This window comes from Staurois parvus, unplaced genomic scaffold (assembly GCF_062004578.1).
Source record: "Staurois parvus isolate SC_StPar_1 unplaced genomic scaffold, SC_StPar_1.0 ptg003929l, whole genome shotgun sequence".
Lineage (NCBI taxonomy): Eukaryota > Metazoa > Chordata > Amphibia > Anura > Ranidae > Staurois > Staurois parvus.
In genome coordinates, this window is record NW_028321724.1 from 1 (window position 1) to 69,067 (window position 69,067).

At 53.9% G+C, this 69,067-nt stretch overlaps 2 protein-coding genes and 1 long non-coding RNA gene across 3 annotated transcripts; 2 read left to right on the plus strand and 1 right to left on the minus strand.

Annotated features, from left to right (window-relative positions):
* Positions 1-923: 923 nt before the first annotated feature.
* LOC149427215 (uncharacterized) lies at positions 924-13,803 on the plus strand. The gene is made up of 3 exons (XR_016311393.1): positions 924-1,039; positions 3,616-3,696; positions 12,725-13,803. It is a non-coding gene; the product is annotated as an uncharacterized LOC149427215 (long non-coding RNA).
* Positions 13,804-20,324: 6,521 nt separating this feature from the next.
* LOC149427216 (uncharacterized) lies at positions 20,325-46,180 on the plus strand. The gene is made up of 4 exons (XM_089668181.1): positions 20,325-20,427; positions 21,663-21,789; positions 22,978-23,055; positions 35,163-46,180. The coding sequence occupies exons 1-4, from the start codon at positions 20,419-20,421 to the stop codon at positions 39,815-39,817; spliced, it is 4,869 nt and encodes a 1,622-aa protein (XP_089524307.1). The 5' UTR covers positions 20,325-20,418; the 3' UTR covers positions 39,818-46,180.
* Positions 46,181-62,829: 16,649 nt separating this feature from the next.
* LOC149427217 (uncharacterized) lies at positions 62,830-68,895 on the minus strand (the record flags this gene model as incomplete). The annotated part of the gene is made up of 3 exons (XM_089668183.1): positions 62,830-62,971; positions 63,874-63,936; positions 68,724-68,895. Coding segments are annotated over 3 exons (321 nt in total), but the record flags the coding sequence as incomplete, so codon positions are not given.
* Between the last annotated feature and the right edge of the window lie 172 nt (positions 68,896-69,067).

The following is a 69,067-nucleotide window of genomic DNA, read 5'->3' on the forward strand; positions in this document are numbered from 1 at the left end:
ATTGTATCAGGAAGCGATCCTCCTCCTCCGGGACCCCCCCGGTCACATTGTAGCAGGAAGCGATCCTCCTCCTCCGGGACCCCCGGTCACATTGTAGCAGGAAGTGGTCCTCGTCCTCCGGGACCCCCCGGTCACATTGTGGCAGGAAGTTATCCTCCTCCTCCGGGACCCCCCGGTCACATTGTGGCAAGAAGTGATCCTCCTCCTCCGGGACCCCCCGGTCACATTGTGGCAGGAAGTGGTCCTCCTCCTCCGGGACCCCCCGGTCACATTGTGGCAGGAAGTGGTCCTCCTCCTCTGGGACCCCCGGTCACATTGTATCAGGAAGTGATCCTCCTCCTCCGGGACCCCCGGTCACATTGTATCAGGAAGTGATCCTCCTCCTCCGGGACCCCCCGGTCACATTGTATCAGGAAGTGATCCTCCTCCTCCGGGACCCCCCGGTCACATTGTATCAGGAAGTGATCCTCCTCCTCCGGGACCCCCCGGTCACATTGTGGCAGGAAGCGGTCCTCGTCCTCCGGGGACCCCCCGGTCACATTGTGGCAGGAAGCGATCCTCCTCCTCCGGGACCCCCCGGTCACATTGTATCAGGAAGTGATCCTCGTCCTCCGGGACCCCCCGGTCACATTGTGGCAGGAAGTGGTCCTCGTTCTCTCCCCCCCCCCCCCCATCACACTGCTGTCTCCTCCCCTGAACTGTAATGTTGTCTTTTGCTCCCCCTGCACCCCCCCCCCATGTTATCCTGTGGTCCCCCCCCCCCCGCACCCCATGTTGTCTTCTCCTCTCCTTCACACCTTTTTTTCTTATTTTTTTTTTCCCCCCATATACACACTTGGGCGCCCCCCTTTGGTTAGTCATGTTGTGTCTTGCTGCTCTTGTTTGGCCCCCCCCCCCCCACCTGGTAGGACTGGGTATTTCGGGTACTTTGTGCTGTTGTAGAAAGGTTTAGTTTCTTTCCTGAACTCTCCTCCTCACATTACTGGGAACTCCGACGGAAGAGCAATGGCCAGCCATGACCAAGTTACCGGATTATAAAGTGAGTCTCTATTCTGCTGCTGCATAAAATGGGAGGAGACTCTGAAAATGTGTGAAAATGTAAATGTGTGCGGCCTCCGGGGGCTTCCCCCCCGGGGCGAGTGCGGCCTCCGGGGGCTTCCCCCCCGGGGCGAGTGCGGCCTCCGGGGGCTTCCCCCCCGGGGCGAGTGCGGCCTCCGGGGGCTTCCCCCCCCGGGGCGAGTGCGGCCTCCGGGGGCTTCCCCCCCCGGGGCGAGTGCGGCCTCCGGGGGCTTCCCCCCCCGGGGCGAGTGCGGCCTCCGGGGGCTTCCCCCCCCGGGGCGAGTGCGGCCTCCGGGGGCTTCCCCCCCCGGGGCGAGTGCGGCCTCCGGGGGCTTCTCCCGGGGCGAGTGCTCAACAGGCGACTGAAAAATGTGCAAATTCCATTGTGAAAGCGGAGCTTGGCCCCGTCTCCTGAGCCAGAAACGGGCCCATGACTATACTCCTAACATTGAGGAACAGATAAGGAGGGGAGGGGCCAGGTTCATCCTTTACATCACATGGTCTCCAGTGAAAACCTATGGCGGGTTCCCAATATAATCCAACATGGCGGGTTCCCAATATAATCCAACATGGCGGGTTCCCAATATAATCCAACATGGCGGGTTCCCATCATAATCCAACATGGCGGGTTCCCATCATAATCCAACATGGCGGGTTCCCATCATAATCCAACATGGCGGGTTCCCATCATAATCCAACATGGCGGGTTCCCATCATAATCCAACATGGCGGGTTCCCATCATAATCCAACATGGCGGGTTCCCATCATAATCAACATGGCGGGTTCCCATCATAATCCAACATGGCGGGTTCCCATTATAATCCAACATGGCGGGTTCCCATCATAATCCAACATGGCGGGTTCCCATCATAATCCAACATGGCGGGTTCCCATTATAATCCAACATGGCGGTCTCCACAAAGTAGGAGGGATTACGAAGCAAGACTGAAATTAATGTCCCAGCAAGTCCAGAATGAACAGTCATTGATTGACAGATTAATAGCCGCTCACTAGTTGGCACCGCCCACCTGTGTGCCTGGCACGCCCCTACAATCCCAGGGAATTATGAGGAATTGGGAAATGTAGTTCATATTTGCCACTATGGAGCACGTTGGATGTGAGTTGATCTGCACCACCTGCCTAGATTCACCCCCCCCCCCCAGCACCACCATTAGATATCACTCAGGATCCTGCAGCTTCATTCAGACATTTCCCACCCCAGGATCTCAACATTTACTCTACATGGCCCATCATCTGTGAACCCCAAATCATCACATCTAGAGGATTTTGTTGGAATAAAAAAACCATGGCCATTCATATGGAGTTGTCCCCCTTTGTGGCTCGAACATCCTCCACTCTTCTGGGAAGACTTTCCTCAAGATGTTGGAAGGTGTCTGAGGGCATTTGTGCCCATTGTGAGGTCAGGTACTTGTGTTGGAAGACCATGAGCATTCCAATTCATCCCAAAGGTGTTCAGTAGGGTTGAGGTCAGGGCTCTGTGTAGGACACTCGAGTTCCTCCATGACCTCCAATTTACTGAACACTTTTGGGATGAGAAAACCTCATACCGAAAGTATTTCCTAGGGTGAAGGACAGGGACTGATGTTGGGTGAGAAGACCAAAGGTCTTTCAAAAGTAGGGTTGAGGTCAGGGCTCTGTACAGGACACTCGAGTTCCTTCACACCAAACAGATCATCCATGTCTTCATGGAGCCGGCGTTGTACACAGGGGACAGTCATGGGGGACAGAAAAGGGTCTTCACCAAACTGGTCATCTATGTCTTTATGGAGCTGGCTTTGTACACGGGACAGTCATGGGGGACAGAAAAGGGTCTTCATCAGACTGGTCATCCATGTCTTTATGGAGCTGGCTTTGTACACAGGGGACAGTCATGGGGGACAGAAAAGGGTCTTCACCAAACTGGTCATCTATGTCTTTATGGAGCTGGCTTTGTACACAGGGGACAGTCATGGGGGACAGAAAAGGGTCTTCATCAAACTGGTCATCCATGTCTTTATGGAGCCAGCTTTGTACATGGGGGACAGTCATGGGGGAACAGAAAAGGGTCTTCACCAAACTGGTCATCCATGTCTTTATGGAGCTGGCTTTGTACACAGGGGACAGTCATGGGGGACAGAAAAGGGTCTTCATCAAGCTGGTCATCCATGTCTTTATGGAGCCAGCTTTGTACATGGGGGACAGTCATGGGGGGAACAGAAAAGGGTCTTCATCAACTGGTCATCCATGTTTTTATGGAGCTGGCTTTGTACACGGAGGACAGTCATGGGGGGACAGAAAAGGGTCTTCATCAAACTTACCACAAAGCTGGAAGAGTGCAATTTTCTCCAATGTCTTTGTATGATGGAGTATTACCAGGACTCTTCACTGGAGACATCTGAGCTCCATCATATCTGGAAAGTCATCTGTTGCTGGAATGGGGGGGTCCAGCAAACTGATATAGGTGTAATGATCGGTGTCTTTGGTTCTATAGTGTATCTTCTGAATTGTTTGTGTCTACAAGATGCTCCATCTGACCTCTTTCTGTTTGCTCCCAGCCGTACCCCATGTATCCAGCTACCACCTCTCTAGTCAACGTTGTTCCCAAACTCAACGCCACAGGTCGGGATTTGCTGCAGGTAAATTCTGATTTTTATTTTTTCAATAGCTGATGTCACTGACTGACTCCTACCTGAATACTGATGGCATCTCTGAAGGCCTGGCATACTCACACACACATCCCCTTCCTGTACATACAACATTAGCTCTGATGTGATATCCCACCCTTTGGTCGCAAGCTCCAGCCTACAAAGATTATATTCCCATGTGACGTCCCATGCTCTGGTCCAAGGCTCCGGCCTACAGAGATGGTGCTCCTAAGCGATTTCCCATGCTCTTGTCCAAGGCTCTGGCCTACCGAGTTAGTGCCCCTATGTGACATCCCATGCTTGTCCCCGGGCCCCAACCTACACAGGTGCTGCTCCCATGTGACATCCCATGGTCTGGTTCCAGGCTCCGGCCTACAGAGAGGATGGTTCCAAAAGACTTTCCATGCACTGATCCCAGGCTTCAGCCTACAAAGATGACATTCCCATGTGATGTTCCATACTCTGGTCCAAGGCTCTGGCCTACAGAGATGCTGCTCTCATGTGATGCCCCATGCTCTGGTCCCTGGCTCTGGCCTACAGAGATGCTGTTCCTATGTGACATCCCAGGTTTTGGCCTACAGAGATGCTGCTCTCATGTGATGCCCCATGCTCTGGTCCCAGGCTCTGGCCTACAGAGATGCTGCTCTCGTGTGATGCCCCATGCTCTGGTCCCAGGCTCTGGCCTACAGAGATGCTGTTCTCATGTGATGCCCCATGCTCTGGTCCCAGGCTCTGGCCTACAGAGATGCTGCTCTCATGTGATGCCCCAGGCTCTGGCCTACAGAGATGCTGCTCTCATGTGATGCCCCATGCTCTGGTCCCAGGCTCTGGCCTACAGAGATGCTGCTCTCATGTGATGCCCCATGCTCTGGTCCCAGGCTCTGGCCTACAGAGATGCTGCTCTCGTGATGCCCCATGTTCTGGCCTACAGAGATGCTGCTCTCGTGATGCCCCATGTTCTGGCCTACAGAGATGCTGCTCTCGTGATGCCCCATGTTCTGGCCTACAGAGATGCTGCTCTCATGTGATGCCCCATGCTCTGGCCTACAGAGATGCTGCTCTCATGTGATGCCCCATGCTCTGGCCTACAGAGATGCTGCTCTCATGTGATGCCCCATGCTCTGGCCTACAGAGATGCTGCTCTCATGTGATGCCCCATGCTCTGGCCTACAGAGATGCTGCTCTCATGTGATGCCCCATGCTCTGGCCTACAGAGATGCTGCTCTCATGTGATGCCCCATGCTCTGGCCTACAGAGATGCTGCTCTCATGTGATGCCCCATGCTCTGGTCCCAGGCTCTGGCCTACAGAGATGCTGTTCTCATGTGATGCCCCATGCTCTGGTCCCAGGCTCTGGCCTACAGAGATGCTGCTTTCATGTGATGCCCCATGCTCTGGCCTACAGAGATGCTGCTCTCATGTGATGCCCCATGCTCTGGCCTACAGAGATGCTGCTCTCATGTGATGCCCCATGCTCTGGTCCCAGGCTCTGGCCTACAGAGATGCTGCTCTCGTGATGCCCCATGCTCTGGCCTACAGAGATGCTGCTCTCATGTGATGCCCCATTCTCTGGCCTACAGAGATGCTGCTCTCATGTGATGCCCCATGCTCTGGCCTACAGAGATGCTGCTCTCATGTGATGCCCCATGCTCTGGCCTACAGAGATGCTGCTCTCATGTGATGCCCCATGCTCTGGCCTACAGAGATGCTGCTCTCATGTGATGCCCCATGCTCTGGCCTACAGAGATGCTGCTCTCATGTGATGCCCCATGCTCTGGCCTACAGAGATGCTGCTCTCATGTGATGCCCCATGCTCTGGCCTACAGAGATGCTGCTCTCATGTGATGCCCCATGCTCTGGTCCCTGGCTCTGGCCTACAGAGATGCTGTTCCTATGTGACATCCCAGGTTTTGGCCTACAGAGATGCTGCTCTCATGTGATGCCCCATGCTCTGGTCCCAGGCTCTGGCCTACAGAGATGCTGCTCTCGTGTGATGCCCCATGCTCTGGTCCCAGGCTCTGGCCTACAGAGATGCTGTTCTCATGTGATGCCCCATGCTCTGGTCCCAGGCTCTGGCCTACAGAGATGCTGCTCTCATGTGATGCCCCAGGCTCTGGCCTACAGAGATGCTGCTCTCATGTGATGCCCCATGCTCTGGTCCCAGGCTCTGGCCTACAGAGATGCTGCTCTCATGTGATGCCCCATGCTCTGGTCCCAGGCTCTGGCCTACAGAGATGCTGCTCTCATGTGATGCCCCATGCTCTGGTCCCAGGCTCTGGCCTACAGAGATGCTGCTCTCGTGATGCCCCATGTTCTGGCCTACAGAGATGCTGCTCTTGTGATGCCCCATGTTCTGGCCTACAGAGATGCTGCTCTCATGTGATGCCCCATGCTCTGGCCTACAGAGATGCTGCTCTCATGTGATGCCCCATGCTCTGGCCTACAGAGATGCTGCTCTCATGTGATGCCCCATGCTCTGGCCTACAGAGATGCTGCTCTCATGTGATGCCCCATGCTCTGGTCCCAGGCTCTGGCCTACAGAGATGCTGTTCTCATGTGATGCCCCATGCTCTGGTCCCAGGCTCTGGCCTACAGAGATGCTGCTTTCATGTGATGCCCCATGCTCTGGCCTACAGAGATGCTGCTCTCATGTGATGCCCCATGCTCTGGCCTACAGAGATGCTGCTCTCATGTGATGCCCCATGCTCTGGTCCCAGGCTCTGGCCTACAGAGATGCTGCTCTCGTGATGCCCCATGCTCTGGCCTACAGAGATGCTGCTCTCATGTGATGCCCCATTCTCTGGCCTACAGAGATGCTGCTCTCATGTGATGCCCCATGCTCTGGCCTACAGAGATGCTGCTCTCATGTGATGCCCCATGCTCTGGCCTACAGAGATGCTGCTCTCATGTGATGCCCCATGCTCTGGCCTACAGAGATGCTGCTCTCATGTGATGCCCCATGCTCTGGCCTACAGAGATGCTGCTCTCATGTGATGCCCCATGCTCTGGTCCCTGGCTCTGGCCTACAGAGATGCTGTTCCTATGTGACATCCCAGGTTTTGGCCTACAGAGATGCTGCTCTCATGTGATGCCCCATGCTCTGGTCCCAGGCTCTGGCCTACAGAGATGCTTCTCTCGTGTGATGCCCCATGCTCTGGTCCCAGGCTCTGGCCTACAGAGATGCTGTTCTCATGTGATGCCCCATGCTCTGGTCCCAGGCTCTGGCCTACAGAGATGCTGCTCTCATGTGATGCCCCAGGCTCTGGCCTACAGAGATGCTGCTCTCATGTGATGCCCCATGCTCTGGTCCCAGGCTCTGGCCTACAGAGATGCTGCTCTCATGTGATGCCCCATGCTCTGGTCCACAGAGATGCTGCTCTCGTGATGCCCCATGTTCTGGCCTACAGAGATGCTGCTCTCGTGATGCCCCATGTTCTGGCCTACAGAGATGCTGCTCTCGTGATGCCCCATGTTCTGGCCTACAGAGATGCTGCTCTCATGTGATGCCCCATGCTCTGGCCTACAGAGATGCTGCTCTCATGTGATGCCCAATGCTCTGGCCTACAGAGATGCTGCTCTCATGTGATGCCCCATGCTCTGGTCCCAGGCTCTGGCCTACAGAGATGCTGTTCTCATGTGATGCCCCATGCTCTGGTCCCAGGCTCTGGCCTACAGAGATGCTGCTTTCATGTGATGCCCCATGCTCTGGCCTACAGAGATGCTGCTCTCATGTGATGCCCCATGCTCTGGCCTACAGAGATGCTGCTCTCATGTGATGCCCCATGCTCTGGTCCCAGGCTCTGGCCTACAGAGATGCTGCTCTCGTGATGCCCCATGCTCTGGCCTACAGAGATGCTGCTCTCATGTGATGCCCCATTCTCTGGCCTACAGAGATGCTGCTCTCATGTGATGCCCCATGCTCTGGCCTACAGAGATGCTGCTCTCATGTGATGCCCCATGCTCTGGCCTACAGAGATGCTGCTCTCATGTGATGCCCCATGCTCTGGCCTACAGAGATGCTGCTCTCATGTGATGCCCCATGCTCTGGCCTACAGAGATGCTGCTCTCATGTGATGCCCCATGCTCTGGCCTACAGAGATGCTGCTCTCATGTGATGCCCCATGCTCTGGTCCCTGGCTCTGGCCTACAGAGATGCTGTTCCTATGTGACATCCCAGGTTTTGGCCTACAGAGATGCTGCTCTCATGTGATGCCCCATGCTCTGGTCCCAGGCTCTGGCCTACAGAGATGCTGCTCTCGTGTGATGCCCCATGCTCTGGTCCCAGGCTCTGGCCTACAGAGATGCTGTTCTCATGTGATGCCCCATGCTCTGGTCCCAGGCTCTGGCCTACAGAGATGCTGCTCTCATGTGATGCCCCAGGCTCTGGCCTACAGAGATGCTGTTCTCATGTGATGCCCCATGCTCTGGTCCCAGGCTCTGGCCTACAGAGATGCTGCTCTCATGTGATGCCCCATGCTCTGGTCCCAGGCTCTGGCCTACAGAGATGCTGCTCTCGTGATGCCCCATGTTCTGGCCTACAGAGATGCTGCTCTCGTGATGCCCCATGTTCTGGCCTACAGAGATGCTGCTCTCATGTGATGCCCCATGCTCTGGCCTACAGAGATGCTGCTCTCATGTGATGCCCCATGCTCTGGCCTACAGAGATGCTGCTCTCATGTGATGCCCCATGCTCTGGTCCCAGGCTCTGGCCTACAGAGATGCTGTTCTCATGTGATGCCCCATGCTCTGGTCCCAGGCTCTGGCCTACAGAGATGCTGCTTTCATGTGATGCCCCATGCTCTGGCCTACAGAGATGCTGCTTTCATGTGATGCCCCATGCTCTGGCCTACAGAGATGCTGCTTTCATGTGATGCCCCATGCTCTGGCCTACAGAGATGCTGCTCTCATGTGATGCCCCATGCTCTGGCCTACAGAGATGCTGCTCTCATGTGATGCCCCATGCTCTGGTCCCAGGCTCTGGCCTACAGAGATGCTGCTCTCGTGATGCCCCATGCTCTGGCCTACAGAGATGCTGCTCTCATGTGATGCCCCATGCTCTGGCCTACAGAGATGCTGCTCTCATGTGATGCCCCATGCTCTGGCCTACAGAGATGCTGCTCTCATGTGATGCCCCATGCTCTGGCCTACAGAGATGCTGCTCTCATGTGATGCCCCATGCTCTGGCCTACAGAGATGCTGCTCTCATGTGATGCCCCATGCTCTGGTCCCTGGCTCTGGCCTACAGAGATGCTGTTCCTATGTGACATCCCAGGTTTTGGCCTACAGAGATGCTGCTCTCATGTGATGCCCCATGCTCTGGTCCCAGGCTCTGGCCTACAGAGATGCTGCTCTCGTGTGATGCCCCATGCTCTGGTCCCAGGCTCTGGCCTACAGAGCTGCTGTTCTCATGTGATGCCCCATGCTCTGGTCCCAGGCTCTGGCCTACAGAGATGCTGCTCTCATGTGATGCCCCAGGCTCTGGCCTACAGAGATGCTGCTCTCATGTGATGCCCCATGCTCTGGTCCCAGGCTCTGGCCTACAGAGATGCTGCTCTCATGTGATGCCCCATGCTCTGGTCCCAGGCTCTGGCCTACAGAGATGCTGCTCTCGTGATGCCCCATGTTCTGGCCTACAGAGATGCTGCTCTCGTGATGCCCCATGTTCTGGCCTACAGAGATGCTGCTCTCATGTGATGCCCCATGCTCTGGCCTACAGAGATGCTGCTCTCATGTGATGCCCCATGCTCTGGCCTACAGAGATGCTGCTCTCATGTGATGCCCCATGCTCTGGCCCCAGGCTCTGGCCTACAGAGATGCTGTTCTCATGTGATGCCCCATGCTCTGGTCCCAGGCTCTGGCCTACAGAGATGCTGCTTTCATGTGATGCCCCATGCTCTGGCCTACAGAGATGCTGCTTTCATGTGATGCCCCATGCTCTGGCCTACAGAGATGCTGCTTTCATGTGATGCCCCATGCTCTGGCCTACAGAGATGCTGCTCTCATGTGATGCCCCATGCTCTGGCCTACAGAGATGCTGCTCTCATGTGATGCCCCATGCTCTGGTCCCAGGCTCTGGCCTACAGAGATGCTGCTCTCGTGATGCCCCATGCTCTGGCCTACAGAGATGCTGCTCTCATGTGATGCCCCATGCTCTGGCCTACAGAGATGCTGCTCTCATGTGATGCCCCATGCTCTGGCCTACAGAGATGCTGCTCTCATGTGATGCCCCATGCTCTGGCCTACAGAGATGCTGCTCTCATGTGATGCCCCATGCTCTGGCCTACAGAGATGCTGCTCTCATGTGATGCCCCATGCTCTGGCCTACAGAGATGCTGCTCTCATGTGATGCCCCATGCTCTGGCCTACAGAGATGCTGCTCTCATGTGATGCCCCATGCTCTGGCCTACAGAGATGCTGCTCTCATGTGATGCCCCATGCTCTGGCCTACAGAGATGCTGCTCTCATGTGATGCCCCATGCTCTGGCCTACAGAGATGCTGCTCTCATGTGATGCCCCATGCTCTGGCCTACAGAGATGCTGCTCTCATGTGATGCCCCATGCTCTGGTCCCAGGCTCTGGCCTACAGAGATGCTGCTCTCATGTGATGCCCCGTGCTCTGGTCCCAGGCTTTGGCCTACAGAGATGCTGCTCTCATGTGATGCCCCGTGCTCTGGTCCCAGGCTTTGGCCTACAGAGATGCTGCTCTCATGTGATGTCCCAGGCTCTGGCCTAGAGAGTTGCTGCTCCTCTGTGACATCCCAGGCTCTGGCCTACAGAGATGCTGTTCTCATGTGATGCCCCATGCTCTGGCCTACAGAGATGCTGTTCTCATGTGATGCCCCATGCTCTGGTCCCAGGCTCTGGCCTACAGAGATGCTGTTCTCGTGATGCCCCATGCTCTGGTCCCAGGCTCTGGCCTACAGAGATGCTGTTCTCATGTGATGCCCCATGCTCTGGTCCCAGGCTCTGGCCTACAGAGATGCTGTTCTCATGTGATGCCCCATGCTCTGGTCCCAGGCTCTGGCCTACAGAGATGCTGTTCTCATGTGATGCCCCATGCTCTGGTCCCAGGCTCTGGCCTACAGAGATGCTGCTCTCATGTGATGTCCCAGGCTCAGGCCTACAGAGATGTTGCTCTCATGTGATGCCCCATGCTCAGGCCTACAGAGATGCTGCTCTCATGTGATGCCCCATGCTCTGGTCCCAGGCTCTGGCCTACAGAGATGCTGCTCTCATGTGATGCCCCGTGCTCTGGTCCCAGGCTTTGGCCTACAGAGATGCTGCTCTCGTGATGTCCCAGGCTCTGGTCCCAGGCTCTGGCCTAGAGAGTTGCTGCTCCTCTGTGACATCCCAGGCTCTGGCCTAGAGAGTTGCTGCTCCTCTGTGACATCCCAGGCTCTGGCCTAGAGAGTTGCTGCTCCTCTGTGACATCCCAGGCTCTGGCCTAGAGAGTTGCTGCTCCTCTGTGACATCCCAGGCTCTGGCCTAGAGAGTTGCTGCTCCTCTGTGACATCCCAGGCTCTGGCCTAGAGAGTTGCTGCTCCTCTGTGACATCCCAGGCTCTGGCCTAGAGAGTTGCTGCTCCTCTGTGACATCCCAGGCTCTGGCCTACAGAGATGCTGTTCTCATGTGATGCCCCATGCTCTGGCCTACAGAGATGCTGTTCTCATGTGATGCCCCATGCTCTGGTCCCAGGCTCTGGCTTACAGAGATGCTGTTCTCGTGATGCCCCATGCTCTGGTCCCAGGCTCTGGCCTACAGAGATGCTGTTCTCATGTGATGCCCCATGCTCTGGTCCCAGGCTCTGGCCTACAGAGATGCTGTTCTCATGTGATGCCCCATGCTCTGGTCCCAGGCTCTGGCCTACAGAGATGCTGCTCTCATGTGATGTCCCATGCTCTGGTCCCAGGCTCTGGCCTACAGAGATGCTGCTCTCATGTGATGCCCCATGCTCTGGCCTACAGAGATGTTGCTCTCATGTGATGTCCCATGCTCAGGCCTACAGAGATGTTGCTCTCATGTGATGCCCCATGCTCAGGCCTACAGAGATGCTGCTCTCATGTGATGCCCCATGCTCTGGTCCCAGGCTCTGGCCTACAGAGATGCTGCTCTCATGTGATGCCCCATGTTCTGGTCCCAGGCTCTGGCCTACAGAGATGCTGCTCTCATGTGATGCCCCATTCTCTGGTCCCAGGCTCTGGCCTACAGAGATGCTGCTCTCATGTGATGCCCCATGCTCTAGCCTACAGGGATGCTGCTCTCATGTGATGCCCCATTCTCTGGTCCCAGGCTTTGGCCTACAGAGATGCTGCTCTCATGTGATGCCCCATGCTCTGGTCCCAGGCTCTGGCCTAGAGAGATGCTCTCATGTGATGCCCCAGGCTCTGGGCCTACAGAGATGCTGCTCTCATGTGATGCCCCAGGCTCTGGCCTACAGAGATGCTGCTCTCATGTGATGCCCCATTCTCTGGTCCCAGGCTTTGGCCTACAGAGATGCTGCTCTCATGTGATGCCCCATGCTCTGGCCTACAGGGATGCTGCTCTCATGTGATGCCCCATGCTCTGGTCTACAGAGATGCTGCTCTCATGTGATGCCCCATTCTCTGGTCCCAGGCTTTGGCCTACAGAGATGCTGCTCTCATGTGATGCCCCATTCTCTGGTCCCAGGCTTTGGCCTACAGGGATGCTGCTCTCATGTGATGCCCCATGCTCTGGCCTACAGGGATGCTGCTCTCATGTGATGCCCCATGCTCTGGCCTACAGGGATGCTGCTCTCATGTGATGCCCCATTCTCTGGTCCCAGGCTTTGGCCTACAGAGATGCTGCTCTCATGTGATGCCCCATTCTCTGGTCCCAGGCTCTGGCCTACAGAGATGCTGCTCTGAAGTTATTGATGATCCAGATTTAAGCTCCTCTAATCCTGCACCCTATAGGGAGCCAGCAAAGCGCGGGTACAAGATGTCGGCCCACACGAGACTGCGAGAGGGATAACTCTTCTAACTCTCATTGTTCTGTTCCAGAACCTGTTGAAGTGTAATCCGGTCCAGAGGATTTCGGCAGATGAAGCTCTTCAGCATCCTTACTTCGCAGACTTCTGCCCTCCATAGCTGAAAGGATCATCGACCTCCCCCCATCCCTGCCTCCCCCAAAAAAACCCCTTTGCTTTCCCCCCCACCCCCGAGTACCAATGATCACGTCGGCTCCCTGCCCCACCTGCATGGTAACTTGGTCCATCCCTCCTAGACTTCCCCCTGTAATGATCAGTGTTAGATTGTCACTGCCGGGAACTCCGATCTACCATGGATAGACCACCCCCACCTCCAAGGAAATGGGTGGAGCCTTCTGCTGAGTGTAGGTGGTTATTGGGGGGGGGGGGGGGGAGTCTGCCACCATCTAGAAGATGGAGTGGGTGGAGCCTACTGCAGATTAGAAATTGGTAGGTGGAGTTTGCCACAGTCTACAAGTTGATGGAGCCTGCTGTGGCTGCAAGGCTGGTGGGTGGAGCCTGCTGTGGCTGCAAGGCTGGTGGGTGGAGCCTGCTGTGGCTGCAAGGCTGGTGGGTGGAGCCTGCTGTGGCTGCAAGGCTGGTGGGTGGAGCCTGCTGTGGCTGCAAGGCTGGTGGGTGGAGCCTGCTGTGGCTGCAAGGCTGGTGGGTAGAGCCTGCTGTGGCTGCAAGGCTGGTGGGTGGAGCCTATCAGTCTATAGGACGTGTGGGTGAAGCTAACATATCCTAAATATTGGACGGTGGAGCCTGCCACAGAATATAGGTAAATGTGGGTGGAGCTTACTGTAGCCTGAAGGTTGGTGGGTGGAGCCTGTCAAACTAAAGCTGAATGTGGGTGGAGCTTGCTGTTTCCTGTCTGTGTGCCCTACAGTGGTGCAATCATAGTATGCATTCCGCTGCGAGATGATTCCAGTCTCCGCCTTCCTCCAGATGATGACCACGCCCCCTCCCCCCTTATTTATTGTAGACTCCTCCTCCTTCTCCGGACCAGATTTCTTCCCTCCGGTTGTATAATTTAATGTACATTATTTTGTATTTTTTGTTTCCTTTTCCCTGTAAATGTCCCGTTTCTGGAAATGCAGATTATTTTACACACTCGCCTGTCCTGCGTGTCCTGATTGCGGTCAGACCGCCGCCGTGTCTCGCATGTCGCAGTGGGAGGGTCTTCCCTGACCAGCCAGGCTCTGGGTTATGTATGGTAGAGGCCGCTGAGCGGATCTGGCAGTGTGGGGGGCTGGGATTGGTCACTGCGTCCGTTATCTCCCAGAATCCTTCACTGCTACACCCTGTCACTCAACTGACCTTGCAGCCATAGCCCGAGATGACGTCGGGGTCATGTAGTCACCCCAGGTATAGAGGAGAAATCTTCCAGTGGGGACACCGGTGTCTAAAGGGGGATATTTATCACAATTTCCTCACTTCCTGTTGTCTCCCGGACAGGAAGTGAAGGGAAGTCTTCCCCGGAGGACACAGCACGCAAAAAAATCTGATTGGGGTTCATCCCTCCATAATAAAAAAAAAATAAAAGTTGTCTTTACATAAACTTTATTGATGCGTTGATGGATACAGAGCCGGGGTGAATGTCTCAGTGCCCGCCTGCAGAAAGCCCAGGAACCCGTGGACATGACCAAAGACTGGGTTTCCTCCTCTCTGATGCTTTGCCTGAAGTCTGGAACCCATGGACATGACCAAAGACTGGGTTTCCTCCTTCCTGCTGCTTCGCCTGAAGTCTGGAACCCATGGACATGACCAAAGACTGGGTTTCCTCCTTCCTGCTGCTTCGCCTGAAGTCTGGAACCCACGGACATGACCAAAGACTGGGTTTCCTCCTCTCTGATGCTTTGCCTGAAGTCTGGAACCCATGGACATGACCAAAGACTGGGTTTCCTCCTTCCTGCTGCTTCGCCTGAAGTGTGGAACCCATGGACACGACCAAAGACTGGGTTTCCTCCTTCCTGCTGCTTTGCCTGAAGTCTGGAACCCATGGACATGACCAAAGACTGGGTTTCCTCCGTCCTGATGCTTCACCTGAAGTCTGGAACACATGGATGTGACCAAAGACTGGGTTTCCTCCTTCCTGCTGCTTCGCCTGAAGTGTGGAACCCATGGACACGACCAAAGACTGGGTTTCCTCCTTCCTGCTGCTTTGCCTGAAGTCTGGAACCCATGGACACGACCAAAGACTGGGTTTCCTCCTTTCTGATGCTTTCGTCATGTCTATGGGTCTCAGACGTCAGACAAAGCATCAGAGAGGAGGAAACCCAGTCTTTGGTCATGTCCATGTGTTCCAGACAAAAACTGGGTTTCCTCCTGTCCAGGGCCAGACTGACCATTTGGTAACTCCGGCAGTGCCCGAGGGCCCGGGGTCAGTAGGGGGCCCCATGAGATGCCCCTGGTACCTTTCTCATAGGCTTTTTTGAGTTTAGGCAAGGCCACAGGGGCCCCATGATCCCCTATTGCCCGGGGGCCCCATGAGTTGTCAGTCCGCCCCTGCTCCTGTCTGATGCTTTGCCTGAAGTCTGGAACCCATGGACGTGACCAAAGACTGGGTTTCCTCCCCTCTGATGCTTTGCCTGAAGGCTGGAACCCATAGACACGACCAAAGACTGGGTTTCCTCCTTCCTGATGCTTTGCCTGAAGCCTGGAACCCATGGACGTGACCAAAGACTGGGTTTCCTCCCCTCTGATGCTTTGCCTGAAGTCTGGAACCCATAGACACGACCAAAGACTGGGTTTCCTCCTTCCTGATGCTTTGCCTGAAGCCTGGAACCCATGGACGTGACCAAAGACTGGGTTTCCTCCTTCCTGATGCTTTGCCTGAAGTCTGGAACCCATGGACGTGACCAAAGACTGGGTTTCCTCCTTCCTGATGCTTTGCCTGAAGCCTGGAACCCATAGACATGACCAAAGACTGGGTTTCCTCCGTCCTGATGCTTCACCTGAAGTCTGGAACACATGGACACGACCAAAGACTAGGTTTCCTCCTTCCTGATGCTTTGCCTGAAGTCTGGAACACATGGACGTGACCAAAGACTAGGTTTCCTCCTTCCTGATGCTTTGCCTGAAGTCTGGAACCCATGGACGTGACCAAAGACTGGGTTTCCTCCCCTCTGATGCTTTGCCTGAAGTCTGGAACCCATAGATACGACCAAAGACTGGGTTTCCTCCTTCCTGATGCTTTGCCTGAAGCCTGGAACCCATGGACGTGACCAAAGACTGGGTTTCCTCCTTCCTGATGCTTTGCCTGAAGTCTGGAACCCATGGACGTGACCAAAGACTGGGTTTCCTCCTCTCTGATGCTTTGCCTGAAGGCTGGAACCCATGGACATGACCAAAGACCGGTTTCCTCCTTTCTGATACTTTGGTCATGTCCATGGGTTCCAGACTTCAGGCAAAGCATCAGAAAGGAGGAAACCCAGTCTCCCGGGCCCCTGTATGTACCATAAGATATCTCCCCTTGTGGGCCCCGGCTGTACTGTACCATCTATCCCTTTGTGGGCTCCGTAGATGTACCATAACACAACTTCAGCAGAGGGCCCCTATAGTCAGGTTCTTTGGGCCCTCATTCACACTGAGGCTGTTAGTTGGCACCTGGAAGACAGAGCTGATCCCATGAATGACGGAGGGCTACGTGTTCCCGGGTCTGGGCTCCTCCAGTGCTCACCAGTCAGACACTCCACCCTGGCAGCATCCCGCCCCAGCTGAGCACACACACATTAGGACACGCCCCCCTGGGCTCCGCGCCGGCTCCTCCAATCACAGTGACTACCACCAGTCTCTCCCCTCCCGAGGTGGACGATGCGGTGGTCCCTCCAGACTCCAGCGCAGCCTGGAGCCCAGAACAGAGCCTTCCCGCAGCTGCTTGCTCCTCTCCGGGACGTCTCTGTCCTCCCGCTGCACACAAGGCTGGTCGGCTCCTGGGTTTTCATAGGGCGGTGGTGGGGCTCCGGCACTCCTCTCTAGTGCTCGGATCATGGCGGATGGTCTGGAGCGGCTCCGGAATGGCGGAGAGCAGGGAAACCAGGAGCCATGGCAGTTCACCTAGTGGTAGGGCCAGGCCTGTGCCCACCGCAGTACATCTCCTGCAGACCAGCGGCACTTGCTGGACCGTGTACTTCACACGCCCTGCGTGGGTTCAGGAGTGGCCTGGGGATCATGTGATCGCTATGTGATCACATGATCTAAATTTACACAAAGCTGTTTATGAATGAATCTTGTATACCTAAACCGGTGAGCTGTGATTGGCCCACGGTTATCACAAGGGCCTTGGGCCAATCACTGTTCTTACACAATTCCTGGGCCAATCACTGTTCTCACACGATTCCTGGGCCAATCACTGTTCTCACACGATTCCTGGGCCAATCACTGTTCTCACACGATTCCTGGGCCAATCACTGTTCTCACACGATTCCTGGGCCAATCACTGTTCTCACACGATTCCTGGGCCAATCACTGTTCTCACACGATTCCTTGGCCAATCACTGTTCTCACACGATTCCTGGGCCAATCACTTCTAACATGGTACCTGGGCCCATCACAGTTCTCACTCGATTCCTGGGCCAATCACTGTTCTCACACGATTCCTGGGCCAATCACTGTTCTCACACAGTACCTGGGCCAATCACTGTTCTCACACGATTCCTGGGCCAATCACTGTTCTTACACGATTCCTGGGCCAATCACTTCTAACATGGTACCTGGGCCCATCACAGTTCTCACACGATTCCTGGGCCAATCACTGTTCTCACACAGTACCTGGGCCAATCACTGTTCTCACACGATTCCTGGGCCAATCACTGTTCTCACACGATCCTGGGCCAATCACTGTTCTCACACGATTCCTTGGCCAATCACTGTTCTCACACGATTCCTGGGCCAATCACTTCTAACATGGTACCTGGGCCCATCACAGTTCTCACTCGATTCCTGGGCCAATCACTGTTCTCACACGATTCCTGGGCCAATCACTGTTCTCACACAGTACCTGGGCCAATCACTGTTCTCACACGATTCCTGGGCCAATCACTGTTCTCACACGATTCCTGGGCCAATCACTGTTCTCACACGATTCCTGGGCCGATCACTGTTCTCACACGATTCCTGGGCCAATCACTTCTAACATGGTACCTGGGCCCATCACAGTTCTCACTCGATTCCTGGGCCAATCACTGTTCTCACACGATTCCTGGGCCAATCACTGTTCTCACACGATTCCTGGGCCAATCACTGTTCTCACACAGTACCTGGGCCAATCACTGTTCTCACACAGTACCTGGGCCAATCACTGTTCTCACACAGTACCTGGGCCAATCACTGTTCTCACACGATTCCTGGGCCCATCACAGTTCTCACTCGATTCCTGGGCCAATCACTATTCTCACACGGTCCTCGGGCTGATCACAGCACCCTGTACCATGTGGATACCTGTAGCCAATCACAGATGTTAGGAATGTAACGCCTTCATTACAGATGATAATATTGATCATCATTGGAACAGCAAAGTGTAAAAACAAATTCCTGCCCCCCCCCCCCCAGAGTAACAATACAAACGCAGTGCAAACAGACTGAACCAAACCTCCAACAGATACCAATACATACGATACAAGAGTAGTCAGGCAGACGGAGTACCAGGAGCAGGCGGGAGAGTGGTCAGGACTAGCCGAGGTCAGTACAGGCAGAGTTCAGGCACCGTCAGGACAGCAGAAACAGGATCAGGAAACCAGGGCCAAGCAAACAGTACACCAAGGCACTGACTGCAGGTCTGGTCATGCCTTAAATACACCTCCTGCAATCAGCCCCAGGTGATGGCTAATTGCCAAAGTGAACCTCTGGTTGTTGAGAGCACCCGCTGGCCAGTCCTGGTACTGCAGCCCACAAGGCAGGTGAGTCCCACCACTATTGGCAAGTCCATTCCTGACAATGGGAATGGATGGAGAGGACACCCAACAGATGGGAGGAGGATGGGAATGGATGGAGAGGACACCCAACAGATGGGAGGAGGAGGATGGGAATGGATGGAGAGGACACCCAACAGATGGGAGGAGAAGGGGAATGGATGGAGAGGACACCCAACAGATGGGAGGAGGAGGAGAATGGATGGAGAGGACACCCAACAGATGGAAGGAGGATGGGAATGGATGGAGAGGACACCCAACAGATGGGAGGAGGAGGATGGGAATGGATGGAGAGGACACCCAACAGATGGGAGGAGGATGGGAATGGATGGAGAGGACACCCAACAGATGGGAGGAGGAGGATGGGAATGGAGGGAGAGGACACCCAACAGATGGGAGGAGGAGGATGGGAATGGATGGAGAGGACACCCAACAGATGGGAGGAGGAGGATGGGAATGGAGGGAGAGGACACCCAACAGATGGGAGGAGGAGGATGGGAATGGAGGGAGAGGACACCCAACAGATGGGAGGAGGAGGATGGGAATGGATGGAGAGGACACCCAACAGATGGGAGGAGGAGGATGGGAATGGAGGGAGAGGACACCCAACAGATGGGAGGAGGAGGATGGGAATGGAGGGAGAGGACACCCAACAGATGGGAGGAGGAGGATGGGAATGGATGGAGAGGACACCCAACAGATGGGAGGAGGAGGATGGGAATGGATGGAGAGGACACCCAACAGATGGGAGGAGGAGGATGGGAATGGATGGAGAGGACACCCAACAGATGGGAGGAGGAGGATGGAGAGGACACCCGACAGATGGGAGGAGGAGGATGGAGAGGACACCCGACAGATGGGAGGAGGAGGAAGGAGATGGATGCAGAAGACACCCAACAGATGGGAGGAGGATGGAGAAGACATCCAAAAGATGGCAGGAGGAGGATGGAGAGGAGACCCAAGAGATGGGGGGAGGAGGATGGAGAGGAGACCCAACAGATGGGGGGAGGATGGAGAGGAGACCCAACAGATGGGAGAAGGATGGAGAGGTGACCCAACAGATGGGGGGAGGATGGAGAAGGATAGAGAGGAGACCCAACAGATGGGAGGAGGAGGATGGAGAGGAGACCCAACAGATGGGGGGAGGATGGAGGAGGATAGAGAGGAGACCCAACAGATGGGGGGAGGATGGAGAAGGATGGAGAGGAGACCCAACAGATGGGAGGAGGAGGATGGAGAGCAGACCCAACTGGTGGGGGGAGGGGGATGGGTGGAGAGGTGACTGTAGATGGGGGAGGGGGATGGTCATCCAAGAGGTGGGGGAGGGATCTTGGAGTAGACTTTATCCTCAGTATTCCTCGTGACTCCGCCCAGATTACAGGCGATGGGTGTCACCTAGAGAGTATTTCTGTCACTTCCGGTTTCTCCAATGCCAGGTGTCCCCCCGGGGGAGGATTTCTCAGTTCCGGGTATGGTGACCCCAGGATGAGGGGGGGGAATCTTCCCACTGGGGTCACAGGGAGCAGTAAACACAGAAGCCCCGCCCCCTACATGTGGTCTCTCCGATGTGGTCGGTGTGATATCGGGCGGTAATATCACAGATAACGATACATACGGAGATATACTGATCCGACTCCTCCCCCTAACACACTCACTTCTGTCTCCGCCCCCTACGTATTACATATTAGCCCCGCCCCTCCTCGAGCTCCTCTATCGGGGCGGGGCGTAGTGTACCGGAAGTAGGCGGATCCCGGAAGTAGTTCTCGGCAGTGTCGGGCTGAATTTCCGCCTCCTAGAGACTCCCCGGAGAGGAGACATGGAGCGGGTGAGACACCGGGAGGGGGCGGGGCGAGCACAGAATACCGAGCCCAGGAGCTGGCAATCTACAGAGGGCGGAGCTTTCCCGGGCGGTGACCCGCATTGTGTGGGGGGGAGGGGCGGTGACCCCAGGAGCTAACAATCTAGTTGGGGGAGGGGCCGTGACCCCAGGAGCTAACAATCTAGTTGGGGGAGGGGCCGTGACCCCAGGAGCTAACAATCTGTGGGAGGGGTGGTGACCCCAGGAGCTAACAATCTAGTTGGGGGAGGGGCCGTGACCCCAGGAGCTAACAATCTAGTTGGGGGAGGGGCCGTGACCCCAGGAGCTAACAATCTGTGGGAGGGGTGGTGACCCCAGGAGCTAACAATCTAGTTGGGGGAGGGGCCGTGACCCCAGGAGCTAACAATCTGTGGGAGGGGTGGTGACCCCAGGAGCTAACAATCTAGTTGGGGGAGGGGCGGTGACCCCAGGAGCTAACAATCTGTGGGGGGGAGGAGGGGTGGTGACCCCAGGAGCTAACAATCTAGTTGGGGGAGGGGCCGTGACCCCAGGAGCTAACAATCTGCGGGGGGGGGAGAGGGGCGGTGACCCCAGGAGATAACAATCTGTGGGAGGGGTGGTGACCCCAGGAGCTAACAATCTATGGGAGGAGGGGCTGTGACTCCAGGATCTAACAATCTGTGGGGGGGAGGAGGGGCGGTGACCCCCAGGAGCTTACAATCTGTGGGGAGGGAGGGGCAGTGACCCCCAGGAGCTAACAATCTGTGGGGAGGGAGGGGCGGTGACCCCAGGAGCTTACAATCTGTGGGGGGGAGGGGCGGCGACCCCCAGGAGCTTACAATCTGTGGGGAGGGAGGGGCAGTGACCCCAGGAGCTTACAATCTGTGGGGGGGGGAGGGGCGGCGACCCCCAGGAGCTTACAATCTGTGGGGGGGGAGGGGCAGTGACCCCAGGAGCTAACAATCTGTGGGGAGGGAGGGGCGGTGACCCCCAGGAGCTTACAATCTGTGGGGGGGAGGGGCGGTGACCCCCAGGAGCTTACAATCTGTGGGGGGGAGGGGCAGTGACCCCAGGAGCTTACAATCTGTAGGGGGGAAGGGCAGTGACCCCAGGAGCTTACAATCTGTAGGGGGGAGGGGCAGTGACCCCAGGAGCTAACAATCTGTGGGGCGGTATCGGTGGAATACGGATCTGTGTTCTCTGCATTGGATGATAATGGAAGCTCCGCCCCTCTCTTCCAGGCGGAGGTGACGTTTGATGATGTCGCCCTCTATTTCACGGAGGAGGAGTGGCTGAGTCTGCAGGAGGAGCAAAAGAGTCTCTACAAGGAAGTGATGAACGATAATTATCAGATGATCCTCTCACAGAGTGAGTCCCCCCCCCATTCCATCCCCCCCCCCATTCCATCCCCCCCCCCATTCCATCCCCCCCCCATTCCATCCCCCACCCCCCATTCCATCCCCCACCCCCCATTCCATCCCCACCCCACATTCCATCCCCCACCCCCCATTCCATCCCCACCCCCCATTCCATCGCCCATCACCGGGTCCATGTCCACCGTTCCATCGCCCATCACCGGGTCCATGTCCACCGTTCCATCGCCCATCACCGGGTCCATGTCCACCGTTCCATCGCCCATCACCGGGCCCATGTCCACCGTTCCATCGCCCATCACCGGGCCCATGTCCACCGTTCCATCGCCCATCACCGGGCCCATGTCCACCGTTCCATCGCCCATCACCGGGCCCATGTCCACCGTTCCATCGCCCATCACCGGGCCCATGTCCACCGTTCCATCGCCCATCACCGGGCCCATGTCCACCGTTCCATCGCCCATCACCGGGCCCATGTCCACCGTTCCATCGCCCATCACCGGGCCCATGTCCACCGTTCCATCGCCCATCACCGGGCCCATGTCCACCGTTCCATCGCCCATCACCGGGCCCATGTCCACCGTTCCATCGCCCATCACCGGGCCCATGTCCACCGTTCCATCGCCCATCACCGGGTCCATGTCCACCGTTCCATCGCCCATCACCGGGCCCATGTCCACCGTTCCATCGCCCATCACCGGGCCCATGTCCACCGTTCCATCGCCCATCACCGGGCCCATGTCCACCGTTCCATCGCCCATCACCGGGCCCATGTCCACCGTTCCATCGCCCATCACCGGGCCCATGTCCACCGTTCCATCGCCCATCACCGGGCCCATGTCCACCGTTCCATCGCCCATCACCGGGCCCATGTCCACCGTTCCATCGCCCATCACCGGGCCCATGTCCACCGTTCCATCGCCCATCACCGGGCCCATGTCCACCGTTCCATCGCCCATCACCGGGCCCATGTCCACCGTTCCATCGCCCATCACCGGGCCCATGTCCACCGTTCCATCGCCCATCACCGGGCCCATGTCCACCGTTCCACCCCCCATCATCCCTCTATCCCAGCATGCGGTCTGTGTGGGGATATTCTGGTTGGGGGAGGGGTTTGTATGATTGATGATTCTCAGTACATGGTGTGTCACCTCGCTGATCTCTTTATTCCTTCCCTCTACAGCTCGCCCAGATATTATAACCAACATCGAGTTGGGGTGTGAGCCGTACATCACCACAGCCAAGGCCAGCACCATCAGAGGTGAGATACTTCATTGTCGTTATTGGCATGTAATGACTTCCCATAGGTCATGGGGCCCCACAGGGTCTGATATCTGGTATGGAGGTGCACTGCTCCCTACTTGGTCTGTCATCTGTGGTCTAACTGCACCGTTCCCTACAGGATCAAATCATTTTGTATGTAGGAGCTTCGTGTCCCTCGGGATCCAGTATCTTGTATGTAGGTGCTTCGTGTCCCTCAAGATCCAGTATCTTGTATGTAGGCGCTTCGTGTCCCTCGGGATCCAGTATCTTGTATGTAGGAGCTTCGTGTCCCTCAAGATCCAGTATCTTGTATGTAGGAGCTTCGTGTCCCTCAAGATCCAGTATCTTGTATGTAGGAGCTTCGTGTCCCTCAAGATCCAGTATCTTGTATGTAGGCGCTTCGTGTCCCTCAAGATCCAGTATCTTGTATGTAGGAGCTTCGTGTCCCTCAAGATCCAGTATCTTGTATGTAGGCGCTTCGTGTCCCTCGGGATCCAGTATCTTGTATGTAGGTGCTTCGTGTCCCTCGGGATCCAGTATCTTGTATGTAGGTGCTTCGTGTCCCTCAAGATCCAGTATCTTGTATGTAGGCGCTTCGTGTCCCTCGGGATCCAGTATCTTGTATGTAGGAGCTTCGTGTCCCTCTGGATCCAGGATCTTGTATGTAGGAGCTACGTGTCCCTCAGGATCCAGTATCTTGTATGTAGGAGCTTCGTGTCCCTCAGGATCCAGTATCTTGTATGTAGGAGCTTCGTGTCCCTCTGGATCCAGGATCTTGTATGTAGGAGCTTCGTGTCCCTCAGGATCCAGTATCTTGTATGTAGGTGCTTCGTGTCCCTCAGGATCCAGTATCTTGTATGTAGGAGCTTCGTGTCCCTCTGGATCCAGTATCTTGTATGTAGGAGCTTCGTGTCCCTCAGGATCCAGGATCTTGTATGTAGGAGCTTTGGGTCCCTCAGTATCTAGTATCTTGTATGTAGGAGCTTCGTGTCCCTCAGGATCCAGTATCTTGTATGTAGGAGCTTCGTGTCCCTCAGGATCCAGGATCTTGTATGTAGGAGCTTTGGGTCCCTCAGTATCTAGTATCTTGTATGTAGGAGCTTTGGGTCCCTCAGTATCTAGTATCTTGTATGTAGGAGCTTCGTGTCCCTCAGGATCCAGTATCTTGTATGTAGGAGCTTCGTGTCCCTCAGTATCTAGTATCTTGTATGTAGGAGCTACGTGTCCCTCAGGATCCAGTATCTTGTATGTAGGTGCTTCGTGTCCCTCTGGATCCAGGATCTTGTATGTAGGAGCTTTGGGTCCCTCAGTATCTAGTATCTTGTATGTAGGAGCTTCGTGTCCCTCAGGATCCAGTATCTTGTATGTAGGTGCTTCGTGTCCCTCTGGATCCAGGATCTTGTATGTAGGAGCTTTGGGTCCCTCAGTATCTAGTATCTTGTATGTAGGAGCTACGTGTCCCTCAGGATCCAGGATCTTGTATGTAGGTGCTTCGTGTCCCTCAGGATCCAGGATCTTGTATGTAGGAGCTTTGGGTCCCTCAGTATCTAGTATCTTGTATGTAGGAGCTACGTGTCCCTCAGGATCCATGATCTTGTATGTAGGAGCTACGTGTCCCTCAGGATCCATGATCTTGTATCTTGAAAAAGACGATACATTGAAAGACACAGCAAGTCTTAACCTGTGAGTTATACTGCCTCCTACAGGAGGATTGGCAAAAAGATAGGCCACCTCGTGCTATCCCCTCCCCCCTTCTCCCAGCATGTTCTATCCTTTGCCAGTGTCCTAGGAGGATGGATGTCTGGTCCCTATGTGGCAACTCTCCTTAGCCTGGCCTTTTGAGTGCCGCCTCCAGAACCTGCTGGACCGGACTTTACGGAGGAAGCCTGGAAGTGACCTCCAGGCGCTGGGTTCCATGTTGGTCTTTCCTGGTCCAAAGCTGCTGGTATTTCCTCAGCACCTCCTCTGTGAACACTCAATCTGTATATAGGCTGCTCGGGATGAGCACGGGAGTTCCCGCATTTGGGCGCCATTATGTCCTCTTACATGCCGGTTTATGCCGTGGAAGGGGTCAACAATGCTGGACTGACTGCTGACATAATGCAGTGGGTGGAGCTAGCCAGGCTTCGGATTACAGTCACGCAAACCTTTGTGACCCAGTTTTCCCACCACGTGGCTGCCTCAGCACTCCCACGCCTTTCTCCATAAATGCGATGGCAGGGACTGTTTCTGATTCTGAGTCGCTCCGGCCTCCACCCAATCAGATCATCCTCCAGGAGTCTGTGCCTATTTCAGGTCTTGATGTGGTGCACAGCACTCCTTAGGATCAGCGTGATGCCTTCAGTCCTGGGTCTTCTAGAACCCCTACACTTATGAAGACCTTCCCACTGCACCTACACCCCTCCAGTGCTTACCAGATTTTTTCCCATATGGAAAGGATGTCCCCAAAAAGTGCTGTACCTCCATCATGGATCTATCAGGGGCCCACTAGAACAGGGTAATGGAGGGCTTTCTGTATCCGAGGATCCTACCACCCACCAGCTGGAAACCCTCTTTCACCATTTGTCTACCAAGCTATGACTATAAAAGGTAGACAAGTGGTTATATCAAGTTCTTGGCTGTTGTGGCAGTTGTGAGCTGGGTACCAGCTGATCCAGTGGCTTTAGAGCCCCTCAGGATCCAGTATCTTGTATGTAGGAGCTTCGTGTCCCTCAGGATCCAGTATCTTGTATGTAGGAGCTTCGTGTCCCTCAGGATCCAGTATCTTGTATGTAGAAGCTTCGTGTCCCTCAGGATCCAGTATCTTGTATGTAGGAGTTTCGTGTCCCTCGGGATCCAGTATCTTGTATGTAGGTGCTTCGTGTCCCTCAGGATCCAGTATCTTGTATGTAGAAGCTTCGTGTCCCTCAGGATCCAGTATCTTGTATGTAGGAGCTACGTGTCCCTCAGGATCCAGTATCTTGTATGTAGGAGCTACGTGTCCCTCAGGATCCAGTATCTTGTATGTAGGAGCTACGTGTCCCTCAGGATCCAGTATCTTGTATGTAGGAGCTACGTGTCCCTCAGGATCCAGTATCTTGTATGTAGATGCTTCGTGTCCCTCAGGATCCAGTATCTTGTATGTAGGAGCTTCGTGTCCCTCAGGATGTGGTGGTCTTGATGTGGTGCACAGCACTCCTTAGGATCAGCGTGATGCCTTCAGTCCTGGGTCTTCTAGAACCCCTACACTTATGAAGACCTTCCCACTGCACCTACACCCCTCCAGTGCTTACCAGATTTTTTCCCATATGGAAAGGATGTCCCCAAAAAGTGCTGTACCTCCATCATGGATCTATCAGGGGCCCACTAGAACAGGGTAATGGAGGGCTTTCTGTATCCGAGGATCCTACCACCCACCAGCTGGAAACCCTCTTTCACCATTTGTCTACCAAGCTATGACTATAAAAGGTAGACAAGTGGTTATATCAAGTTCTTGGCTGTTGTGACAGCTGTGAGCTGGGTACCAGCTGATCCAGTGGCTTTAGAGCCACCCAATCGTTTTCTCAAAGTGGTCCTCCCCCCTCGCATCTCCACCGGTGACATCTGCGGTGGTTCCCAGGCTCTCCCGTTCCGCTGGGGAGCCCAGGACTGCTGGTACAGTGAGAGCAGGAGGAACTTCGGAAACTTCCGATCTCTCCTGCGACTAATTTCCCCAGGAAGTGACGTGTATTACATCACTTCTGGGGTCAAAGCTGTCATTCCTGGGCTGGTGTAGCTGAGGGTGTAGCTATTCAAGTACGTTCTGTGCTTGAAATGCTGCATTTGAGGGCAGTGGAGACATTTGCCATCTAATAGACCCCCCTCAGTGTCTCTATAAAGAGAACCTGTCACCTGCCCATGCTATCACATAGGGGGCTTGTTGGCTCTCTTGTGTTAGCAATTAATGAAAAAAATTAATTTAAAAAAAAAAAAACAGCTCCGGTAGGTAAGTGGTTAAAACTCAATTCTCGCTGATGGGCCCTTCACCCAGTTCTGGGTGGGACTTTGCCAAACCAAGGCAGAGTGGGCAGAATCCCGTACAAGTGGTTTCTGCTGCAGCAATGAGTCCTTCACTGAGGAGAGCGGATGGTTGGAGCTTCTGCAGTGATGGCCGCTGGAAGTAGCTGGGCTTGTCTCCTGCCGTGGTCCTTTTGTCGATTACAACCGTGCACAGTACTCTGGTTCAAGTGCTGGTCTGAAGACCCTCAATCCAAGGAGCACCTGACCTGCATGGTCTTCGGGGGATATATCTTTAGTTCGGCCCTAATATTAGGGATGTCATTGGGGGCTAGAGCATCCACCTTCCTGCCTCAGCTGAAGTCTACTGAAAGGTCTATATAGTCTCCTTCCAATCATTTCATTACTTTTGGAGTATGAACTTCTAGGACTCTCAGTTCTCCAGCCACTCAAAGTCTGGAGTAAAAAGCCGCTAAACCCTCACCACCATGAAGCTCCTCCCTGACTTTTCATAGTGGGTGGATGCTTGGTAATGTTTGGGGACTCCTGGATAGTTTGCCTTCAGGTGCAGAAAGGGATATTCCAGGGATATAAAATGAACTTTTTGTATTCCACTCCTTCAGCTCCTCGCCTTCCTTTGTCACTACACAAATTAGCAGACCATCCTCTGCCCCTCTAGGGTCTTCCAGACCATCCTCTGCCCCTCTAGGGTCTTCCAGACCATGGTGTCATTGCAAAACCATGGGGGTCATGACTACCGGACCATGGGGTCGTGATTACCGGACCATGGGCGTCGTGATTACCGGACCATGGGCGTCGTGATTACCGGGCCATGGGCGTCGTGATTACCGGACCATGGGGGTCGTGATTACCGGACCATGGGGGTCGTGATTACCGGACCATGGGGGTCGTGATTACCGGACCATGGGGGTCGTGATTACCGGACCATGGGGGTCGTGATTACCGGGCCATGGGCGTCGTGATTACCGGGCCATGGGCGTCGTGATTACCGGGCCATGGGCGTCGTGATTACCGGGCCATGGGCGTCGTGATTACCGGGCCATGGGCGTCGTGATTACCGGGCCATGGGCGTCGTGATTACCGGGCCATGGGCGTCGTGATTACCGGGCCATGGGCGTCGTGATTACCGGGCCATGGGCGTCGTGATTACCGGGCCATGGGCGTCGTGATTACCGGGCCATGGGCGTCGTGATTACCGGGCCATGGGGTGGACATTGCAAGGCCATGGGGTGGACATTGCAAGGCCATGGGGTGGACATTGCAAGGCCATGGGGTGGACATTGCAAGGCCATGGGGTGGACATTGCAAGGCCATGGGGTGGACATTGCAAGGCCATGGGGTGGACATTGCAAGGCCATGGGGTGGACATTGCAAGGCCATGGGGTGGACATTGCAAGGCCATGGGGTGGACATTGCAAGGCCATGGGGTGGACATTGCAAGGCCATGGGGTGGACATTGCAAGGCCATGGGGTGGACATTGCAAGGCCATGGGGTGGACATTGCAAGGCCATGGGGTGGACATTGCAAGGCCATGGGGTGGACATTGCAGGACCATGGGGTGGACATTGCAGGACCATGGGGTGGACATTGCAGGACCATGGGGTGGACATTGCAGGACCATGGGGTGGACATTGCAGGACCATGGGGTGGACATTGCAGGACCATGGGGTGGACATTGCAGGACCATGGGGTGGACATTGCAGGACCATGGGGTGGACATTGCAGGACCATGGGGTGGACATTGCAGGACCATGGGGTGGACATTGCAGGACCATGGGGTGGACATTGCAGGACCATGGGGTGGACATTGCAGGACCATGGGGTGGACATTGCAGGACCATGGGGTGGACATTGCAGGACCATGGGGTGGACATTGCAGGACCATGGGGTGGACATTGCAGGACCATGGGGTGGACATTGCAGGACCATGGGGTGGACATTAGAGGACCCTGGGGTCACTGCAAGACAATGGGGTCATCATTAGCGGACCATGGGGGTCGTCTTTACCGGACCACAATGTCTTTGTCCCATTTCCTGTGTTTAGAATGGTTTCCAGAGTTGTTCTTCAACCTGGCCCAGTTCCCTTTCCCAAGAGATTTTCTGCCTCTTTTGAAAGCGGCTCATCCAAACATTTTGCATAGTATGCCATCAGATCCTACCATTCCAGTCCAGAGGGACTTTCTGGCTTCTGAGGTCAATGAGGCCCCGTCCTTCCAGTGCGCTGATTATTCAGCCCCTGCACCACAAGTGTTTATCAAGGTGTTGGCCCTATTGTGTTCCATTGTGGAATACCTTCCTATGGAGGAAACAGTCAGCCCGGGATCCGTTGAACAACGTCTCTCTAGTTCTCCAGATGTCTCAATGATTTGGTTGTATCCTGAATCTTCTCTGGAACAGTCTCATTGCCTGCAGGCATCTTGGATTAGCATGTCTCTTCCTCGGAAAATTCTCAGCCTATCCAATCTCTCATCCTTGTCCTTCAGTCTGGGAGCTGCCCACCTCTCACCTGTTTCATGAATGTCCTGGCTCAGTGAGTAACCTTCTTCGAGGCAGTCCATTCTTCAGTCCTATCCCAGACTGTTCTAGCACCATACCTTGTCATGGGACATGTTAGCTGGGTTTCTGAGCAGACGTATTTGTCTACCCCTGAGGACCGGGCAGTCCCTGGTCTGGTGGATCAGTGATCCAGCTTTGGGTTCAGGGAAGTCCTTCCTGCCCACCTTCTTGAAGATCCTATCATGGAACGTCAAACTGTTGGACTGGGAGGGAGGCATGGACACGTCCTGACATTTCCAAACATGTGTTTGTATTTTCATCGCTGGATCCTCCTCTTAATATGTTACCTGATCTGGATCCAGTTGCACAATGTCACGGCGATGGGGTGTCTCACCTATGTAGGAGGCACGGGAGATTTTGCTGCAAGAGGTACTTTGGATTCTGATCTGGACGGAACTTCACATACTTGTTCTGTTCGCTCATCTTATGTGTAGATAATGAGTTATCAGTCAGTTGTGCTTAGGCCATTGGACCATTTCATGATCTATTTTGTCCCAGCTTCCCCTTCACTGCACTTGGCTTACAGAACATTCCTGTTTGGGCAATTGTTGAGAATTCTTGACCGTTTCCACATAGTCTTTAGGTCATCAGCCTTGACCCTAACATCTGGATTGAGTGGGACTCATCTGATGTTTATGGGTGATGGTGTATCTAATATCTGTGAGCCGTGGTGTCATCTAATATCGGTGGGCCATGGTGTCATCTAATATCTGTGGGCCGTGGTGTCGTCTAATGCCTGTGAGCCGTGGTGTCATCTAATATCGGTGGGCCATGGTGTCATCTAATATCTGTGGGCCGTGGTGTATCTAATGCCTGTGGGCCGTGGTGTCGTCTAATGCCTGTGGGCCGTGGTGTCGTCTAATGCCTGTGGGCCGTGGTGTCGTCTAATGCCTGTGGGCCGTGGTGTCGTCTAATGCCTGTGGGCCGTGGTGTCGTCTAATGCCTGTGGGCCGTGGTGTCGTCTAATGCCTGTGGGCCGTGGTGTCGTCTAATGCCTGTGGGCCGTGGTGTCGTCTAATGCCTGTGGGCCGTGGTGTCGTCTAATGCCTGTGGGCCGTGGTGTCGTCTAATGCCTGTGGGCCGTGGTGTCGTCTAATGCCTGTGGGCCGTGGTGTCGTCTAATGCCTGTGGGCCGTGGTGTCGTCTAATATCTGTGGGCCGTGGTGTATCTTAATATCTGTGGGCCGTGGTGTATCTTAATATCTGTGGGCCGTGGTGTCGTCTAATATCTGGGCCGTGGTATCATCTAATATCTGTGGGCCATGGTGGCGTCTGATGTCTGTGTGACGTGGTGGCGTCTGATGTCTGTGGGCCGTGGTGGCGTCTGATGTCTGTGGGCCGTGGTGGCGTCTGATGTCTGTGGGCCGTGGTGGCGTCTGATGTCTGTGGGCCGTGGTGGCGTCTGATGTCTGTGGGCCGTGGTGGCGTCTGATGGCTTTAAGTGTTGTGTGGTGTGATATCTGTGGGTAATCATGTCATCTGTTCTCTGTGGGTGATGGGGTCATCTGATGGCTGTGAACTTTGTTGTCCGTGGGCGGTGCTGCGGTCTGATGTCCGTGGGCGGTGCTGCGGTCTGATGTCCGTGGGCGGTGCTGCGGTCTGATGTCCGTCTGTGGGCGGTGCTGCGGTCTGATGTCCGTCTGTGGGCGGTGCTGCGGTCTGATGTCCGTCTGTGGGCGGTGCTGCGGTCTGATGTCCGTCTGTGGGCGGTGCTGCGGTCTGATGTCCGTCTGTGGGCGGTGCTGCGGTCTGATGTCCGTCTGTGGGCGGTGCTGCGGTCTGATGTCCGTCTGTGGGCGGTGCTGCGGTCTGATGTCCGTCTGTGGGCCGTGCTGCGGTCTGATGTCCGTCTGTGGGCCGTGCTGCGGTCTGATGTCCGTCTGTGGGCCGTGCTGCGGTCTGATGTCCGTCTGTGGGCCGTGCTGCGGTCTGATGTCCGTCTGTGGGCCGTGCTGCGGTCTGATGTCCGTCTGTGGGCCGTGCTGCGGTCTGATGTCCGTCTGTGGGCCGTGCTGCGGTCTGATGTCCGTCTGTGGGCCGTGCTGCGGTCTGATGTCCGTCTGTGGGCCGTGCTGCGGTCTGATGTCCGTCTGTGGGCCGTGCTGCGGTCTGATGTCCGTCTGTGGGCCGTGCTGCGGTCTGATGTCCGTCTGTGGGCCGTGCTGCGGTCTGATGTCCGTCTGTGGGCCGTGCTGCGGTCTGATGTCCGTCTGTGGGCCGTGCTGCGGTCTGATGTCCGTCTGTGGGCCGTGCTGCGGTCTGATGTCCGTCTGTGGGCCGTGCTGCGGTCTGATGTCCGTCTGTGGGCCGTGCTGCGGTCTGATGTCCGTCTGTGGGCCGTGCTGCGGTCTGATGTCCGTCTGTGGGCCGTGCTGCGGTCTGATGTCCGTCTGTGGGCCGTGCTGCGGTCTGATGTCCGTCTGTGGGCCGTGCTGCGGTCTGATGTCCGTCTGTGGGCCGTGCTGCGGTCTGATGTCCGTCTGTGGGCCGTGCTGCGGTCTGATGTCCGTCTGTGGGCCGTGCTGCGGTCTGATGTCCGTCTGTGGGCCGTGCTGCGGTCTGATGTCCGTCTGTGGGCCGTGCTGCGGTCTGATGTCCGTCTGTGGGCCGTGCTGCGGTCTGATGTCCGTCTGTGGGCCGTGCTGCGGTCTGATGTCCGTCTGTGGGCCGTGCTGCGGTCTGATGTCCGTCTGTGGGCCGTGCTGCGGTCTGATGTCCGTCTGTGGGCCGTGCTGCGGTCTGATGTCCGTCTGTGGGCCGTGCTGCGGTCTGATGTCCGTCTGTGGGCCGTGCTGCGGTCTGATGTCCGTCTGTGGGCCGTGCTGCGGTCTGATGTCCGTCTGTGGGCCGTGCTGCGGTCTGATGTCCGTCTGTGGGCCGTGCTGCGGTCTGATGTCCGTCTGTGGGCCGTGCTGCGGTCTGATGTCCGTCTGTGGGCCGTGCTGCGGTCTGATGTCCGTCTGTGGGCCGTGCTGCGGTCTGATGTCCGTCTGTGGGCCGTGCTGCGGTCTGATGTCCGTCTGTGGGCCGTGCTGCGGTCTGATGTCCGTCTGTGGGCCGTGCTGCGGTCTGATGTCCGTCTGTGGGCCGTGCTGCGGTCTGATGTCCGTCTGTGGGCCGTGCTGCGGTCTGATGTCCGTCTGTGGGCCGTGCTGCGGTCTGATGTCCGTCTGTGGGCCGTGCTGCGGTCTGATGTCCGTCTGTGGGCCGTGCTGCGGTCTGATGTCCGTCTGTGGGCCGTGCTGCGGTCTGATGTCCGTCTGTGGGCCGTGCTGCGGTCTGATGTCCGTCTGTGGGCCGTGCTGCGGTCTGATGTCCGTCTGTGGGCCGTGCTGCGGTCTGATGTCCGTCTGTGGGCCGTGCTGCGGTCTGATGTCCGTCTGTGGGCCGTGCTGCGGTCTGATGTCCGTCTGTGGGCCGTGCTGCGGTCTGATGTCCGTCTGTGGGCCGTGCTGCGGTCTGATGTCCGTCTGTGGGCCGTGCTGCGGTCTGATGTCCGTCTGTGGGCCGTGCTGCGGTCTGATGTCCGTCTGTGGGCCGTGCTGCGGTCTGATGTCCGTCTGTGGGCCGTGCTGCGGTCTGATGTCCGTCTGTGGGCCGTGCTGCGGTCTGATGTCCGTCTGTGGGCCGTGCTGCGGTCTGATGTCCGTCTGTGGGCCGTGCTGCGGTCTGATGTCCGTCTGTGGGCCGTGCTGCGGTCTGATGTCCGTCTGTGGGCCGTGCTGCGGTCTGATGTCCGTCTGTGGGCCGTGCTGCGGTCTGATGTCCGTCTGTGGGCCGTGCTGCGGTCTGATGTCCGTCTGTGGGCCGTGCTGCGGTCTGATGTCCGTCTGTGGGCCGTGCTGCGGTCTGATGTCCGTCTGTGGGCCGTGCTGCGGTCTGATGTCCGTCTGTGGGCCGTGCTGCGGTCTGATGTCCGTCTGTGGGCCGTGCTGCGGTCTGATGTCCGTCTGTGGGCCGTGCTGCGGTCTGATGTCCGTCTGTGGGCCGTGCTGCGGTCTGATGTCCGTCTGTGGGCCGTGCTGCGGTCTGATGTCCGTCTGTGGGCCGTGCTGCGGTCTGATGTCCGTCTGTGGGCCGTGCTGCGGTCTGATGTCCGTCTGTGGGCCGTGCTGCGGTCTGATGTCCGTCTGTGGGCCGTGCTGCGGTCTGATGTCCGTCTGTGGGCCGTGCTGCGGTCTGATGTCCGTCTGTGGGCCGTGCTGCGGTCTGATGTCCGTCTGTGGGCCGTGCTGCGGTCTGATGTCCGTCTGTGGGCCGTGCTGCGGTCTGATGTCCGTCTGTGGGCCGTGCTGCGGTCTGATGTCCGTCTGTGGGCCGTGCTGCGGTCTGATGTCCGTCTGTGGGCCGTGCTGCGGTCTGATGTCCGTCTGTGGGCCGTGCTGCGGTCTGATGTCCGTCTGTGGGCCGTGCTGCGGTCTGATGTCCGTCTGTGGGCCGTGCTGCGGTCTGATGTCCGTCTGTGGGCCGTGCTGCGGTCTGATGTCCGTCTGTGGGCCGTGCTGCGGTCTGATGTCCGTCTGTGGGCCGTGCTGCGGTCTGATGTCCGTCTGTGGGCCGTGCTGCGGTCTGATGTCCGTCTGTGGGCCGTGCTGCGGTCTGATGTCCGTCTGTGGGCCGTGCTGCGGTCTGATGTCCGTCTGTGGGCCGTGCTGCGGTCTGATGTCCGTCTGTGGGCCGTGCTGCGGTCTGATGTCCGTCTGTGGGCCGTGCTGCGGTCTGATGTCCGTCTGTGGGCCGTGCTGCGGTCTGATGTCCGTCTGTGGGCCGTGCTGCGGTCTGATGTCCGTCTGTGGGCCGTGCTGCGGTCTGATGTCCGTCTGTGGGCCGTGCTGCGGTCTGATGTCCGTCTGTGGGCCGTGCTGCGGTCTGATGTCCGTCTGTGGGCCGTGCTGCGGTCTGATGTCCGTCTGTGGGCCGTGCTGCGGTCTGATGTCCGTCTGTGGGCCGTGCTGCGGTCTGATGTCCGTCTGTGGGCCGTGCTGCGGTCTGATGTCCGTCTGTGGGCCGTGCTGCGGTCTGATGTCCGTCTGTGGGCCGTGCTGCGGTCTGATGTCCGTCTGTGGGCCGTGCTGCGGTCTGATGTCCGTCCGTGGGCCGTGCTGCGGTCTGATGTCCGTCCGTGGGCCGTGCTGCGGTCTGATGTCCGTCCGTGGGCCGTGCTGCGGTCTGATGTCCGTCCGTGGGCCGTGCTGCGGTCTGATGTCCGTCCGTGGGCCGTACTGCGGTCTGATGTCCGTCCGTGGGCCGTGCTGCGGTCTGATGTCCGTCCGTGGGCCGTACTGCGGTCTGATGTCCGTCCGTGGGCCGTGCTGCGGTCTGATGTCCGTCCGTGGGCCGTGCTGCGGTCTGATGTCCGTCCGTGGGCCGTACTGCGGTCTGATGTCCGTGGAAAACATACTCCTTACCATCCTAGAACCTCCATAGTTCTCCTACAGAATGGGTAGAATGCAGTAGAATTGCCTCGGCATCCCTGTATAGCGGGAGAAGTTCTAAGACTTTGTTCTCTCCACGTCTTCATTGCTAATTCCTTCTCCTTGGTCTTCCAACAGGTTCCTGGCAAGGCGAGCGGTTGGCAGTCTCTGACAGAAGCATATTGCAGGAGAACATCCATGATACGCAGAGCACCGAATCCACGCCACCACTGAAGAGACAGCGGAGATACCCCAGAGTGAACCCGTTCAGGTGGATAAAGAAACACAAGAAGAGTAAAAGTCGTTCTCACCGATCATCAAGGAGGTCGGAGCAAAGAGAGAATGGACCTATTGTAGAGAGGAACTACGAGACCCCTCCCGTGTGTGGCGATGTCTGCACAGACCAGCCGGATGTAGTTGGGGAGGGGCACTCCGAACTGCGCACAGAGGACTCCTCAGACTCTGTGCAGACCAGTGAAAGGGAAAGCGAGCCGAGCTGCCTTCAGACTGAGGATGGGAACAGATCAGAAGATCAGAGTTCACGGACAATTCAAATAACTGGCACCCAATATAAACCAGATCTGAGGGTGACTCTGAGCATCTCGGAGGAGGAACCTGGGAGTGTAGCGGACAGAGGGGAGGGGATAGCAGACCTGGAACAGTATACACTGCACACAGCAGAGGCTGAGAGAGCCACAAGCTCCTTAGATACCGCTCCATTCCCTGAAGAGCACACCACCGACACGAGGGATGGAGATGGACATACGGAGAGCTGTGGAGGGGCTGCAAGTCCTCAGTCTTTACCCAAAACCACAGAGGACCTTACAGATGCTGGGCAGACTCTCAGTGTAAATGAGGAGGAGATACCCCAAGAAAAGACTGCATGTGAAGGAATGGCTTCACCACGGAAGAAAGGAAAACGCGTCCATTTTAGTGACACCATTACCACCTTTATTATTGAGCCAGAAGACAGCGCTGAGAGAGAATTTTTCGACAGCATTAGGCTGCAGAGAAAAGTCTTTCCACGTATTGTTATTGTGAGTGTGGACCCGAAGGGAAGCACCACAGCAGAGTCAATCATGGTTACAAGGAGTCAGGGATCCAAGCCTAAAGCCACCCAGCCAGAGCAGAAGACCACTGTGACACCTGACACTCTGGAAGGAGGAAGACAAGATCTGAAAAGTCAAAATTCCAAGAAATGCAACAATACGGTGAGGACAGTGGAGACGGTTGAAGCGCCAAGTGCAGTATGTAGGCGAGACACTGCAGAGCCATCCCCGTCTACGGGGCCTCTGCTGCAATCAGAGAACAGAGGTGAAGAGTACCTGGTCACAAAGAGTCAGGACCTCAAACCTAATTCCATGCAGGCAGAAAGGGAAACCACCACGGTGCATGGCATGCTGGGAGGAGAAAACCAAGAACTGAAAAGTCAGAATTCCATGAAATGCAACAAGACCATGAAGACGATGGAGGAAGTTGAAGGATCATCACTAAGTGCCGTATGTGAGAAAGACACTACAGAGCCTCCCCTCTCCACAGGCCCAGGGGACACAAACAAAAAGGACGTAGGGACACAGATAGACCCGATTCACAAAGAGGAGATTCAGCAACCAGCAAATGAGATCCAGCTCACTCCGCCACACCCGGCTGACGAAGATCAGAACTTTGTAAAATCTTATTCTTGTTCTAATTGTGGCAAAATTACCCACTGGACGCGGCTCAACGATCAGCAGAAAACCGATGTAGAAAAGTCCTTTCTTCATGTGTGCAGAATGTGTAACCGGCAGAGAGATAAAGGTGTATTTAGTCCGCAAAAGGGCACACAAAATACAACACCCACCAAATGTGCCACCTCAGGTAAAAATGTGACCGGAAGCCCTGCTAGAAAGAAGCCATATTGTGCCCTGCTAGCCGATTCCCCCGAAACTAGTCCAACTGCTAAGAAGAAGCAAAGGCAAGAAGTGAATGGTGAGGCCGAAACCGTGAGGAGCTCAACCAATCCTAATGGTCAACTGAAGAAGGGTGAGGAGGCATCATCAAGTGCCTCAACCAATCATGATGTTCAGCTGAAGAAGGGGGAGGACTATTCACTGAGAACTTCAACCGGTCATAATGTTCAACTGAAGAAAGGTGAGGCATCACCAAGTACCTCAACTAATCATAATGTTCTGCTAGAGAAGGGTGAGGAGGCTTCACCAAGTACTTTAACCAATCCAAATGTTCAGCCGAATAAAGGTGAGGAGGCATCACTGAGGACCACAACTAATCATAATGTTCAGCCGAAGAAGGGTGAGGAGGCATCACTGAGGACCACAACTAATCATAATGTTCAGCCGAAGAAGGGTGAGGAGGCGTCACTGAGGACCACAACTAATCATAATGTTCAGCCGAAGAAGGGTGAGGAGGCATCAGTGAGGACCACAACTAATCATAATGTTCAGCCGAAGAAGGGTGAGGAGGCGTCACTGGGGACCATAACTAATCATAATGTTCAGCCGAAGAAGGGGGCATCACTGAGGACCGCAACTAGTCATAATGTTCAACTGAGGAAAGGTGAGGTGGCTTCACCGAGAACTTCAACCAATTATAATGTTCAGCCAAAGAAAAGTGAGGCATCACCAAGAACCTCAAGCAGCCCTAATGTTCAGCTGAAGACGGGTGAGGAGGCTTCACCAAAAACTTCAACCAGTCATAATGTTAAACTGAAGAAAGGTGAGGCATCACCAAGGACCTCAAGCAATCATCATGCTCAGGTAAAGAAGGGAGAGGCATCACCAAGGACCTCAACTAGTCATAATGTTCAGCTGAAGAAGGGTGAGGAGCCTTCACCAAGAACTTTAAGCAGTCATAGTGTTCAAGTGAAGAAAAGTGAAGCATCACCAAGAACCTCAACCAGTCATAATGTTCAGCTGAAGAAGGGTGAGGAGGCTTCACCAAGAACTTTAAGCAGTCATAGTATTCAAATGAAGAAAAGTGAGGCATCACCAAGAACCTCAACTAGTCATAATGTTCAGCTGAAGAAGGGCGAGGAGGCTTCACCAAGAACTTTAAGCAGTCATAGTGTTCAAGTGAAGAAAAGTGAGGCATCACCAAGAACCTCAACTAGTCATAATGTTCAGCTGAAGAAGGGCGAGGAGGCTTCACCAAGAACTTTAAGCAGTCATAGTGTTCAAGTGAAGAAAAGTGAAGCATCACCGAGAACCTCAACCAGTCGTAATGTTCAGCTGAAGAAGGGTGAGGAGGCTTCACCGAGAACCTCAACTAATCAAAATGTCCAACTGAAGAAAGTCGAGGCATCACCGAGAACCTCAACTAATCAAAATGTTCAACTGAAGAAAGTCGAGGCATCACCTAGAACTTCAAACAGTCATACTGTCCAGCTAGAGAAGGGTGAGCAGGTGTCACAGAGGACCACAGCCAATCTTAGTGTCCAGCTAAAGAAGGGTGAGGAGTCGCTGAGGACCTCAACCAGTCCTAATGTTCAAGTGACGAATGGAGAGGAGGCCTTGTTAAGGACCTCCGCCAGTCATAATGTCCAGCTGAAGAAGAATGGGAGCCATTACAAGAAGTGTTATGTTATGTTAGAAGCAACGAACTTTGACACTGATAAGAATTTAAACTTATGCAGCCGGTGCAGGCATTGTGGAGACCAAGAAGATGCTAAAGTCCACCACAAAGTAAAAGCTAGTAACGAAACACCTACTAAAAGTGCTTCCACAAGAGTTCATTCAAATCCAGATCTTAAAACTGGTCATCCAGAGAAAAGGAAATCTAACAAGACTCTACAAAATGAGCCATGTTCCGTTGAAGAGCAGAAGATCACATCTGACTCCAAATCCAATAAAAGCACCGCCAACCCCCGAAATCAAAAGAATGATGTTCAGGCAAGGAAAGAGCCGTGTGTGAAGTGCGGGAAACTTTTTCTGAAGAGACAAAAGACAAAACCCCTGGCCAGTATTCAGCAGAAGAGACCTATCCGTGTTGTGTCCACCATTGCCAGGGATAAAATGCAGAAACCGGGTACAAAATCCAATCCTGTCAGAAAAGAACGAGTGAAGAAGTCACCCGGTGAGCCTAAAAGAAAGAAGCCTCGGAATGCTGAGAGCCCCAAAAGTCCCAAACCGCCCAGAGGGGCCAGAGATAAGGTTCTTTGCACCAAATGTGGTAAAAGATTGGCCTTGCATGTGGCGCCCAGCCAGGATGGCCCAAGTGAGGGAAACGACGAGAACGAATGCGTCGTTCTTCCCAGAAAGAAGCGAAAGCGCCCTCTTGCCGGCATGGAACCTTTCACATGCAAAGAGTGCGGCAAAATCTTCACCCGGCACTTCACTCTCTTGCAGCACCGCCTAATACACACCGGGGAGCGCCCATACGCCTGTAAAGTATGCAGGAAGACCTTCAGGGACAGCAGCTACCTCATTGTTCACATGCGGTCCCACACCAAAGAGAAGCCATACAGCTGCACTCAGTGCGGGAAGTGTTTCTCGCAGAACTCCGCCCTCCATGTCCACCTCAGGACGCACACTGATGAGCGACCCTTCCGTTGCCAGGACTGCGGGAAGAACTTCACTGACCGATCCACCTACCGACACCACCGGAGAATTCACACCGGCGAGAAGCCTTACGCCTGCTCGTACTGCGGCAAGAAATTCACCCAGCAGCCGCACATGAAGAGACACGAAACGATTCACACGGGAGAGCGACCCTTCGAATGTGTCCAGTGCGGCAAAAGATTTATCGAACGGACAAAGCTGAAGAAACATCAACGTGTCCATCAGAAAGAGAACGACTGAGCGCCAGCGACGGGACAGAAATGTCCCACCAGAGACAGAAGATCTAATAGAGGAGAAAGAGAACCTTCCATGGTGGAGGCGCTGTCCAGATCTGTGAGGACTTCTTATAGAAGGGACACAATGATGGCGGACGTGTATTAATGTAGAGAAGGACAAATTCCAGGAACCGAAGCCAAGTCCAGCTGGTACCTCACTTTACAGCAGAAGAGCTCCCAGCTGCATTTGTGTGCGGACATATGTGAAGCCCCTCGTCACCCACCTCGTCCCCCTCCATGAAATGTTCTACTCTTCTCTATAGCATGAAGTCTTAATCTGCCCCGGACACGACAGGGCCTTTCATATGTTGCTTGGGGTTACCTCCAAGTAAGCTGGTTCTCGTTGTGTCCTCGTGTTGGCACTCCCATAGCACTTTGTGGGGCTTTCCCGTACGTGTGCACGTGCATGCAGCTGGGACCTCCTGGTTTTTTTTTTTTTAATTGCCCAGATTGTCTAAGACAGCAACCCCGAAAGTCTTGTTTCCAGAGACAGCCAAGCTATGAACGCTTTACGAGTCCTCAATTCGCAAAGTCCTTGTTGGAACCCTTATAAAGGAGGGGGGCTTCCGAGGCAACATAGAGACAAACATTACGCAGGCGCTGAACTCCCATCCCCCCTCCAAAGCTACGAAGGGCACCATGGGTGGAGATCCAGATCCCTCAAAATGATATTCTCTATTTTTAAGTGGTAAAATGTGGACTGGAAATAAGTTGTATGGAATAATTTATATTGTTTTATTCGGCACTCGGTCAGAAATCAGCACTTAGAGTAACCCCGCACACAAGCGGACTCCTGTAGAGGGCACGGGAACTGGTGGGAGTGGCACTGCAACACTTGTAGGAGTTGTCTAGGCTGTACATATATAGGAGTAGATCTATCTTTGTATATAGAATGGTGGATTCCTCTTGTTGTGCCGTCACGGCGGTCTTCTGTTAATGGTGGATTCCTCTTGTTGTGCCATCACTGCGGTCTTCCGTTAATGGTGGATTCCTCTTGTGACGTCACTGCGGTCTTCCATTCTGTTGAGGGATCTGATCCAGAGGAAACCCTTACGAAATGTGATCTCATATAATCCAGTAGGGATACAGTTCCTTCCCGATCCCCTGAAAGATGTTCCCGGGATCATCAGTCTTCAGTATTATTTACGGATATTAGTAGCCAATCCTGTTCTGTACATAGAGAGAAACTGCCAGACCCTTTTTTTTTTTTTTTTTGAGCAATGAATATAATTGGCTGGAGTTTGCTCCAGTCGTTGTCAAAGCTCTTACTGTGGAGAAGTCTTCCCATTATGTAGATGTTTTACCGTTTCCTCCAGGCACAGTGTCCCCTGGACGTCTGAAAAGATTTCCGAATGTTTCTTGCACATGAAATGCTTTGATAAGTATTAAAATCTTTGAAAAAAAAATAGAATCCCGGACCTGTCTGACACCCGACCACTAGCCTGAGCCTGACACCCAACCCTGTCCCCCGTACAGTCTCTCCAGTTTCTCCACATCCTTTTTGTGAAAAGAAGCCCAAAACTGATGGGCATTGTAGTGGAATGAAGTCACGGTGAAGACCCACCAGGCATTGTAGGAAAATGTGATCACGGTGAAGACCCACCAGGCATTGTAGGAAAATGTGGTCACGGTAAAGACCCACCAGGCATTGTAGGAAAATGTGGTCACGGTGAAGACCCGCCAGGCATTGTAGGAAAATGTGGTCATGGTGAAGACCCACCAGGCATTGTAGTGGAACGTGGTCACGGTGAAGACCCAACAGGCATTGTAGGAAAATGTGGTCATGGTGAAGACCCAGCAGGCATTGTAGGAAAATGTGGTCATGGTGAAGACCCAGCAGGCATTGTAGGAAAATGTGGTCATGGTGAAGACCCACCAGGAATTGTAGGGGATTGAGGTAATGATGAAGACCCACCAGGCATCTTAGGGAAGTGTCACGGTGAAGACCCATCAGGCATTGTAGTGCAATGTGGCCAGGGTGAAGACCCACCAGGCATTGTAGTGCAATGTGGCCAGGGTGAAGACCCACCAGGCATTGTAGTGCAATGTGGCCAGGGTGAAGACCCACCAGGCATTGTAGTGCAATGTGGCCAGGGTGAAGACCCACCAGGCATTGTAGTGCAATGTGGCCAGGGTGAAGACCCACCAGGCATTGTAGTGCAATGTGGTCAGGGTGAAGACCCACCAGGCATTGTAGGAAAATGTTACGGTGAAGACCCACCAGGCATTGTAGGGGATTGCGGTCATGGTGAAGACTCGCTGGGCACTGAAGTCAAATGGGTCATGGTGGAACCCCACTTTTATTGTGCCAGGAATGAGTTCATGGTGCAGACTCACTGGGCATGGTAGGAGAATGAGGTCATGGTTGAGACCCACCAGGCATTTCAGGAGAATTATGTCATGGTGAAAACTTGCTGGGCACTGTAGGAGAAGGTCATGGTGGAGACCTGCCAGCTTTTTGGGGGAAATTAGGACATAAAGGAGAATGGCCAGGTATTATAGGGGAAATGAGGCGATAGTGGAGACCCCGTCGGGCAACTTAGGGGAACGATGTCATGGTGAAGACCTGCAAGGTGTTCCAACGGAAATGAGCTCATAATAGAGGGCATTGTAGAGGAATGAGATAATAGTGGGAGACCGCCAGGCATTGTGGGCCATAGTGGAGACCTGCTGGATGTTGGAGGATAATAGTGGAGACCTGCTGGATGTTGGAGGATAATAGTGGAGACCTGCTGGATGTTGGAGGATAATAGTGGAGACCTGCTGGATGTTGGAGGATAATAGTGGAGACCTGCTGGATGTTGGAGGATAATAGTGGAGACCTGCTGGATGTTGGAGGATAATAGTGGAGACCTGCTGGATGTTGGAGGATAATAGTGGAGACCTGCTGGATGTTGGAGGATAATAGTGGAGACCTGTCAGGTATTGTAGAAGAATTAACCCATGGTGGAGAACAACCAGGTTCTGTAGGGGTATTATAACATGGAGTAAGGCCAGGGGTTGTAGAAGAACGAGGTCCTAGTGGAGACCTGCTGGCATTTTGGGAAATCACGGCAGTGCAATATTTTGTACTTTTACATTTCAGTCCCAATTTTTATTTTGTTTTTAACATTCCTGAAATTGCTGTATGGAGTTGACTTGTATAAATACTCCGCAGGGTCCACCATATTCATTCCCAGACCAAACATCCCCCCCAATCCATGGACTCCTGGCCTGGTGTTGTCTCCCAGTGATTTCATTGGCTGTAGTGCAGGGTGAGACATCTGCTCCATGTGATTGGGGGAATTCTCTTCTTCAAATCTGACATATTTAACCCTCTAATGATTGGTCCCCGTCAGCCTCCACAACGGGTCCCACACTGATGTTACATGAAAGTATTGTAGGAAAAACCCAAAGTTTGGCTGCTGTGATGTCTCTACACAGAGCGGTGCTGTGGTATTAACACGTGATTGGTGGTGGTAATGGAAACCTGTAATGAGTGCAGTGTGCTTCCATGGTGTCATGCTGATCCTTTGTCTTCAGTATGTTGGGTCACAGATCCTAGATCTGGAAGCTGGGCTTCATTTTGCTCCATGCTTGTTCTGGGTCGGTGCATGAAAGTGCTGAGACAAGTTCAGTGAGGAATCAGAAGTTCAGCAGCTGCAGCCTCATGACTGGTTCCCATTCAGCGCCTCCATCTGGTGAACACGGAGAGAGGACATCCTGTCTACCAGTGGCCTACAAATGATGTCTTCTCCGGCCTGGAAGGAGGAAATCCTACGTCTAGGTGGGCTTTATCACCTTTGCACCCCTCTGCTGGGTCCTCAGATCTGGGCTGAAAGAAGGAAATCCTACGTCTAGGTGGGCTTTGCACCACTCTGTTGGGTCCCCAGATCCGGGCTGGAAGGAGAAAATCCTACGTCTAGGTGGGCTTTATCACCTTTGCACCCCTCTGCTGGGTCCTCGGATCTGTGCTGGAAGGAGGAAATCCGAGGTCTAAGTAGGCTTGTCATCTTTGTAGCCCTCTGCTGGGTCATCGGATCTGGGCCGGAAGGAAGAAATCCTACCTCTAGGTGGGCTTTGTCACCTTTGCACACATCTGCTGGGTCCTCAGATCTGGGCTGGAAGAAGGAAATCCTACAACTAGGTGGGCTTTGCACCACTCTGTTGGGTCCCCAGATCCGGGCTGGAAGGAGAAAATCCTACGTCTAGGTGGGCTTTGTCACCTTTGCACCCCTCTGCTTGTTCCTCGGATCCCGGCTGGAACGAGGAAATCCTACGTCTTGGTGGGCTTTGTCACCTTTGCACCCTTCTGCTGGGTCCTCGGATCTGGGCTGGAAGGAGGAAATCCTTCGTCTAGGTGGGCTTTGTCACCTTTGCACCCATCTGCTGGGTCCTCGGATCTGGGCTGGAAGAAGGAAATCCTACGTCTAGGTGGGCTTTGCACCACTCTGTTGGGTCCCCAGATCTGGGCTGGAAGAAGGAAATCCTACGTCTAGGTGGGCTTTGTCACCTTTGCACCCTTCTGCTGGGTCCTCGGATCCGGGCTGGAAGGAGGAAATCCTACGTCTAGGTGGGCTGTGTCACCTTTGCACCCCTCTGCTGGGTCCTCTGATCCGGGCTGGAAGGAGGAAATCCTACGTCTAGGTGGGCTTTGTCACCTTTGCACCCCTCTGCTGGGTCCTCGGATCTGGGCTGGAAGGAGGAAATCCTACCTCTAGGTGGGCTTTGTCACCTTTGCACCCCTCTGCTTGTTCCTCGGATCCCGGCTGGAAGGAGGAAATCCTACGTCTAGGTGGGCTTTGTCACCGTTGCACCCTTCTGCTGGGTCCTCGGATCCCGGCTGGAAGGAGGAAATCCTACGTCTAGGTGGGCTTTGTCACCTTTGCACCCTTCTGTTGGGTCCTCGGATCTGGGCTGGAAGGAGGAAATCCTACGTCTAGGTGGGCTTTGTCACCTTTGCACCCCTCTGCTGGGTCCTCGGATCTGGGCTAGAAGGAGGAAATCCTACATCTAGGTGGGCTTTGCACCACTCTGTTGGGTCCCCAGAACTGGGTTGGAAGAAGGAAATCCTACGTCTAGGTGGGCTTTGCACCACTCTGTTGGGTCCCCAGATCTGAGCTGGAAGGAGGAAATTCTACGTCTAGGTGGGCTTTGCACCACTCTGTTGGGTCCTCAGATCTGGGCTGGAAGGAGGAAATCCTACGTCTAGGTGGGCTTTGTCACCTTTGCACCCCTCTGCTGGGTCCTCAGATCTGTGAGCCTCCTATCCTCTTTACTGAGCCGTATCCTGCTGCTCCGCAGGACTGTTTTTGGTCTTCTTGGGTTAGTATTAATGAGATGCCAAGGGCACAGCAGATCATGGCGGAGGAATCTCCCCATAAAAGGGTGAATGGGGCTTGTTTACTCCTATGGGAGTAACATTTGTACAGAGCCGGTTATCGGGGGAAATTTACTCGATTTTATTACCTGATTGACAGAATCGTGTTTGTGATGTTACGGATCTTCTCCGTTAGGAAAGGATATGTGAGACGGCACTCCGCCGTGGTGTCGGGGTATTCTGTATAGGCGGGGCAATGAGCGGTGACCGGGGAGGGGGTGGAGTCCGGTCAGGAGGAGTATTAGATACAAGTATTTAATGAGCTGTTATGTCTTGCCTGGCGCTACCTCCTTCTGTCCTCCCCTCGAAGGTGAGCCATAGAAAGGTGGCGCCACGTCCAGCCTTCTGTCCTCCCCTCGAAGGTGAGCCATAGAAAGGTGGCGCCACGTCCAGCCTTCTGTCTTCTCCTCGAAGGTGAGCCATAGAAAGGTGGCGCCACGTCCAGCCTTCTGTCTTCCCCTCGAAGGTGAGCCATAGAAAGGTGGCGCCACGTCCAGCCTTCTGTCTTCTCCTCGAAGGTGAGCCATAGAAAGGTGGCGCCACGTCCAGCCTTCTGTCTTCTCCTCGAAGGTGAGCCATAGAAAGGTGGCGCCACGTGCAGCCTCTGTCCTCCCCTCGAAGGTGAGCCATAGAAAGGTGGTGCCACGTCCAGCCTTCTGTCCTCCCCTCGAAGGTGAGCCATAGAAAGGTGGCGCCATGTCCAGCACCGGGTGGGACCTCAGCAGCGCCTCCAGCAGGCAGTGCAGAGAATAGAGGGGGATAGACACTGCACATGGGGATCTGGCGGGTTTTGGGATCTGGAGGGTTTTGTTTAGACTAGAATTCTAACCCGTGTAGGAGGACACCCCAGGAGTCGTCCCTTTCGCATGTCGGAGACTAACGCCTTGATTTTTGTATCTGTACTTTGTGCTGTTATTTTACTTCAATGAGTTTTATTGTATCTGAAAAAATAATAAATGTCACCGCCTACGTCTGATTGGTCCGTCTGCTTCCTGTATGTGTTGTCTGTGAGCACCAACCACCTAGGTCCGGGATACCTCCCACCGCAGGATCCCTTCCGCCCCCACTGAAGGGTAATACACGCCGTCTTCTCTCAGCTTTTGGGGACGTTCTTAAAGATTTCCGAATGTGTCTCGAGAAGTTGCGGTATTAAAATCCTGTCTGACTACTACTCTGAGCCTGACACCCAATCCTGCCCGTCTGGCATTGAGCACCAGATATGAGTCTGATACCCAACTCTGTGTCTCAAATATGAATCTGACCCCTGTCTGACAACCCAACATTGCCCGACTACACAACCCCAACTCTGTGTCTGGAACTGACCCCCGGGTATGAATCTGACCCCTGTCCAACACCTCTGTCCAACAATGCAACCCCAACTCTGTGTCTGGATCTGACCTTCAGATGTGAATCTGACCCCTGTATGACAACCCAACATTGCGTGACTACGCAACCCCAACTCTGTGTCTGGAACTGACCCTCGGATATAAATCTGCCCCCTGTCCAATGCCTCTGTCTGACAACCCAACATTGCCCGACTACACAACCCCAACTCTGTGTCTGGAACTGACCACCGGGTATGAATCTGACCCCTGTCCAACACCTCTGTCCAACAATGCAACCCCAACTCTGTGTCTGGAACTGACCACCGGGTATGAATCTGACCCCTGTCCAACACCTCTGTCCAACAATGCAACCTCAACTCTGTGTCTGGATCTGACCTTCAGATGTGAATCTGACCCCTGTATGACAACCCAACATTGCGTGACTACGCAACCCCAACTCTGGAACTGACCCTCAAATATGAATCTGACCCCTGTCCGGTACCTCTGTGTCTGACAACCCAACATTGCCCGACTATGCAACCCCAACTCTGTGTCTGAAACTGACCCTCGGATATGAATTTGACCCCTGTCCAACACCTCTGTCTGACAACCCAACATTGCCGACTACACAACCTCAACTCTGTGTCTGGAACTGACCCTCGGATATAAATCTGACCCCTGTCCAATGCCTGTCTGACAACCCAACATTGCCCGACTACACAACCCCAACCCTGTGTCTGGAACTGACCCTCGGCTATGAATGTGACCCTTGTCCAATACCTCTGTCCGACAACCCAACATTGCGTGACTACGCAACCCCAACTCTGTCTGGAACTGACCCTCAAATATGAATCTGACCCTCGTCCAATACCTCTGTCTGACAACCCAACATTGCCCAACTACACAACCCCAACTCTGTGTCTGGAACTGACCCTTGGATATAAATCTGACCCCTGTCCAATACCTCTGTCTGACAACCCAATATTGCCCGACTACACAACCCCAACTCTGTGTCTGGAACTGACCCTCGGATATGAATCTAACCCGTCCAACAATGCAACCCCAACTCGGTGTCTGGAACAGACCCTCAGATGTGAATCTGACCCCTGTATGACAACCCAACATTGCGTGACTACGCAACCCCAACTCTGGAACTGACCCTCAAATATGAATCTGACCCCTGTCCGTTACCTCTGTGTCTGACAACCCAACATTGCCCGACTATGCAACCCCAACTCTGTGTCTGAAACTGACCCTCGGATATGAATTTGACCCCTGTCCAACACCTCTGTCTGACAACCCAACATTGCCGACTACACAACCCCAACTCTGTGTCTGGAACTGACCTTAAAAATATGAATCTGACCCCTGTCCGATACCTCTGTGTCAGGGTAGGCACATGGATGTGTGCAGGCTCAGGGCTCCTGCCGACTCCGTTGATGGCCGGTCGGCAGGTGTACATGTGCGGCGCCACTTTGGCGCCAGGAGAGCTATTTAAACTACGATGGGACTCTGCCCTGCCAGTATCCTGCACATCTGCCTGAGCGTCGGCTGCCTGACTGCCCTGCACCTCTGCCAGTGTGCCATCCTCCAGCTGCTCCTGCATTTCCTGACGCACATCAGTCCACATAATTCCCACCGGGCACTCGTGCACCTCTGTGCTCCGGCACTCCCTGTCGCTTTACCAGGGCCCCGAGCCAGAGCCGCAAGGGAGGCCCTCCTCTACATCTCAGGTTCCACCATCAGGTACGTGACAATACCAAACGGCCATGTCAGAACCTGAAAGAGGGGGCTCCCCGCTGGAAGAGATCTGCCAGCATATCGCTGCACTGACCCAGGCCGTCCGAAGTCTTCAGGAGGGTTATACGCAGCTCGAAAGTCGCCTCCAAGCTCTGCCAGCACCCACGAACCCGACTACTGCAGCCTCCGCCAGTTCTACCTCAGCTCCTACTTCCCAGGCCGCTGCTCCAACCACCTCCACCATTATGATGCTTCCTCCTGAACCTAGAGTGCCCACATCAGAGAGATTTTTCAGGGATTGGACCAAGTTTTGTGCATTCCGCAACGTATGTCAGCTATTTGTTACGTTGCAACCCCGTACCTTCTTATTAGATGCCACCAAAGTGGGATTCGTCATCTTTGCTACAAGGAGAACCCCAGACCTGGGCTCATCACCTCCTGGAGAAAGAAGATGCCCGATTGTCTACTCTTAAAAGTTTTGTTTTTTTTTTATACCATGGCACAATTATATGATGACCCTCAACGTTCAGCCTCGGCCGAGGCGGCCCTTCACACACTTCAGCAAGGCCGCAGGGCATTTGAGGATTATGTGACCGAATTTAGACGCTGGAGCGCTGTCAGACTGGAATGACGCAGTCCTGCGTTATCAAATTCGCATGGGACTCTCGGAACCCCTAAAGGGTAAATTGGCCAGAGTGGGAGTACCAAGTTCTTTAGAAGGGCTAATTGATCTGTCAATCCAGATTGACCGGAGACTCGGAGAGCGACGCTTGGAAAGATCCTCTGGCCAGATCCGTCCTGTATGGATGCTACCTAGGGTGCCATCTTCTGCCAGTCCAGCACCTTCAGTGACACATGCAGCTACACCAGAGAAGGGCTGATTGACCGGAGACTCGGAGAGCGACACTTGGAAAGATCCTCTGGCCAGATCCGTCCTGTATGGATGCTACCTAGGGTGCCATCTTCTGCCAATCCAGCACTTTCAGTGACACCTGCAGCTACACCAGAACCAGACGAACCTGAACCCATGCAATGGAACCAGCATCAAATCCGGGACCATAACTCGGGAAACAAGTTTATTACCTGTATCCACCTCAAATCCTGCCCACAAGGAACAGTTACGCTTGGATGTCATCTCATCACCACTATAGACTGTCATCCTGGGACTGCCATGGCTTCAGGCACATAATCCCCATCCCTGCTAACCGCCAAAGCTAATGGCCATTACTCTGTCCTGCTCCTCGACCTCTCCGCGGCCTTCAACACTGTCAACCACCCCCTCCTCCTTTCTAAACTGCATCAGGGACGCTACTCTCTCCTGGCTCTCCTCCTACCTATCCCAACGCTCCTTCAGCGTCACCTATAACGCTGCCACCTCCCCCTCCCTCCCCCTCTCTGTTGGAGTACCCCAAAGCTCTGTCCTCGGGCCCCTTCTCTTCTTCATCTACACCTCCTCCCTTGGCAAACTCATACACTCTCACGGCTTCAACTACCATCTCTATGCCGACGACACACAAATCTATCTCTCCACCCCCCACCTCACCCCCTCGGTCTCCGCCCCCCACCTCACCCCCTCACTCTCCGCCCGCATCGCCCACCTCCTGAACGACATATCAGACTGGATGTCGCTCCATTTCCTCAAGTTAAACCTGTCCAAAACCGAGCTCCTGGTCTTCCCCCCAGCCCGCGCCCCCCCCATCCTCTCCATCACATCCAACAACACCACCATCAGTCCCACCCCACATGCCAAAGTCCTGGGTGTCACCCTGGACTCAAACCTTTCCTTTCTACCCCACGTCCAATTACTATCAAAGTCATGCAGGCTCCACCTCCGCAACATTTCCAAGATACGTACCTTCCTCACCCCAGAAACTACTAAACAACTCGTACACTCCCTCATCATCTCACGCCTGGACTACTGCAACTCCCTTCTCACTGGCCTACCCAAACACATGCTATCCCCGCTCCAGTCTATCCTGAACTCAGCGGCCAGACTCATCCACCTCACCAACCGCTCTGCATCCGCCACCCCCCTCTGTCATTCCCTCCACTGGCCTCCATTCAGTGTCCTCCACCCCCCTCTGTCATTCCCTCCACTGGCCTCCATTCAGTGTCCTCCACCTCCCTCTGTCATTCCCTCAACTGGCCTCCACTCAGTGTCCTCCACCCCCCTCTGTCATTTCCTTCAGTGTCCTCCACCCCCCTCTGTCATTCCCTTCAGTGTCCTCCACCCCTCTCTGTCATTCCCTCCACTGGCCTCCACTCAGTGTCCTCCACCCCCCTCTGCCAATCCCTCCACTGGCCTCCACTCAGTGTCCTCCACCCCCTCTGCCAATCCCTTCACTGGCCTCCACTCAGTGTCCTCCACCCCCCTCTGCCAATCCCTCCACTGGCCTCCACTCAGTGTCCTCCACCCCCCTCTGCCAATCCCTCCACTGGCCTCCACTCAGTGTCTTCCACCCCCCTCTGTCAATCCCTCCACTGGCCTCCACTCAGTGTCCTCCACCCCCCTCTGTCATTCCCTCCACTGGCCTCCACTCAGTGTCCTCCACCCCCCTCTGCCAATCCCTCCACTGGCTCCCGATTGCCCAACGCATCAAATTCAAACTCCTAACCCTGACCTACAAAGCCATTCACAACGCCGCCCCAAACTACCTAACCGACCTGATACCCAAATACCACCCAACCCGTACCCTTCGCTCCTCACAGGACCTCCTCTCTAGCTCCCTGGTCTCCTCCTCCCACTCCCGATTGCAGGACTTCTCCAGGACTTCCCCCATCCTCTGGAACTCCCTACCCCAATCCATCAGACTGTCACCTACCCTCCTCACCTTCAAGCGCACCCTGAAAACCCATCTCTTCAGGGAAGCCTACCCCACCCCCACCTAACAGCCGATCTCCTCCACTCCTCCCACCACCCCATTCCCCACAGCCACTTCCTCCTGTACCTCTACCCCCTCCCTCTTAGATTGTAAGCTCCCAGGATCAGCCCCTCCCTCTTAGATTGTAAGCTCCCAGGATCAGGGCCCTCTTACCCCTCGTGTATTGTATTGTTACTGTATTGTCTCATGTCCCCCCCCCCCCCTATAATGTACAGCGCTGAGCACACCTTCTATATAAATCCTGTATAATAATAATAATACCTAGTGCCAGGAGCATTGCCAGATGAGATTCAGCCCAGACGTCTACGTTACTGCGTATGGACTCTGATGATGAGTTCCAGCTGATGGTTCCGGAAGCATACCATGAATTTTCAGATGTCTTCAGCAAGAAGGGAGCTGACACCCTGCCACCTCACAGATCCTATGATTGTCCCATCGAATTATTACCTGGGGCAGAAATCCCTTTTGGTCGAATTTTTCCCGTCTGAACGGGAACTTGAGACCCTAAAAGAATACCAGGATGACCGTCTCAGTAAAGGGTTTATCCGGCCATTCACCTTCCCTGCGGGAGCGGACATTTATTTGTAGAGAAGAAAGATCGCTGTCTTCGGCTCTGTGTGGACTACAGAGAATTAAAATCAAAGTGAAAAATCGACACCCCCTTCTTCTGATCCCCGAGCTGTTTCAGAGACTTGGAACTGCTGCAGTATTTACTAAACTGGACTTGCGAGGGGCCTACAACCTGGTATGAATCGGGGAAGGGGATGAATGGAAGACGGCCTTCTGCACTCGGTTCGGCCATTTTTGAATACCTGGTGATGCCTTTTGGACTATGTAATGCAGCAGCAACATTCCAATACTTCGTCTATGAAAGTTTTAGAGACTTTCTGGACATTTTCGTCATCATCTATCTCAACGGCTTCTCTGGGACTACGTCGTGTTCACGTTGGGGCGCCTCCATCAGCACGGATTATATGCCAAACCAGAGAAATGTACAGTTGTGTTCAGAATAATATCCGTGTGATGAAAAAAGTGAATAAAGCTGCAAATCCTTCTAATCCTTTTCTTTCCATCCACACAAATGCATTGGGAACACGACACATTCTATTCCAAATCACAACATGAAGAAAAATACATCAAATTTGTGTTGTTCCTCTAAAAAAAAATGGAAGAAAAGTGAATATTAGACGGTTCAAAAAAATGGCCGTGTTTGTATTCTTCTTTACAAACTCCAACATTCACTATATAAACTGAGAAATGTTTGAAGGTTTTGCTTTCCTTTGAATGACTTCATGAATATTTGGTTGTAGTCGCACTGTTTCTGAGAACTGCTGTACATCTGTGTTGCATGGAGTCCCCCAACTTCTGGCCCCTGTGATCAGGTATTCCAGCCCAGGATGATTGGACCACATTCCACAGTTCTTCTCTATTTCTTGGTTTGGCCTCAGAAACGGCATTTTTGATGTCACCCCACAAGTTTTCTATTGGATGAAGATCCGGGGATTGGGCTGGCCACTCCATAACGTCCATCTTGTTGGTCTGGAACCAAGATGTTGCCCGTTTACTGGTGTGTTTGGGGTCGTTGTCTTGTTGGAACCCCCATTTCAAGGGCATTTCCTCTTCAGCATAAGGCAGCATGACCTCTTCAAGTATTCTGATGGATTCAAACTGATCCATGATCCCTGGTATGCGATAAATAGGCCCAACACCGTAGTATGAGAAACATCCCCATATCATGATGCTTGCACCACAATGCTTCACGGTCTTCACAGTGTACTGTGGCTTGAATTCAATGTTTGGGGGTCGTCTGACAAACTGTCTCCGCCCACTAGACCCAAAAAGAACAATCTTTCTTCCATCAGCCCACAAAATGTTGCGCCATTTCTCTTTAGGCCGGTCAATGTGCTCTTTGGCAGATTGTAACCTCTTCAGCACGTCTTTTTCCCAACAGTGGGACTTTGCAGGGACTTCTTGCAGATAGCTTGGCTTCACATCGGCGTCTTCTAATTGTAACAGTCCTCACAGGGAACGTCACACCTTCTTTCATCTTCCTGGAGCTGATTGTTGGCTGAGTCCTCACAGGGAACGTCACACCTTCTTTCATCTTCCTGGAGCTGATTGTTGGCTGAGTCCTCACAGGGAACGTCGCACCTTCTTTCATCTTCCTGGAGCTGATTGTTGGCTGAGTCCGCCCCATTTTGGCTATTCTTCTATCCATTCCAATGGTAGTTTTTCGCTTTCTTCCGCGTCTTTCAGGTTTTGGTTGCCATTTTAAAGCATTTGCCATCATTTTAGCTGAGCAGCCGATCATTTTCTGCACTTCTTTATATGTTTTCCCCTCCAATCAACTTTTTAATCGCGGTACGCTGTTCTTCTGAACAATGTCTGGAACGACCCATTTTCCTCAGAATTTCAGAGAGAAATGCACTGTAACCAGCATGTCCAACATTTGCTGCCTTCCTTCCTTAAATAAGGGCAATAATTGCCACCTGTTTATCAAAGAATGAATGACCTCACTAATAGAACTCCACACGGCTATTATTGTGAACACGCCCCTTTCAATGAGTGATTCAATGACACAGAATCAGCAGCATGCATGTCATGACTGTCGGGTCTGTTGGATTTCTATGACTCTACTACACCGGCTAGGAAATTATTTGCCATGTAGGAATATCATTTCCACCAAAAACAGGGATTGATCCGGTTAGTGATGTCTGACGGCTAGTATTTTCAACACAACTGTAAGTTCGAGCAACACAGTATCCAGTTCTTGGGATTGATCATCTCTACAGAGGGAATTAAAATGGATCCCCAGAAAGTGTCCGCCATCTTGGACTGGTCGGCTCCATCAGATAAGAAAGGAATTCAACGCTTCATCGGCTTTGCAAATTTTTACCGAAAATTCAAAGGATTTTCCGCTATCATCGCCCCAATTGAACCAAGCAAGGTACACGTTTCAGCTGGTCCTCAGAGGCGCGGGCTGTCTTTTGAAAAATCGAAGGGCCTGTTTACTTCTTCACCCATTTTAAGTCATCCTGACCCGGCACTACCGTACATCTTGGAGGAAGATGCCTCTGAAAATGCACTTGGGGGGGTTCTGTCTCAACACCAGGGGATAAAGACCTTACTACATCCCATCGCATTCTTCTCACAAAAACTTACACCGGCCAAGAAGAATTAAGACGTTGGTGACCATGAGCTACTGGCAATAAAGTCGGCCTTCGAGGAATGGCGGTATCTTCTGGAAGGATCAGCTCATCCTAGTCTGATTTACACGGATCACAAAAACCTGGAATACCTGAAGACAGCCAGGAGACTGAGACCTCCTCAAGCCAGGTGGGCACTATTTTTCTCTGGATTTGTGTTCCATATCACTTGCAGATCTGAGGCCAAGAACATTAAACCCGATGTGTTGTCCTGCATGTTCGATGGTCCAAAACAGTCACCTTCCTCAGATACCATCCTGTCATCTGGGAACGTTTTCCTGTTACAGGCAGACGTCATTACCCTGATTAGAGGGGCATCTGTAGGAGCCTCCTCACCTCCGGGAGTTCCCCTGTTGGCCAAGGAAGGATTGCTATGGTGGAAGGATAACATTTTTGTGCCTGGAGAGCTCCGTCTGGCAGTACTAGAATTGTGCCATGACCACCCACTAGCAGGACATTTCGGAATCCACAAAACCACTGATTTAGTTTGTTCTGGTGGCCTGATCTAGCCAAGGATTGTAAATCATACGTGAGTTCCTGTAGCAAGAGCAGCAGAAACAAGGTGTGGGGTGTGCTCAGGCTCCTTCCAATCCCTGACAGACCATGAATGATGATTGCCATGGACTTTCTCATGGAACTTCCATCCTCTGAAGGATACGCTACTATCTTGTGGTAGTTGACTGCTTCTCCAAAATGGCCCATTTTCTGCCCATGAAAGGTACACCTTCTGCATCAGAAACAGCAAAAATCTTCGTTAAGGAGATAGTTCATCTACTTGGTACCCCTACCAACATTGTATCTGACCAGGGGGGTCCAGTTCACACCCTGGTTCTGGAAGGAGCTCTGTGAGACCCTAAAAATGGAACTTTTATTTTCATCTGCATACCACCCGCCAACCAATGGGCAGACTGAGGGAACAAATCAAACCCTGGAGCAATATATCCGCTGCTTTCTCTCAGGATGATTGGGTATCCTTATTACCCTTGGCCGAGGTTGCCTACGATAACGCCATCCATTCAGCAACCAAGCAATCCCCGTTTTTCTCTAATTACGGCTTTCATCCAGCATTTCTCTCCAATGAGCTGCCTGAATCTGCAATTCCAGCTGTCCAAGACACCCTGAATTTCTTCCAGCAGGACCATGGGATCCTACAGGAAACTCCAAGGCACTGGAGGACAACAAGAGTCTGTCAGGGAATGAAGGGGGGAATTAATTCTGGAACCCGGAGAACGGGCCTGGCTGTCCACAACTAATTTAAGATTGGCGTGCCCGATGAAGAAGCTAGGACCTAGACTCATAGGCCCCTTTCCAGTCAAGAGGAGGATTAATAATGTCTCTTATGAACTTGTACTGCCTGATTCTTTGAAGGTTCACCCTAAATTTCATGTCTCTGCTAAAACCCATAGTCCCCGATCCTCTTCCAGGTCGCAATACAGGTCCCCCGGAGCCAGTAATTGTTGATGGGGAGGAGATATGAGGTGGAGACCATCTTGGACTGTGGGAAAAGAAGGAACCAGATACAGTACTTGATTAAGTGGAAGGGTTATGGGGGCAGAACAGAACTCTTGGGAGCCAGAGACTAATGTTCATGCCAAAGAATTCATTCGGGCATTTTCTCTGCAGGCATCCTAAAAAACGTGCCCAGTTGGGCATCCGGAAGCTGCCCATAAGGACGGGGCAATGTCAGGGTAGGTGCGTAATATGCGCAGACGTGGGGCTCCTGCTGGCACCATTCAGGGCCGGTTGGCAGGTATGCATGCGCTGTGACACTTTGGCGCCAGAGGGACTATTTAAACTGAGATGGGACTCGACCTCAAGGCCATTTGGTCTCTATCATGTGCTCCTGCTGTGTTGCCTTCCTGATCTGACCTCTCAATTGATCTCTCTAGAACGCCGCCGCCTACCGACTATTCTTCTACCTGCCCCGGCCTCTGCCTGCCCACCGACTATTCTTCTACCTGCCCCGGCCTCTGCCTGCCCACCGACTATTCTTCTACCTGCCCCGACCTCTGCCTGCCCACCGACTATTCTTCTACCTGCCCCGGCCTCTGCCTGCCCACCGACTATTCTTCTACCTGCCCCGGCCTCTGCCTGCCCACCGACTATTCTTCTACCTGCCCCGGCCTCTGCCTGCCCACCGTCTATTCTTTTGCCTGCCTGGACCTCTGCTTGCCCACCGACTATTCTTCTGCCTGCCCCGACCTCTGCCTGCCCACCGACTTTTCTGCCTGCTTTGACCTCTGCCTACCCACCGACTATTCTGCCTGCCGATTCTGTGACCTTGCCCGCTTGTTGCTGAACCGGAGCGCATGACCTTGCCTACGCTGATCCTGCTTCCTAACGGCTACCCTGTCAGTATCCTGCATACCTGCCTGAGCACCGGCTGCCTGACTACCCTGCACCTCTGTCAGTGTGCCATCCTCCAGCCGCTCCTGCATTTCCTGACGCACATCAGTCCACGGAATTCCCACCAGACACTCTCGTGCACCTCTGCTCCGGCGCTCCCTGTCACTTTTCAGGGCCCCTGAGCCAGAGCCACAACAGAGGCCTTCCTCTACATCTCAGGTTCCACCATCAGGTACGTGACACTCTGACAACCCAACATTGACTACACAACCCAACTCTGTGTCTGGAATGACCCTCGGATATGAATCTGACCCCTGTCCAATACCTCTGTCTGACAACCCAACACGACCCTAACTCTGTCTGACAACCCAACATTGACTACACAACCCAACATTGACTACACAACCCAACTCTGTCTGGAATGACCCTCGGATATGAATCTGACCTCTGTCCAATACCTCTGTGTCTGACAACCCAACATTGCCTGACTACACCCCAACTCTGTGTCTGGAACTGACCCTCGGCTATGAATGTGACCCGTCCAATACCTCTGTGTCTGACAACCCAACATTGCCCGACTACACCCCCAACTGTGTCTGGAATTGACCCTAATATTAATGTGATCCTGTCCAATACCTGTGCCTGACAACCCAGCCCTAACCCTTCATGACACCCAACTTTGTGTCTGGAAACAACTCCAAATATGAGTCTGACACCTGGTCTTGTTCGTGTCTGATTCTAAGCTGTGTGCATGACACCAAACTCTTTGGCACCAACCACCTTATTTGTCTGACACCCTACTCTGTGTCTGGAACTGACCCTTTAATGAGTTTGACACTTGTCCACTACCTGTGCCTGAAACCCAGTCTCATCTCTGACAACCCAACCCCATCTATGCATCTGGAATAGGCCAACTCTGAGACCAACACCCAACTCTGCGTCTTGATCTGACCCCTGTCCAGTACCTCTGTGTCTGACAACCCAACACGACCCTAACTCTGTACGCCACCAACTTGACACCAATCCCATCTTTGACAACCCAACCCGGTATGACCTCCAACTCTGCATCTGGAATGGACCCTCAGATTTGTGTCTAACACCCATCTCTTACCCTGAGCCTGACACCCACCTGTGTGTCTGAAATTGACCACAAATATGAGTCAGACCCTCGTCTCCAACCCTGTGCTTGACACCGAGCTTCATCCCGGTCTGATATCAAATGTTGTGTATGACACCCATCTCTTTGACCCCGAGTGCCTTTATATGAGTCTGACACCCAACTCTGTGTCTGGAAGTGACCCTTATATATATGAATCTGACCCCTGTCCAATACCTGTGTCTGACAACCCAACATTGAAAACACAAAACCCAACTCTCTGGAACCGACCTCTAAATATGAGTCTTGACACCCATCTTTCACAACCCAATCCCAACCCTGCATGACATCCAACTCTATGTCTGGAATAGTCCCCCAGATATGTGTCTAACACCCATCTCTTGCCCTGACACCCAATTGTGTGTCTGAAACCTGAATATGACTCAGGCACTCATCCCCAACCCTGTGCCTGACACCCGGCCTCGTACTTGTCCGATACCAAACTGTATATGGCACTTAACTCTTTAGCCCCAAATGCCTTATCTGAGTCTGACACCCAACTCTGTGTTTGGAAGTGACCCCTAAATATGAGTATGACACCCAACCCTGCATGCCACCCTACTACACGTCTGGAATAGACCCCAAAATAGTCTGACACCCATCTCTTGCCCTAAACACACACCCAAATCTTGTCTTTGCAACCGACCCCAAATATGAGTTTGCTATTCACTATTACCCCTGTGCCTGACACCTGTCTCTGATACCCAACTTTGTCTGGATTTGACCCCAGATACGAGTCTGACTCCTCTGCCTGACACCCAGCCCCATCTTTTCCAACCCTGCATGACACCCAACTATGGGAAATAGACCCCCAAATATGGGTCCAACGCCCATCGCTTGTTCTAAGATGGACACCCAACTCTGTGTCTGGAATAGACCCCCCAAATATGGGTCCAACACCCATCGCTTGTTCTAAGACGGACACCCAACTCTAGAATAAACCCCCAAATATGGGTCCAACACCCATCGCTTGTTCTAAGATGGACATCCAACTCTGTCTGGAATAGACCCCCAAATATGGGTCCAACACCCATCACTTGTTCTAAGATGGACACCCAACTCTGTGTCTGGAATAGACCCCCCAAATATGGGTCCAACACCCATCGCTTGTTCTAAGACAGACACCCAATTCTGTGTCTGGAAGAGACCCCCAAATATGGGTCAAACACCCATCACTTGTTCTAAGATGGACACCCAACTCTATGTCTGGAATAGACCCCCAAATATGGGTCCAACACCCATCACTTGTTCTAAGACGGACACCCAACTCTAGAATAAACCCCCAAATATGGGTCCAACACCATCGCTTGTTCTAAGATGGACACCCAACTCTGTGTCTGGAATAAACCCCCAAATATGGGTCCAACACCCATCACGTGTTCTAAGATGGACACCCAACTCTGGAATAAACCCCCAAATATGGGTCCAACACCCATCACTTGTTCTAAGATGGACACCCAACTCTGTGTCTGGAATAGACCCCCAAATATGGGTCCAACACCCATCACGTGTTCTAAGATGGACACCCAACTCTGTGTCTGGAATAGACCCCCAAATATGGGTCCAACACCCATCGCTTGTTCTAAGATGGACACCCAACTCTGTGTCTGGAATAGACCCCCAAATATGGGTCCAACACCCATCACTTGTTCTAAGATGGACACCCAACTCTATGTCTGGAATAGACCCCCAAATATGGGTCCAACACCTATCACGTGTTCTAAGATGGACACCCAACTCTGTGTCTGGAATAGACCCCCAAATATGGGTCCAACACCTATCACGTGTTCTAAGATGGACACCCAACTCTGTGTCTGGAATAGACCCCCAAATATGGGTCCAACACCCATCGCTTGTTCTGAGATGGACACCCAACTCTGGAATAGACCCCCAAATATGGGTCCAACACCCATCACTTGTTCTAAGATGGACACCCAACTCTATGTCTGGAATAGACCCCCAAATATGAGTCTAATGCCCATCGCTTGTTCTAAGATGGACACCCAACTCTGGAATAGACCCCCAAATATGAGTCTAATGCCCATCGCTTGTTCTAAGATGGACATCCAACTCTGTCTGGAATAGACCCCCAAATATGAGTCTAACACCCATCACGTGTTCCAAGATGGACACCCAACTCTGGAATAGACCCCCAAATATGGGGTCCAACACCCATCACTTGTTCCACAACTCTGTGTCTGGAATAGACCCCCAAATGTGGGCCCAACACCCATCGCTTGTTCCAAGATGGACACCCAACTCTGTGTCTGGAATAGACCCCCAAATATGGGTCTGACAACCCAACTTCCACACCCAACTCTGTATCTGAAGCCTGGATTTGTGGTTTAGCTGTACATCCTTTTCTTGGAATACATTGGAGGCCACAGGAGCATCTTCATCGGGCATTACAACTGGGTTATACTGCCCCCTTCAGGTGATTGGACACTGGCCGGTAGAAGACAGGAAGTTCCCTCCCAGGCATAACCCCTCTGATTTTGTAGCAAGTCCCTGAGACGTTGGTCTGCTGCCATGTAAATCTGGACCCTTGCTGGAATTAGTAGTCCCAGTCAGCCAGGAGGACACTGTGCCAGGGAGCGCTACTTTGCTGGAGACCGCCCACTTCAGATCTGCCATTGCCTCTCCACGCCCCTAAGGAAAGGTGTGGGTTTGTGTGGCCCTGTAATACTTGCTGGGACTTGTAGTACCTTCAGAAAACGCCTTGTCTAACGGGGAACGGTTGTGCCGGTGAGGGAACTTCCTGTCCTTGGCAGCGCCCAATCACCTGACGGTGGCACCACAACCTTATTGTAATGGCTGAAGAAGCTCTGCCGTCCTGTGATGTCCAATTAATGAATCTGACCCAATCCTGCGCCCGGTACCCCAGAACACCTGACCCGGTCTCTGCAACTGACACCCCCCCAAGCAAGCATCTGACACCCATCTTCAACCCTGACACCCAAAAGCCCTGAAACCCCAAAAACCGCCTGACAACAGAGGAGAGGCGTTCCATAGATGTAGCCTTACCTTCTGCGTATGCAGTATTGGTGTCTATGGACATTCCCCTCCCCTCCCCCGATGGGTCCAGCTTTCCTTTACTGTTGTGTGGTGAAGGAGTCTATGTGGAAGAAAATGGCGGCCTCATAGTGGGGGGATCTCAGGCCGATACACGGTTGCACTGGATTGGTACATCATGGGAGAAAGTTGGTGCGTTCAGGTGTACGGTGATCTCCGGGGCCACTGGTAAGGCAGTGCAGCCAGCCCTCCTGTATGGGGCCCCATCTGTGCAAAATGCGGGTCTGGGCCCCTGCCAAGGACCACCTTGTGACTTGTGGATCCCCCCGCAGTGCAGCCAGCCCTCCTGTACGGGGCCCCATCTGTGCAAAATGGGGGTCTGGGCCCCCTGCCAAGGACCACCTTGTGACTTGTGGATCCCCCCGCAGTGCAGCCAGCCCTCCTGTACGGGGCCCCATCTGTGCTAAATAGGGGTCTGGGCCCCTGCCAAGGACCACCTTGTGACTTGTGGATCCCCCCGCAGTGCAGCCAGCCCTCCTGTACGGGGCCCCATCTGTGCAAAATGGGGGTCTGGGCCCCTGCCAAGGACCACCTTGTGACTTGTGGATCCCCCCGCAGTGCAGCCAGCCCTCCTGTACGGGCCCCATCTGTGCAAAATGGGGGTCTGGGCCCTGCCAAGGACCACCTTGTGACTTGTGGATCCCCCCGCAGTGCAGCCAGCCCTCCAGTACGGGGCCCCATCTGTGCAAAATGCGGGTCTGGGCCCCTGCCAAGGAGGAGGGTCGGCTGTACCACCTTGTAACTCGTGGAACCCCCTGCAGTGCGGACAGCTTTCTCCTTCTTGCTGCCCAGCAGGAGTGATTCTAGGATCTGCTCCCCCCCAGCTGTCCAGTTCCCCGTGTGCCCCCCCAGTTCTGCCGGCCTCCCTCCCTCCTGCCAGCCGCTACGGGGGGGGCACACAGGGGTATTGGTTTTAGGCTGGAGAGTGGGAGGGGGGCGGTAATTGTGTAAGATTTCCCAGCCCTTCCTTCTCTGAATGAACTCCTGTGTGATCCGTGCCAATCACTCCTGTGTCCATTCATCATTGAGGCGTTGACTGATCCGGTTCATGAAGGAGGCGGCGGCCTCTGAGCATTTCCCACGCAGCGGAGGGAACGATGAACCTCGGTCCCTTTCCCTGTCTCACAAGGAGGACGTCAGGGGTCTGTGGAGACCCCTCATATCCCACCAAAGACCCCCAACAGGGCACTTAAAAAAAAAAAATGACAAGACAATGAAGGGCTTGTTCACACGTGTTTTTCTGAGGATGAGTCAGCGTTTGGTTCGCTCTTCAGAGGGAGTGTGATGGGTAGTATGGAGGCATATTGCCACCTCAGCGCCTGCTGGAACCACACACCAATGTGTAGCATTGTGGGCGTGGCCTTTTGGAAAAAATATTTTATTGGGGGGGGGGTTCGCTGGTTTCACCTTACTAGGTAGCGGAGACCCTCCTATGAAGAGCGATCACTAACGCTGTTCCCAGCCATGGGATTGGTCTGTTCAGCCGGTCCGGTATTCCTGGCACCTATATTACAGCAAGTAGCAAAGCTTGGTCACAGACCCGCCCCCAGGCTGCTGATTGGGCAACCGAGCCACCCATGAGGTCATCACCCTATCGGTACTCCTCCTTCCAGCAAGTTTCCAGTGTTGGCTGACAGCTCTGTGCACTGAGAAAGCAGAGAACACCCCACTCCTCTCACTGCGAGGGGTTCAGGGAATTCAAATGGAAAAAAAAAAAATATCATTCAGGAACAAACAACCAAATTGAAGTGTTTTTCAGCTCCAGATTCAGGATCCAGTCCGGGGGGGTTGGGTGGAGCAGCATGAAGAAGATGGGGGGGGGGGGGACCGGGGCAGGCAGTGTGTATGGTGTGGGGGGGGGGGGGTAGGGACTACAAAAGGAACAAACCAATTACAAAATAAAAGTTTATTAAAAGCAGCAAAAACACAAAACAGACAAATAAATTTCTACAATTCGAAGAGTTCGTCCAGAAATATTAATATATCGATCATTTCCCACTGCGGCTGAGACTCCGCCTCCTCCAGCAACGTCTCTGCAACAGAAGAAGGGGAGAGGTGAGGACCCCGGGGGGAGCATCCCCCAATAGAACCCCTCCCCCAATACTCCCAATGAGCCCCGTCCCCCAACAGAACCCCTCCACCCTCCCATGTGAGCCCCATCACCCAACAGAACACCCCCCCCCCCCCCCAGGTGAGCCCCATCACCCAACAGAACCCCCCCCCGATACTCCCAGTGAGCCCTGTCCCCCAACAGAACCCCTCCCCCGATACTCCCAGTGAGCCCCGTCCACCAACAGAACCCCTCCACCCTCCCATGAGCCCCATCACCCAACAGAACACCCCCCCCCCCCCCCCGGTGAGCCCCATCACCCAACAGAACCCCCCGATACTCTCAGTGAGCCCCATCACCCAACAGAACCCCCCCCCCCCGGGGTTAGCCCTGTCACACAAAAAACCATCCTCCCCCTGTACTCCTAGGGAGCCCCTGTCACCTGACTCCCCCGATACTCCCAGTGAGCCGAGCACCCAACACCCCCCCCCCGGGTGAGCCCCATCACCCAACAGAACCCCCCCCCCCCAATATTCCCAGTGAGCCCTATCACCCAACAGAACCCCCCCCCCCCCCCCGGGGTTAGCCCTGTCACACAAAAAACCATCCGCCCCCTGTACTCCTAGGGAGCCCCTGTCGCCTGACTCCCCCGATACTCCCAGTGAGCCCCCATCACCCGACCCCCCCCCCCCCCGATACTCCCAGTGAGCCCCCATCACCCAACACCCCCCCCCCCCGATACTCCCAGTGAGCACCCAACACCCCCCCCCCCCCTCTCGATACTCCAAGAGTGAGTCCCATCACCCATCATACCCCCCAAAAACTCCCATCATTTAGTTATTGCTGGGAACACCCCCCATCCCCCGTCACACTGGAGGTACATACCCGGGCAGTGTAGCTGTAGTTCCATATCCAAGTCGTCTTCAAGTATCGATCGATCGCTCCGCTCTGCACAGATCAGAACATCCGGTCATTGTGTATAATGGGGGGGGGGGGGGGGAGGGGGGCGGTAATAAGCCCATGTACAATGATGCACTTCCACTGGGGGGCAGTAATGAACTTGTGTACAATGACGCACTGCTGCGGGGGGGGGGGGGGGGGGAGCGGTAATAAGCCCATGTACAATGAGGCACTTCCACTGGGGGGCGGTAATGAACTTGTGTACAATGACGCAATGCCACTAGAGGGGGGGGGGGGGGGTAATGAACCCATGTACAATGGTGCACCGCTCCACCCTTGGTGACATCGGAGACCCTCCACACACATCACCCACCCCCACCCCGGAGCACACATCACCCACCCCGGAGCACACATCACCCACCCCGGAACACACAGGTATGTCAGTACAGCAGGTTATATTGCCACCTACAGGAGGATTAGACAATGGCAAACAAAACTTGTAGGCGGAGCCCAGCATAGCCCCTCCTACTCCCAGCATGCCTCGGTGTTTTGCTAGTGTCCTGTGAGGGTGACCATCTCCGGAGTCGAAGTTCTTTGCTGGTTCATGTTTGTTGTTGCCGATCCAGTCTCTATATACAGGAATCTGGGTCGGCCTGTCTGTAGTCGGTCCCTGGAGGATGGACCAACTGGATGGGCGGGGCCAGCCTGGAGCGTGATCTCCAGGCACTCTGCGGGTTTCCAGACCCCAGTGTAGCCGCGGAGCGTCCTCCGGGTCCAGAGCCCCAGCCGCGGAGCGTCCTCCGGGTCCAGAGCCCCAGCCGCGGAGCGTCCTCCGGGTCCAGAGCCCCAGCCGCGGAGCGTCCTCCGGGTCCAGAGCCCCAGCCGCGGAGCGTCCTCCGGGTCCAGAGCCCCAGCCGCGGAGCGTCCTCCGGGTCCAGAGCCCCAGCCGCGGAGCGTCCTCCGGGTCCAGAGCCCCAGCCGAGCCGTGGAGATCCTCTAGGGAAAGCAGTGAATGTTCTGGTGGTTCCGTTGGATCGGTACATCCTGATCTATACCTTTCATCCCTGGAAATGGCTCCCTTGTCTGCTTCACATGATGGAGAGCATTTCAGTGATCTCCATCGTGCCAGACTGGCCCAGGCAAATGTGGTGGATGTGGTACTCCGACCTGATCAAACTCCTTGCAGACGCCCTGAGGGCTCTTCCGGATCATCAGGGCCACTCTGCCATCCTGGGTCAGGGTCGTTTGCATGAACAGCATGGCTTCTGAAGTCCAGGTTCTGAAAGACAAAAGGCAACTGAACCTCCATGATGCTGAAGTCTAGGAAATCTACTTCCCACCAGCTCTACCATCACATCTGAAAGGCACACTTGGCTTGATGTGAGGGAAAACAATTTCATTCCAGGTAAATTCTCTTTGGGACAAATCGATCTTTTTCATATGGGCCTGGACCAGCATTTGGCCCTTCGCATCATCAAGGGTTGTCTCTGTTCAGGTAATCGTGTTCAATAGACCGCTAGCTCCCCATTCCTTGATGAAGATCTTTGTATAGGGCCTCCTCCATGTGGCTTCCCCAGTCTCTGTGGGATCAGAATACACCGCTAGCTTCCCATTCCTTCATGAAGATCTTTGTATAGGGCCTCCTCCATGTGGCTTCCCCAGTCTCTGTGGGATCAGAATACACCGCTAGCTTCCCATTCCTTCATGAAGATCTTTGTATAGGGCCTCCTCCATGTGGCTTCCCCAGTCTCTGTGGGATCAGAACAGACCGCTAGCTTCCCATTCCTTCATGAAGATCTTTGTATAGGGCCTCCTCCATGTGGCTTCCCCAGTCTCTGTGGGATCAGAATACACCGCTAGCTTCCCATTCCTTGATGAAGATCTTTGTATAGGGCCTCCTCCATGTGGCTTCCCCAGTCTCTGTGGGATCAGAACAGACCGCTAGCTTCCCATTCCTTCATGAAGATCTTTGTATAGGGCCTCCTCCATGTGGCTTCCCCAGTCTCTGTGGGATCAGAATACACCGCTAGCTTCCCATTCCTTCATGAAGATCTTTGTATAGGGCCTCCTCCATGTGGCTTCCCCAGTCTCTGTGGGATCAGAACAGACCGCTAGCTTCCATTCCTTGATGAAGATCTTTGTATAGGGCCTCCTCCATGTGGCTTCCCCAGTCTCTGTGGGATCAGAACAGACCGCTAGCTTCCCATTCCTTGATGAAGATCTTTGTATAGGGCCTCCTCCATGTGGCTTCCCCAGTCTCTGTGGGATCAGAACAGACCGCTAGCTTCCCATTCCTTCATGAAGATCTTTGTATAGGGCCTCCTCCATGTGGCTTCCCCCAGTCTCTGTGGGATCAGAACAGACCGCTAGCTTCCATTCCTTGATGAAGATCTTTGTATAGGGCCTCCTCCATGTGGCTTCCCCCAGTCTCTGTGGGATCAGAGTAGTTCTCACGGAACTTCAAAAACATTTGGTATTCCCCTTTCCACTCTTAATGAGAATATTGCATTTCTTCTCACCGTCCCATCTGCAGAACGAGTGTCTTTCATCCAATGACAAGGTGGTGTTGAGGCCCAGAACTTCTCTCCAAAGTTGGTCTTGGCCTTTAACTTCAACCAGAGCCTCATTCTTCTGACCTTGTGTCCAGCTACAATCCATTGGAAGTTCTCTCTGAACTTCCAACCCAAGGTGGTTTTGTCCATTCACCTCCACCAGGACATCAATCTTCTGACCTTGTGTACAGCTTCAGTTCATATGATCTCCCAGAACTTCCTACCCAAGGTGGTTTTGTCCATTCACCTCCACCAGGACATCAATCTTCTGACCTTGTGTCCAGCTAAAATTCATCAGATCTCCCAGAACTTCATTCCTAAGGTGGTTTTGGCCTTTCACCTCCAGCAGTCCCATCTTTGGTTCATCAAAAGTGCTCTCTCCATTGCCTGGATGCAGTTCATGCTGTGCAGGATTACCTCACACCCATTGGTTCTATCGAACACCAACTCTCTGCCATCCCCAAGTCCTGTAAGGAGGAACCTGCTCCTCATTCAAACAAACCATCATTAAAGACTTAGACTCTTACGGATCAGGTTCCACCATATTCTGGATAGGCACACCCTCTAAGTGATTCTTGGGCTCTTCACCATCAAGCAACTGTTTCCCAGATTTGCAAGGCTACTACCTAGTTTTCTGATCATACGTTCTCCTAAGTCCTATCAGGTGGATGTTCAGGCCTCACCTGATGCAAGCTTTGGGTGTAAGGTCCTCCAGGGGGCTCCTTCCCACATGAATAAGTCCACCACCTGGTCTTCTGTATACACATTAAGTTCCACCAAGTGGATGTTCAAGCCTTCTTGATGCTAACTTTGGGTGTAAGGTCCTTCAGGCAGCTCCTTCCCCCATTTTCAAGTCTATCACCTGGTCTTCTGCTCACATGTTCTCCTAAGTCCCACCAGATGCATGTTCAGGTCACATCTGATGCCAGCTTTGGGTGTAAAGGTCCTTCAGGCAGCTCCTTCCCCCCATTGTCAAGTCTACCACCTGGTCTTCTGCTCACATGTTCTTCTAAGTCACACCAGATGCATGTTCAGGTCTCATCTGATGCCAGCTTTGGGTGTAAGGTCCTTCAGGCAGCTCCTTCCCCCCATTGTCAAGTCTACCACCTGGTCTTCTGCTCCCATGTTCTCCTAAGTCCCACCAGATGCATCTTCAAGCCTCATCTGATGCCAGCTTTGAGTGTACAGTCCTTCAGGCAGCTCCTTCCCCCCATTGTCAAGTCTACCACCTGGTCTTCTGCTCACATGTTCTCCTAAGTCACACCAGATGCATGTTCAGGTCTCATCTGATGCCAGCTTTGGGTGTAAGGTCCTTCAGGCAGCTCCTTCCCCCCCATTGTCAAGTCTACCACCTGGTCTTCTGCTCCCATGTTCTCCTAAGTCCCACCAGATGCATCTTCAAGCCTCATCTGATGCCAGCTTTGAGTGTACAGTCCTTCAGGCAGCTCCTTCCCCCCATTGTCAAGTCTACCACCTGGTCTTCTGCTCACATGTTCTCCTAAGTCACACCAGATGCATGTTCAGGTCTCATCTGATGCCAGCTTTGGGTGTAAGGTCCTTCAGGCAGCTCCTTCCCCCCCATTGTCAAGTCTACCACCTGGTCTTCTGCTCCCATGTTCTCCTAAGTCCCACCAGATGCATCTTCAAGCCTCATCTGATGCCAGCTTTGAGTGTACAGTCCTTCAGAGGGCTCTTTGACCTGTAGGCAGTCCCCCGCTGTTTTGTTGCGGTTGTCCACCCTTAGCTGGGCTGTTGTGGACATCACAATGGTATCGGAATCCCTGTGTCCTTTACTGAATGAGAAAGATGATGGGATTGGTCTTACTTTAAAATCGTTTTCTTGAAGTCCATCGAGGATCCCACCAGTCTACAATCATTTTTCTTGGTAATGCTTTTTGCTCTAAACTGAGGAATGCTGGGAGTAGGCGGAGTTAAACCACTATTTGTTCTGTAGGTGGCAGTATAACCCAACAGGACTACTGTGTCCCTCAAGGAGCTACTTTCTGGTAAGGACAATGACCCCATTGTCCCGATCCTTGACCCGTGTTATGTATTATGTTACTGACCCATCACTGGACTGTCGTTACCCAAATCCCGGGACACAAACCCGGCTGACAGATGTGAAGTTGGAGCACAAAGCAATGTGACCCAATACACACAAATTCAGAAGAAGAGGGACACCCCCGCTGTCCTGTCATAGGAGGACCTGTACATAGGACAAAGGGAGCAGCTGAAAATCTCCCACCCCCAGCCCAAGATGTCCACCTCCATGGCTGGTCTCACCTGTGTGCACATTGCTGCCCGTCCTCCGGGGGTCCTCGGAGAGCTGGTGGGCCCTGATGCAGGGATCTTCACCTCTCTCAATCCTGGACAAGATCTCCGGCTGACCTGGAGGCCAAAAAAAACAAAAAACACGTAGAAGTATATAGAGTGAAAAACAAATTACAGCGCCACATCACATGAAACCCACCAGACCAGGACACCCTTGACCACCAGACATGACGCAGACCAGACACCCCTTGACCACCAGACATGACGCAGACCAGGACACCCTTGACCACACATGACATTAGACCACGACACCCTAGCCAAGATACATACACCATGCATGACACCAGTCCAGGACA

Bases quoted from the DNA above. Each gene is read 5' to 3' on its own strand.
- LOC149427216 (XM_089668181.1), top strand. The intron at 21,790-22,977 runs GTGAGTCCCCCC...TTCCCTCTACAG, and splicing joins TCAGATGATCCTCTCACAGA to CTCGCCCAGATATTATAACC. The intron at 23,056-35,162 runs GTGAGATACTTC...GTCTTCCAACAG, and splicing joins CAAGGCCAGCACCATCAGAG to GTTCCTGGCAAGGCGAGCGG.